General features: G+C 33.0%; 2 protein-coding genes and 2 pseudogenes across 3 annotated transcripts; all 4 read left to right on the top strand.

Annotated features, from left to right (window-relative positions):
- Positions 1-15,429: 15,429 nt before the first annotated feature.
- On the top strand, positions 15,430-18,616 carry LOC145962219 (uncharacterized; annotated as a pseudogene). The gene is made up of 6 exons (XR_014435842.1): positions 15,430-15,468; positions 17,116-17,734; positions 17,804-17,962; positions 18,037-18,135; positions 18,218-18,393; positions 18,476-18,616. The product of XR_014435842.1 is annotated as an uncharacterized LOC145962219 (transcript).
- Positions 18,617-34,304: 15,688 nt separating this feature from the next.
- LOC145962218 (aminopeptidase N-like) lies at positions 34,305-64,175 on the top strand. Its single transcript, XM_083083188.1, has 9 exons — positions 34,305-34,539; positions 58,140-58,224; positions 58,715-59,079; positions 60,816-61,096; positions 61,937-62,127; positions 62,347-62,688; positions 62,775-62,844; positions 62,972-63,076; positions 64,032-64,175. Exons 1-9 carry the CDS (start codon positions 34,305-34,307, stop codon positions 64,173-64,175), a joined length of 1,818 nt encoding a protein of 605 aa, XP_082939314.1.
- A 3,165-nt stretch (positions 64,176-67,340) lies between these two features.
- LOC145962217 (uncharacterized) lies at positions 67,341-69,897 on the top strand (annotated as a pseudogene).
- A 967-nt stretch (positions 69,898-70,864) lies between these two features.
- Positions 70,865-71,377, top strand: LOC145962216 (uncharacterized). Its single transcript, XM_083083187.1, has one exon. It carries the CDS (start codon positions 70,865-70,867, stop codon positions 71,375-71,377), a length of 513 nt encoding a protein of 170 aa, XP_082939313.1.
- The last annotated feature ends 712 nt before the right edge of the window (positions 71,378-72,089 follow it).

The raw sequence follows: 72,089 nt of genomic DNA, 5'->3' as shown, positions 1-72,089 counted from the left end.
TGTATTTGATGTAAAAAATAATATTTATTCGGAAATTCTATTATATCAATCATCAAATAGAAAATATGCCAATATATGATTGGACTGAATTTTTTGTGCCTAATACTTTTCGCGTGAATTTATATACATTACTTTTCCCTTAGCAAACTCGCCGTTACTGTCGGTCTTAAAATGCAATCTCAAGCTAAAGCTAAAATAGTACAATTATAAATTAAATTTTATGTGATTGCTGTTCTAGCTTCAGCTTGAAATGCGTTTTAAGACCGATAATAACAGCGGATAGTTTGCTAAAGGAAAAATGTACATAAATTCACGCGAAAAATATTAGACACAAAAAATTCAATCCGATCGTATACTGACACATTTCTAAAGTAATATTACAAATATATTTTAGTGCAATATTGTTACAACGTTGCGTATTAGTTTTTCTGAAAGAGGACATTTTACAGTTGCTGCAATCTTGTTGTAATCTTGCAGCAACATTTTATAACGTTTATACAACGTTGCAATATTGCGATAAAACATTGTTTCTGCAATCTTGTTGTGCTGTATGGGTGAAACCATGATTATGGTTGCTAAAAAATAATCAAAACAAAAGTGACATCATACTACCTCTCTACCTCGCTAACATGATATATGAAGTATCGATAATATGAGAAAGCAACAAATTATCAAATTTAATAGGCACCCGTGTCTTACATATTATAGATTTGTTCACCCTATTATCTATATAATCTTATTGTTATTATTCATCAATATATACTATTTAATCGCATATATAATTTTAACTATATTTTAACTATAATTTAAACATATATACAGGGTGGACCATTTTAACATTTAATGGAGAATAACTCGAAAACCAAGCCCGGGAGAGAAAAATGTTTCAGACAAAAGTTGTTTGGTTTCGAGGGGGCCATAAGAAGGTATCATTGGTTTGAACTTGAAGAGTGATTTGAAGGTCACATGAAGGTCACCTTCAATTTCTTAAATGGAACCTACTATTTGTCATTGGATATTGTTGTAGCTTATCTCGAGAGCTTTCCAAAACACTATAATTAAGTACCTTTTCGTTAAGTACTTTTTGAGTTATGAGGCTTGAAATAATTTCTTAATTTTACATAAACCGTAAAATATCTTGTAAAATATTCATTTTTCGATTATCTTACCTTAATACTTTTACGTACAAAATAATGAGAGGAATCAACTGGTGTAAAGAAAACACATAGTTGTTTTCAAGAAAAAATATGTAATTTGCAATTAACAATTCCATATTTTTTCTTAAAAACAACTATGTGTTTTCTTTACACCAATTGATTCCTCTCATTATTTTGTACATAAAAGTATTAAGGTAAGATAATCGAAAAATGAATATTTTACAAGATATTTTACGGTTTATGTAAAATTAAGAAATTATTTCAAGCCTCATAACTCAAAAAGTACTTAACGAAAAGGTACTTAATTATAGTGTTTTGGAAAGCTCTCGAGATAAGCTACAAGAATATGCAATGACAAATAGTAGGTTCCATTTAAGAAATTGAAGGTGACCTTCATGTGACCTTCAAATAACTCTTCAAGGTCAAACCAATGATACCATCTTATGGCCCCCTCTAAACCAAACAACTTTTGTCTGAAACATTTTTCTCTCCCGGGCTTGGTTTTCGAGTTATTCTCCATTAAATGTTAAATTGGTCCACCCTGTATATACATACAGAGTGATTCAAAATAACCCTATTGTCCGTGAAATGACACATTCTTGAGTCAATTCTAAGGCGATTTTTCCTTTGGCAAAATTTCGTCCGACGCTTAGTTTTTGAATTAAAGGAAGTAATTAACTTATAACAGGTCGAATACAAGAGGAAGGCAAGGGTGGCGCGATTCACCGTCAGACGCGGGTGCTTACGCGGGGCGCCTGCTGCGATCATCTGATCGCTACTTACACACACATGCGAATACACACATTCTCATTCTCTCTCTCTCTCTCTGCCTCTCTCTCTCTCTCTGCCTCTCTCTCTCTCTCTGTCTCTCCCTCCCTCACTCTCTCTCTCTCTCATTTGCTTATTCACTTGAAGTTATTATTACTCTTACTTAAATTATTATTTACATTTTATTATTATACATTTTCACTTTAATTATTATTTTTTTATATTGGTTTTTTTTTTACGGGAGAGGGGAAAATGCATTTTATGCATACTCACAGGCCGGTGCGGTGAATTATGTGGGACTCGAGTACCAAGTCGAATTACCAACTCGATACTCCCTACCCACTAAAAACCCCTCTCTTTCGCGAATTTTCTCTAACACTGTTTATTTAACATCCCGAAGTCTGTTTTCACACAACACCAAAGAATAGTTATTATTACCTTGTTCGATGCATTGCTGTAATTTCTTGAGAAATGAATTTTCCGACAAATCGTACTTTCACTCAAATTGAACGTAGATATCACGTTCTAAGGGACAAAGATTCACTCTAAATAATTAATCGAAAGTTCTTTTTTTTTTAATAAACTGTATTCTTTTATAAACTTCAACATAATCACATTCATTCACTCACTCGATAAGATGAGAAATTTACTAATGACTCTATCACTAATCACTATCAATCACTGTCGAATAATCACTGTTGGCAATTAAAAACCGAGTAAAGAAACACACGCGCACATACGTTATTACACGACGCAACGACGCGACAACGCGACGATATTTACCCGGCGACAGCAAATAATTTTTGGTTATGGTAAGTTACGGTAGGTTAAGGTACTAACAGCGCTGTCAAACGTGAACATGTGTTTGATTGAAAAATTAAGCCGACGGCACACAGTACGATTTTTCGTACTGGATTTGATAAGATTTAGTAAAATATTAGAAATGCTGCATTCTGATTGGTGCATTTTTAGTATTTTACTAAATCTTATCAAATCCAGTACGAAAAATCGTACCGTGTGCCGTCGGCTTAATTTTTCAATCAAACACATGTTCACGTCTGACAGCGCTGTTAGTACCTTAACCTACCGTAACTTACCATAACCAAAACCTATTTGCTGTCGCCGGGTAAATATCGTCACGTTGTCGCGTCGTTGCGTCGTGTAATAACGTATGTGCGCATGTGTTTCTTTACTCGAGTGGTTTTTAATTGCCAACTGTGATTATTCGACAGTGATTGATAGTGATTAGTGATAGAGTCATTAGTAAATTTTTCATCTCATCGAGTGAGTGAATGAATGTGATTACGAGAGTAGTTCGAAAAGTTCTCGGCCTGATACAGAGATGTCGCTAAGAATATCAAATGGCTATGATTTTTCTCAAGTTTGATCCCTCAGAGGGCGTACCGCACAGTTTTAGACAGATTCGTTCGCTAGTTTGTTTACTGTGCTCGAGTAAAACAGACAAGGTTTGACACTTCTCCAAAAATGGATAAAATTGAATATCGCGCAGTCATAAAATATTTCGTTTTAAAAGGATTAACGGTAACAGAAATAAAAAACGAGCTGGATTTCACTTTGGGAGACTCTTCTCCATCATTTTCAATAGTGAAGAAATGGGCTGCTGAATTTAAACGTGACCGTTCATCCATCTTTGACGATGAACGTTCGGGTCGTCCGAAAACCGCCACGAATGAGGAAATCATCCAAAAAATCCACAATAGCGTGTTAAATGATCGACGAGTAAAAGTGCGTGAGCTTTTTAACATTGCAAACATCTCAATAGATCGTGTTCACAACATCTTACATGAACATTTGCATATGAAAAAGCGCGATGGGTGCCGCGTTTGTTAACGGTCGATCAGAAACGCATTCGAATGAACATTTCTCAAGAGTGCTTGGACATGTTTAAACGCAATTCAACCGAATTTCTGCGACGATTTATCACTGTCGATGAAACATGGATTCATCATTACACGCCAGAGACGAAACAACAATCAAAACAATGGGTGGAAGCGGGTGGAAGTGCTCCAAAGAAGGCAAAAACAGTTCCATCAGCCATCAGCGGAAAGGTGATGGCGACTGTTTTTTGGAATTCGCAAGGTGTGGTGCTCATAGATTATCTAGAAAAAGGTAAAACCATCAATGGAGAGTATTATGCAGCATTGCTGGAGCAACTGAACGATGCTATTAAGACCAAACGTCCTCATTTGACAAAGAAAAAAGTGCTTTTCCATCACGACTATTCACCCGCTCACACGTGTTCAATTGCAGTTGCAAAGCTCCATGAATTGCGTTTCGAATTGTTACCACCGTACTCACCAGATTTAGCTCCCAGTGACTTTTTTTTGTTTCCGAATATGAAAAAATGGCTTGCTGGAAAAAAATTCACGTCAAATGCGGAGATCATCGCTGAGACGGATGCTTATTTTGGAGGCTTAAGCAAATCGTATTATACGAGGGTATAAAATTATCGGTATAAAATCCATATTATATGAGGGTATAAAAAAATTAGAACATCGTTGGTCTAAATGTATTGAGTTGAAAGGAGACTATGATGAAAAATAAAAAAGATTTTTGCTGGAAATCATGTGTTTTCTTTGTCAGGCCGAGAACTTTTCGAACTACCCTCGTATGTTGAAGTTTATAAAAGAATACAGTTTATAAAAGAAAAAAGAACTTTCGATTAATTATTTAGAGTGAATCTCTGTCCCTTAGAACGTGATATCTACGTTCAATTTGAGTGAAAGTACGATTTGTCGGAAAATTCATTTCTCAAGAAATTACAGCAATGCATCGAACAAGGTAATAATAACTATTCTTTGGTGTTGTGTGAAAACAGACTTCGGGATGTCAAATAAACAGTGTTAGAGAAAATTCGTGAAAGAGAAGGGTTTTTAGTGGGTAGGGAGTATCGAGTTAGTAATTCAACTTGGTACTCGAGTCCTACATAACTCACCGGACCGGCTTGTGAGGATGCATAAAATGCATTTTCCCCTCTCCCGTAAAAAAAAAACTACAATATAAAAAAATAATAATAATTAAAGTGAAAATGTATAATAATAAAAAGTAAATAATAATTTAAGTAAGAGTAATATTAACTTCAAGTGAGTAAGCAAATGAGAGAGAGAGGCAGAGAGAGAGAGAGAGAGAATGAGAATGTATGTATTCGCATGTGTGTGTATGTAGCGATCAGGTGATCGCAGCAGGCGCCCCGCGTAAGCACCCGCGTCTGACGGTGAATCGCGCCACCCTTGCCTGCCTCTTGTATCCGACCTGTTATAAGTTAATTACTTCCTTTAATAATTCAAAAACTAAGCGTCGGACGAAATTTTGCCAAAGGAAAAATCGTCTTAGAATTGACTCAAGAATGTGTCATTTCACGGACAATAGGGTTATTTTGAATCACCCTGTATGTATATATGTAAGTATACATTCACAAAAAGCGGGCGCCCGTTAGTCTTGTTGCATTACTGCTTTCTGCCACGAGAGGCTAGAAAGTAGGGCTGTTACTTTTGACAACTTCGAAGATTCGAAGATTCGAAGTTTGAGATGTTTTCGAAGCTTCGAAGCTTCGAATTTTGAAATTAACTTCGAAGCTTCGAAGCTTCGAAATTACACTTAGGCAAATGCGAATTTATACAGGGCGATCCCGAAAAACATTCCGTCTGTAAAATGACGTATTCCTGACACCATTCTAAGACAATTTTTCCTTTACCAAAATTTGATTTGAAGCGTAGTTTTTGAATTATGAGCAAAAATAGTTAGTAAATCACGCGTCGGGTACGGAAGGCAGGCAGGAGCGGCGCGGCGTGCCGCGAGCGCGGGCGCAGCTGACCGCCCGACGGGTGATTACCACCGCATGAGTCGCTAACTATTTTATCTTATAACATAAAATTATGCTTTAAATACAATTTTGGTAAAGAAGAAAATGTCTTAGAATTACGTCAGAAATACGTGTTCCTTAAAATAACGTTATTTTAATAATGAAAAGTTGTTCCGGATCGCCGGCCGTCCGACGTTGCAATCAGCTGATTACGCGATGTGTGTATGGCGGAGTGTGTGCGTAAGAGAGAGAGAGAGAGAGAGAGGGAGAGAAAGAAAGAGAAAGAGAGAGAGAGAGAGAGGGAGGGTAGGAGGGACAGACATTCATACACACGCACGCACTTTTTTTCTCGCTCTCTTTCTCTCTTTTACGCAACACTCATACACTCTCTCATTCAGTCTCTTACTCACACTCTCTCGGTCACTCACTCACTCACTCACCTGCTTACTCACTTGCTCACTCACCTTGTAGCAGCGTAGCGAATCTTCATGCTATGTATTGTTGTTATCTGTTGCACGGTTATGATTGCTAGAGATGCGCGACACATCAAAATTTTTTCGATTATTAGTCTCACACTCGATTGACACAATACAGATTACGCGATAACGAGTTTACTGTTTATTCACTCACTATCGAGTTTACTGTTTATTCACTCACTATCGATTTATCGATACCAAAAATTACTTTCAAAGAAACGCGAATGCAAACAGCACATGACTCGACGCGAAGCGACGGACCGCGGAGACTGCGCGACCACAAGAGTTATGTTGCCAGAAACGCGACACGCGACATCTAACAAACGACTTGTGCGTGGCGCGTGATTGACGCGAGATAAGACGAACGATCGGCTAAAACCTTCGCATTGCGAATGCGGTAGAAAACATGAAACGTATAATGACATACTTAAAAAATTAATTATTTATTATAAATAATAACTATTTCTAATTATAATAAATAATTATTATTTTAAAAAGCATGTGTTATACGTTATTACGTTTTCGAAATTATTGCATTCACGATGCGAAGATTTAAGTCAATCGCAAGAATAATGTAATTAAAATTACATTTGGAAAAATTTATTTTTATTCTGCTCACAATGAAATGTTCCAACGTGAAAATGTATTGGTCGCTCTGAAAAGAGCGGATTGACTAAAAAAAATTTTAAAGCAGATGCTCAAAATGACCGCCATCCATCCTAATGCAAGCTCTCATGCGTTTTAATAAGTTTCTTTCGACGTTTTCCATTATTTCTTCGTCAATATTCCAAATAGCGAATCGTAATCTTGTCTCCAGATCTTCAATATCTTCGGGAAGCGTTTTATAAATTACTTCCTTGCAGTATCCCCATAAGAAAAAATCTAGAGGATTGAGATCCGGAGATCTTGCGGGCCAACGTATCGGGCCGTACCGACCCATCCAGCGTCCGGGAAAATTCTCGTTTAAGTAATTCGTAACGATCCTGGCGTTGTGTGGCCCAGCACCGTCTTGTTGGAAGATAATATCGTTTCTTTCAAATAATCGCACATCTTCTAAGAAATGTGGTAGATTTTCTGTTAATAAATCGACGTAGGTTCTTCCAGTTAAAATATCTGGAAGAATAACTGGACCAAGTATTTCAGTGCCCATTATTCCAGCCCATACATTAATCTTCCAACGAGTTTGAAAATTTCGAAATCGCATGACTCTGGGATTTTCTTCGCTCCAAAAGTGCATATTATGCACATTAAAAATTCCTTCTTGTGTGAATAGCGATTCATCGCTGAATATCACACGAGAGGAATATCTGGGATCTCGATCGACGTTTCGCAGAAAATTTTCGCAAAACGTTCGTCTTGCAGGGTAATCTGCTGGTAATAAATGCTGCACGCGTGTATAATGAAACGCGTGCAACTTTTCTTCTTTTAATATTCTTTGTACAGTTGTATAGGATAAATCATGTTCTCGAGCAACTACCCGAATACTTGTTTCGGGATTATCCTCGAAAGTACGTATGACTCTCTCCGTGTTCCGTACATTTCTAACATCGCGATTTCTCCCAGCGTCGTGTTTGTTCGGCAGGACACTGCCAGTATCATACAGTCTTTGAGCTGCTCCAAGTATGACGTGACCCGATGGATGTCTTCGGTTTGGATATAATTCGGCGTATCTTCTTGCAGCAGGGTTTTGCTGCCCGTGATACTCGCCAAGTGCCATCAGCATGTCATAATATTCTTGACTTGTGTACGCTGCCATATCTTCTTCGCGCTTATTGATAATCGCTGATAATCGCAGGTTTATTGATTGCATCATCGATCGTGCGTCTAATTTATACGATCTTCGCTGGGGGTCTATGCCCCTCCTCGCCTCCCGCGACCAATCGCGAATGTCGCGGACGCTAATTAGTGATTGGTCGCGGGAGGCGAGGAGGGGCATAGACCCTCAGCGAAGATCGTATAAATTAGACGCACGATCGATGATGCAATCAACGCATGAGAGCTTGCATTAGGATGGATGGCGGGCATTTTGAGCATCTCCTTTAAAATTTTTTTTAGTCAATCCGCTCTTTTCAGAGCGACCAATACATTTTCACGTTGGAACATTTCATTGTGAGCAGAATAAAAATAAATTTTTCCAAATGTAATTTTAATCAAGCGACGCGGTAGCGTCGCGACGTCAAGTACATAAAAAACAGGAGCATTGAGAGTCACTGTTTTCGACTGAGAGTCACTGTTCTCGACGCGGCGCTACCAAGTACCTTATCCGGAATTTTGGGTCCTATAAACTTTCGATTAAAATATCTCAAGAACTAAAGCCGTTAATCATAAATCTGACGGCACTTTTATCATATAATCTGAGTATAAACTTTCGATTGCGACCAGTTTGAATAAGATTGGTGCAGTAAATCTCGAGAAATAATGATCGCATATCAGAATTGTGACATTTTTTTATTTCTTCCCCTCCAGGCTCACGTACGTATGCTCTCACGCACACATGCAAGGCGATTTTGTCTCTCAAGGCGCGTTTGCAACGCTCATGTACGATTACTCGTTCGAGAGCAAATATGCCTTAATAATAATATGCGTGTATACGTGTGATTAAAGAGTATATAATGCGGAATAATGCAACAAAGTGTACAAAAATGTTATTTTCACAAATGAATATGAGTAAATATAAATAGTTAAAAAATTTTTAAATAAAAAATGAATTTACAATTATTAAAAATAATATTTTATTTTATTTTAATCAAGCGGTAGCGTCGCGACGCGGTAGCGTTTTATTTTATTTTAATAATTTGTAATAATAATGATAAAAATGTTTAAAAATTAAAAAAAAATAGAAATAATGCAGGTTAGGTTAGGTTATGAAAATTAGATAAAATGATCGAGCAATAGAAGATTGAATATATTTTTGGGGAAAAAAGGATCGAGAAAAAACTAATAAGAAAAAAAATGCAAATTAGGAGAAGATAAGGGAAAAGTCAGACAAATTAAAGCGTAATAATTTATTTTTATTTTTTATATATAATTATTGCAGACAGATAAATCTATATTTAAACATATAAAAATGTTAAATACTATATTTAAACTAAAAGACTACATTATGAAAAATGTTATTAAGTATTTAAACTAAAAATATTATAAAATATAATTATTGCAGACAGATAAATCTATATTTAAACATATTCCCTCAGGGGCATCATAGAGCTTGTCTCTTTGGTGTACGGGCATTTGCGATCCCGAGGTACCCGAGCTTGGTGAAGGAAAGCACCATGTAACACCCGGAGTGGAGGCTTCGTTAACCAGGTAAGGTCTCCTCCTAAGGGAAGGAAAACCCTGACAGAAAACCAATTTCTTTGTTTCAGATATGGAAGTCGACACAAAGGAGAAGAACTCCCTGGGTTCGGTTACCAGGGGCCGGCGGGAGGGTGGTACTGTCCCGGCCACCCTCTCGTCGTCATCGTACGACGGGCCATCTGGATTTCTGCCGGCGGGGAATCCAGAGGAATGGACTACCGCTTGGGATTGCGTGAAGGATTGCCGGGTGTGTCGGGTCTACACGCGACTGAGATCATCGAGTGTGGACAAGTGCGAGATCACAAAACTCTTTGAGATTGTGTCTCGCATCAAGGATGGAGCGATTCTCGGTGAACGTAGGTGCCCGCGATATTGTTTTGTGGTGAACAATGAACACCGGAAACTTAGTAAACTCGTGAGTGGTTTTGGTGCGACGAGGAAGGACTCGATTGAGCGTCCTCGCTCCCCTGAGGTGATTCGCGGAGACAGTGGAGATGGGGAAGAGGAAGGGGATCCTTCCTTTATGACCATTTCCTCGCCGAGCTCTCCGGAGGTTTTGGAGCGCGCCTCGGAGGAATGGACCCCGAAGGACAAGCGTCTGCTGACGGGAAGGAAGCAGTATCCCAAAGGAGGTAAGTCCCTAAATCCTTCTTCCTCTGGGAAGAAAGAGACACGAGGACGTCCGGCCACGACGGGCGATTACGTTGGTCTCGCTGAGGCGAAAGAACGCCTCAACGCGGCCAAGCGGGAGGAGCTCCTTTTGGGAGACATCGAGAGGCTCTTGGACCCCACAACGGGCCCAATTCTAACAGCGGTCGGGAGGAAGAACCTTCCTCCTCGTGGAGTTTTTGCAGCCAGCCTACAGGGGATCACCACGCTGGAACTCAGGAAGTTGGCCGGGACATTCAGCTCCCAAGTTGAGAGAGTCGCGGGAGTCTCTGGGATGGATGAAGTCCTTTCCAGGGAGCTTCTCGTATCCTCGATGAAGCTTGAGGGCATCGCTGATGAGTTTGCTGCGAGGGTGGGTGTGGCCGCGGATCCCCGGGTGGACGCTCTTCGGAGTGAAAACCAGGGGCTAAGGGGTCGCATATCCTCCCTTGAGCAAGAGTTGGAGCGCGTTTCTGGGAGTCTAGCCGCCCTTCGCGCGGCGCTCCCGTCCATAGAGGCTCGAATGTTCGAGAAGCCTGGGAAGAAGAGACCTCGTGCGGTTTCGCCCGGGAGGTCTCCGCCGACTGTTGTCGCGGGCGATCCTGCTGTCGTTGGGGCGGGGGATCGACCCGTTTCTTTGGCTGAGGTGTCGTCTCTCTTGGATCGGCGACTTGTAGATTTGAGGGGAGATATCGCCTCCATAGTTTTGGCTACCTTGCGGTCGCCTCCTGAGGAGAGTGCTGGGGCTTCTCTTTCGAGAGGGGCCTCTCAGTCAGGGTCCCTTCCATCGGGTGCGGAAGTTCGCGCTGTTGGGCGCGTGGCTGCCCCTGTTTCCGGGGGCTCCGCCGCCCCCGCTTCTGCGGGGGTTTCGGCGGATGCCCCGGGATCGGAGGCGGTTTCTGTGAGGGTTGCCACAGGCGGGTCCCGGAAAAGGCGCAGGCCTAAAAAGGCACCCAGGAATGGGGGTAAGTCTACTCAAAATAGGAGTAACTCGGTGGCTCCCGCCTCCTCGACGTCGGTGGTTTCGTTGACCATCGATAGGAGGAAGGGAGGAGAGGATAGGACTTATGCCTCGGTTCTGGCCGAGGCTAAGTCCAAGGTTAATCTGCCTGCTCTGGGCATCCAACAGTTGAGCATGCGCCGGGGTGTTACTGGCAGCCTTCTGCTGTCGGTAACCGGTAAGCAATCGGTCGAGAAGGCCAATGCATTGGCCGACTCCCTCTCGCGGACCTTCTCGGCGATTAAGGACGTCAGAGTGCACCGTCCCATGCGTAAAGGCGAGGTACGTATACGAGGACTTATGAGTCTTTCCTCGCGGGAAGAAATTCTCATGGAGGTGGCGTCCACTGGAGAATGCAGGTCGGAAGATCTTCGCGCAGGTCCCATTAGGTTCTCCTCTTCGGGATCGAGTGTGGGGACTATGTGGCTTCGTTGCCCCGAGCGGGTGGCGCGGAGCCTCGTTCGGGCTGGTGGATTGAAGGTGGGTTGGATTACCCTTTCGGTGACGCCGTTGGGTCGCCGCCCCCTTCAATGCTACCGTTGTTTGGCCTTTGGCCATGCGTCTGCGAGGTGTGACTCAGGGACGGATCGCAGCAGTTGCTGCTATCGTTGTGGCAAGGAGGGTCACAAGGCCGCTGATTGCACGGCGTCTCCCCACTGCACGCCGTGCGCGGATAAGGGTAAGCCTGCAGATCACAGAGCAGGTTCTAGGGCCTGTGCTCGCCCGTTTGTTCCTCCGAAGAAGAATACGGGAGACCGGGAAGACAACCCTATGCAGAGGCGTCAGGTGCCAGGTAGACCGGATGGAGGGCCGACTCCCGGAAGTCCGGTGATAACGGGTGTGTGTGGTCGAGAGGAGGTTCGAGGCGCGTCTGTGGACGCTGATGGCCCCCCTCCTGACTCGCAAGGCTCTACGGAGCCCATGTCGTCGTCCCCTTGATTGGTTTTGTCTGTGACGTTTAGTGTAGTTATGGGGGCTGCGGCCATGTTTCTTCCGGAGAAATCCGGAAGTGTTTGGTTCGGTTACGCCCTCTGTCTATAGTCTTGGGTTTTCAGTTTAATGTGGTATCCTTTTGTATATTGGTGTAATCTTGTGTAGTTGTAATGGTGGCACATACATTTGTGCCCCATGGCTGTGGATACGTTTATTGCGTGTAAATGTGCTTCCCCCCCCCCGTTTTGGGTGGGTTTGTTGTTGTTTCTCCTATTATTTGTCTTTTTTGTGGTTTCGCGTTCTGCGTTTTGTATGTGGGGAAGGTGTTTTGTCCGCCTTTCGTTTTTGTATGTGGGGAAGGTGTTTTAGTCCGCCTTCCGTTTTCGGGGAGAAGCGAGGAGGAGTGAGGGCTCCTCCTCGCATTGCACGTACCCCCGGGGACGAGGGGAGAATGGCTAATAGCCCGGCCGTTCTCTCTCCAGACTATGAGTCAGGGATGATTGACAGGGGGGGGGGTTTCCCTTCGGGAAGGGTCCTCACGGACCAGGCTATAGGGGTGTCCACTGGATGTTATGCGAAAGCGGTTCCCGGTGGACGTAAATCCCTTATTAAAGGCCAGGGGCTATAGACAGGTTTTAGGGTCCGGTGCTGACATTTCGGGTCAGTACTGGGTGGTAAACCGGCCCAACCCACGTGGGTTGGGACGAACCGGGAGTCCCCCACGACGGCGGTCAGTACCTCTCTCGGGTCTCACCGCTAAGTGCGCACAGCATTTCCTGTCTCTAAAAAAAAAAAAAAAAAAAATATTTAAACATAAAAATGTTAAATACTATATTTAAACTAAAAGACTACATTATGAAAAATGTTATTAAGCATTTAAACTAATAATATTATAAAATAAAAGATAGGCACAGAAAAATTAAATGTTTTTTGAATAAACATATTATAAATTTAAACGTTATAAAATGAAATATAAGTAAAACAAAAGTTAGTGTTTTTCTAATACTATTTTCATACATGTTTGTTAATATTTGTTTATTAATAATTGGAAGTTATCTATAACATATGGTTATAATATAATATTATTAATACGATACAATATAGTCATAGTTCAGTTTTAATTTATTCAAATAATATTGTGATTTACCAAATATAAAAAGAAATTCAAACAAAATGAAATATGATTAGTGTTAGAAAATGTTATAGGTGACTTTAAATAACTTTAAAACTAAACTATGACTATATTGTATCGTATTAATATTATATTATAACCATACGTTATATAGATAATTTTCAATTATTAATAATTATGAAATAATAATAATGATAATTTTCAATTATTAATAATTATGAAATTAGGACGAACTCTTCATAAGTATAAAATTTGAACAAATTATTTTCTTATATTATACCTATGACCCCAGATAGACAGATATGCTAAACATACCATGCAAACATTTTATGTATACTTTGTGATGCAATTAAAACAGCATAAAATTACAAATAACTTTAAATGCAGGTATTATGATGTCATATTGTTATCATATATTTTGTGTATTTCACGATACAGCAATATGTTGCACTTTGCTATAAACGCACAACTGCAATCATTATAGGAAATGTTTCTAATATAAAATTATGTTGTAATTGTATTATTTGTAGGAGCAATAATTGAAGCAAGCTATTTGACGAATGTTAATTTAGTATTATTGCATTGTAATGTATTTATGAGATAGTTGCGTTCTTATGCTATTTTAATTTTGTATTGTCATTTAGAAATACACAGCATTTTATTGACATAAAATATTGCATATTACAATTCAGTTATATCTTAGGTATTAGAAATAAATTTGTGTGTGCACAAAATGCTGGCATTATGCTGTTTCTCATTAGTATTAATTTATATAGGGTAGTGTTGCATTTAACATATGAAAAGACCAAGAAAATAATCTTTTAACTCTTTATTTTTGTTATTCTATATTTATGTAAAAATTAAACGTGATAGTACAAATTAAACATGATTGGTTGGAAATGTAAGAACAATCACATTCTATTGCTACTTATTATTTGCCGCTCAGGGAGCGGTGTAGTACAGAATGGCTGCGTTCGGCAGACTCAACAGTTGGGCAACATTACTAGATTTTCCGATGTAAATCGACGTTGACTGGCCGGTTCTGAAAGTAGAAACCAATCAGGTTCGATTGCTACTTAGCGGTTGAGTCTGCTGAATGCGGCCAATACATTCAATGGCGAGCCTCTCACATAACCGTATGTTTTTTGAAATTTGGTGAGGTATGCGTATGTATTTTACGTTGCTGGATACAAGTATGTATATTAATAAAACATTAAAAACTCCGCGATTTTAAGATTAACATTTTCAAGTACTTTATAATTTCGGTATAATAATAAAAGCACGCTTTAAGAAAAATAACCTTTTCTAACCTTACTTTTTAATTGCCCATTTCACGTTATGCATCATGCATGCATTATATTGTTTTATTATATGTATGTAACTTTTATTTTAATTAAATAATTTATATATTTTTATCATATCCTTCTAAATAATATATCCAAAAATAATGTAAACTAATTCCCACATTTTTATTTCAGTTTTATTTGTTGGGTCGACAACTTTTCTTTACTTAATTGTAGAATTTGCTATTTTTGTATTTATAACTTCATCAATATTGTAAGTACATTTTAACAAAAGTATAATGAATATATTGAAGTGTAATATAAAATTAGGTCGTTATTATGGTCGAAAGCCTTATGAAAAATTATCAATAAGACAAAAACGAAGAATAATTTGTAGAATTGAGAATAATTTATCAAGCAGAAAATCTGTAGTTGATGAAGACTCAAAAAACACTCATCGAAACATATCTGGAAATCAATTCATAAATAATTCTTTCAATCATGGACATCAGTCATCATTTGAAAATATATTAACGGATTTAAGCGATGACAATAATGACAGTGATGACACTGATGATAATGATGATAATCAATTGAATGTACATGATCGTAATGATCATGTAGATGATCACGTACTGCATGATCATCTCCATCAATCCATTGATGGAGAAACATTGAAGAAAATATTAGCGGAATGTTTTGTTATTAACAATATTTCTCTTAAAGGGTGATGAAATACTTAAAGTTTTAAGAATGCATAGATGTTTCTCAAACTTACCGAAATCTTGCAAAACTCTTATTCAGACACCTCGTATCCCTGTCGATATAATTGCTTTGGAGCCAGGACAATACCTTCATTTTGATATCGAAAAAGTTATTTTAGACATTGTTTCATATGTACCACTTATTAAAATGCCTACTGTTTTAATATTAGATTTTAGTACCGATGGAGTAAGTTTGTATAAGGCATCAAATGTGGTACTTTGGCCAATACATATCCGAATTGTTAACATCACTTTCAGTAAATCTGCACTTGTAGGTATTTACAAGGGTCATAAGAAACCTAACGATGCTATAGCTTTTTTTCAACCATTTATTTCTAATATAAAAAAACTATTAACACATGGATTGAAATTTAACGGCATTATAATACCTATTCAATTGCGGTGTTTTATAGCAGATGCTCCAGCTCGAGCATTCATATTAAATCATGTTGGTCATAATGCAGTTTCACCTTGTTCAAAATGTACAATACAAGGACAAAATATCGGGCACCATATGGTTTTCCTTGGCACTAAATATACGTCTAGATCCGATGAAAAATATCGTTCACTTGCTTATAAAAATCACAATTTAGGCGAAACCCCGCTATCGCAACTCCTACATAATTTAATACATCAAGTACCATTTGACAGTATGCACTTAGTATATCTTGGGATTGCAAAAAAGATATTAGTGGCACTTATTACAGGTGAATATAATAAGAAGATTAAACTGAAATCATTTCAATTATATAAAATTATTATCTGATCATTTAGAATTAATACAAAAATATTGTCCTAGTGAATTTTCACGCCGACAAAGAATTATTACCAAATACGTTCGCTACAAAGCTACTGAATATAGACAATTTTTACTACACTGGCCCAGTTATTTTTCATGATGTATTAGAAAGATCTATCTACTTACATTTTTTAATTTTAAATACTGCTGTTCGAATTCTGAATTTACCCACACCTAGTCAAACATTATTAACATTTGCAGACATTGCATTAAAAAAATTTGTAGAAAGCAGTCCTTATATTTATGGACAACGATTTATGTCATACAATGTTCATGGCTTATTACATATAAGTGAAGACGTACAACGTTATGGTCCGTTAGATAGTTTTTCTGCTTTTGCATATGAAAATGAAATGTCAACATATAGAAAATTATGTAGAAAACCTGATTTACTTCTGGAACAAATTTCAAATCGAATAGAAGAGTTAAAAAGAAACAATGCGAATAATTATTATTCAAACTCTGAAGTTCTAATTGCATTTCAGAAACATTCCAATGGTCCATTTCCAACATATTTATCCATCGAATTTGAACAGTATAAAAGTATTAAAGTAAATAATGTGCTCTTTAGTATTGCACTGAGGAATAACTGTTGTATTTTAAATGATTTATCAATTTGTATAAATATTTTAAAGAAAAATGAAGTCGTAATGTTCACTGTAAAAAAATTTAAAAATACTAGTAGTTTTTTTAATATTGGAATATCTTCGTCAGAAATTGGTTTTTTTAAATGTAGCGATCTAGCTCATGAAATACATTTTGTGTCTCTTGAAGAAAATATAAGTAAAATATAAGTGCTTTCGAATGCCTTTGCAACCAAGAAATATTGAAACAAATAATAATACTTGCAATTCTTCTAATAACATAAATTATAATGACAAAATTCTTTCACAATCAAAGCAATTCGTTGTATGTACAATGCAACATTTTTTATAATATTTATATATAAAAATTACAATTCAAAATTTAAAATATTTTATAGTGTTTCTTTATACTTTTATTATTTTCATATGTTTATTTCCAATTTATGTGTAGCTATTCCTAATTCATACAGATCTGTTGGTTATTTTTATATCTGATAGCATAACATTTGCAATGAGACCACCAAAGAGAGAAATAACAAAGCCCGTTAGATATCAAACTACAGAATCTTCAGATGATAGTGAAAATAATATATATGAGAAGTATGAGTTAACCAGAGATGAAGTCCAAAATAAGATAGAAAATGATATACATGCATTGAGTAAAGTATTAGTTGAGACACAAGAGATATTGGAAAATAAGAGGATGATGAAAGTATTTCACTTCCTTCAAATCATAGTCAATTATCAAAATCATGTATTCGATCTAATATAGTATTAGATCCTCCACTCAAATATGTGAAAGCTTCAGCTAGATATTATAATGAACCAGCAATGTATAATTCATCAAAGCAATATGACATGCCTCATTCCAATTTACCCAACAATGATTATGTGGGCTCAACATCTTATCCTGTAATTTCTAATGCACAATATGATCCAAAAAATTTGCGATTGGCAAGTCCTTATCAATCAGAAACATACACAGAAAATAAACCTGAAAATATAACTGAAAGACATTGTGAAAAAAGTGTTGCTGATAATCGGCATTGTGATTACTTAAACGATAAACGGTAATAAATATTTTTTTATTTATGATTTGTATTTCATGCTTTTACCTAATAATTAATTTTTTTATTCAGGGCGGAAGTCGAATTAAAATGTAATATACAAAATGATCCACAAACGTCGCATTTACCGTTATCATACTACGAATCACACAGAGACATTCATGTGCAAAATGTTAATAATAATGGAAAAATTCAGAATCTTGATAATTCTAATGAATTTATAGACAAACGGTAGTAATTCTAAAAAAATTTTTTAATTTTCCGGTATATAATGCACTATTTTACATATACATGTTTTTTTTTAGAAAGAAAACTGAAGTTAAGGTTCATAAACGTTCTGCAACATATACTCCACAAGAAGAAAAAGATATTAGATTTTCTTCATCTATGGCTGAAGATTTTCGGTAAAAATTCTTACGTGTCTTTACATTAAAATTTTATTTAATGAATTTTATTACAAAGCATACTTTTTATTTTTTTCTGTAGCCAATTATATGAATGGATAGACACAAGGTTTACAAATATCGAAAGAACTATTACAAAATTTTCTAAATTCAAAAAATAAGAAAAAATGTTGGACTAAACCTTCTTTTCTTCCCTTTACAAGTAAAGAAGAAGTTCTAAAATTTGATAATGCAGAAGAGGAAACTTATGATGAAGTTGTAAGTATTAAATACAAAAAAGGAGATTATTTGCTATATATAAATTATTAATTTCAAATTATATTTCTTGTATATGTATTAGGTATGTTATCTACAATATGTTGGAGGATTTTCATTAAAAGAAGCATTAAATTTGTGCATTAAAGAAACAGTTGAAGACGAAGTTATGTCTTTTTTTACTTTTTATGGCAATAAAGAAGAAAACATTGGCTCATTTTTCAAAACAAAACTTTGTTCTGCTATTCAAGGTTAGCTTTATTTTGATTGCATATATATACATATATATATATATATATATATATATATAATATATTACAAATATGTATAAAATGTAAATAAATACTTGTAAATGTTTTTATTTATAGAAGCAATATCGGAAAACAAACACTTTCATGCACCAAGTAGTACGGAGTTTCGTCAAGATATGATTGAAGCCATTCGTAATGCCAAACAACGTAAAAGAAATGCAATTAATAAAAAGGGGAGCAAACGTAATCTCCAAGAAGAAGAAATGCAACAAATCTTTACGCAACGTCAAGAGAAGTACTTCCGAAGACAATAATATAAGTATTTTTATAAAGAAAAGTAGATATATATATATATATATATGTTTAAACCGAACAAAACGCCAATTAGTTCGAATCTTATTTTTTTTAATTTTTTAAACACTGAATCTTTTCTTTCATTTATATTTCGATTATTGAAATTCACTACAAATCACAAGTGTTAGAAATTTTAAAATAAAAATGACAAATGGTGTATTTTTCTTTTCTCAAATTGTAATACTATTATATGGTTCCGTCAGAATTTCAGTATTTGTTTGCAAATTACTTAAGAAATTATATTTCTTTTTACTTTATATTTATATGTGTATGGAAAAAAGTTTAAATTTTAATGTTACTGTTTTAAAGCTTTAATTGATCGATTTATATTTTTATTTCGATATAGACATAAAAGATGTTTGTATATAATTTTACATTGCTTTCAAAAATTTTATTTCTTTAAATTTAAGTATAATTGAAGTATAACTTTAGTATATAAAATGTATCAAAATTAATATGCTAATTACATATTGTATTCACATAATTATAGCATTTAAAATAATTTTTTCCTAATGTTTCCTTTTAATCTTTAATAATTTACGCAATATATTGCAATTTGTTAATTATATTTAAAACATTATCATTTTCATACAAGAGAACATTATAATAAATTCTATTGTAAAATTAAATAATTAATCTTGATAAAAGTAACGTGTTTGAGTTTTATTGCTGCGTATTGTGTGTAAAGAATAATATTAGAATAATATTAGAATAATATTAGAATATTTTAAACATTTTACTATTCTAAAATACATTGAACTCTTCATTGAGCGATGCTATGTAATAATGTATCCTTTGATGTTGATCAAAATTATAATTAACAATATTATAACAATTGTAAATCTAATTAAAGTATTAATTAAATTTTTGAAAAATGTTAACACGTACATTATAACATACACTGTAATTAACATATTCCACAATAGTTAAATAATTTTTAAAATCTATATATTATTGTAATAATACATTTATTACATTATTTTAATACAATGTTATTTTAAGGTTCCTAATAGGTACTTGCCTCGGCATTGTGGGAATCTTGACGTCAGAGGCGAGAAATGACATACTTGTGTGATATTTTCAAATAGAAAGATATTTAGATAAAAAAACACTTTAGATCGCTTTGGCACACTAAAGCGATTTGAGAGAAGTGTTTTTTCATCCAAATATCTTTTTATTTGAAAATATCACGCAAGCATGTCATTTCTCACCTCTGACGTCACGATTCAACATGGCCGCGGCGAGTATCCAGAAGCCTTACTATCCATTTATTATGATTTTAGTGAATATATTCATTTCTTATTGCTCCAATAATGTCGGATTAATTGCGTTCTATTTCTGGCAAAATAAGCAGCATATTGTCGCAATTTTTACAGCATCAGAAGATCTCTTTCACTTGCTGATAACACTCGTGTCATATGAGGACGCATCTTTCAATGTTCATGCAAGCATTTTCAATTTTAAAATTTTGTCATTATGCAGGCAATATGCTGACATATGTCTATCTGGGACACTTGTGTGTGTATGATATTTATACCATCAAGTAGCTTATATATATATATATATATATATATATATATACACATATATACCATAATTAATACACATTGTTTTACAGCTATCGAATACTTTCATAGATATATATAACAATTTATACGTAGTGTTTCAAAGCTAGCGAATAACTTTGATGACAAATTATACATGACATAGATAATTTATACAAAGTGTTTCAGAGCTATCGAATAACATTTACACATATATATGACATTTTGTACGTAGTGTTTCAAAGCTAGTGAATAACTTTGATGACAAATTACACATGGCATAAGTCATCAAAAAATCATTCGATGGCTTTGAATTGCTTTGTATAAATTATCATATATACATATATATATGATTTATGCCATGTGTAATTTGTCATCAAAGTTATTCGCTAGCTTTGAAACACTGTACAAATTGTGATATATATGTGTAAAAGGTATTCGATAGCTCTGAAACACTTTGTATAAATTATCTATGTCAAGTATAATTTGTCATCAAAGTTATTCGCTAGCTTTGAAACACTACGTACAAATTGTTATATATATATCTATGAAAGTATTCGATAACTGTGAAACAATGTGTATTAATTATGATATATATGTATATATATATGTATATATATATATATATATATATATATATATATATATATATATACCATCATTAATACACATTGTTATATATATATATATATATATACAGGGTGATTCTAAATAACTTTATGCTTTTGCAAAAACATAATCTTGACCGAATTCTAAGACGATTTTTCCTTTGGCAAAATTTCGTCCGAAGCTTAGTTTTTGAATTATTAAAGGAAGTAGTTAACGTATGACGGGTCGAATACAAGAGGCAGGCAAGGGTGACGCGATTCACCGTCAGACGCGGGTGCTTACGCGGGGCGCCTGCTGCGATCAGCTGGTCGCTATACACATACAGACACACATGCGAACACATACATTCTCTCTCTGTCTGTCTGTCTGTCTGTCTCTCTCTCTCTCTTTCATTCGCTCACTCATCTGTATTTTTTTTTTTTTTTTTTACGAGAGAGGGGAAAATGCATTTTATGCATACCCACCGGTCGATCCAGTGAGTTATGTGGGACTCGAGTACCAAGTCGAATTACCAACTCGGTACTCCCTACCCACTAAAAAACCCTCTCTTTTCACGAATTTCCTTTGACACACTGTCCCTCTGACTTCCCGAGATCTGTTTTCACATAAAGTCAAAAAATAGTTATTATTACCTTGTTCGATGACTTTTGATGTATTGCTGTAATTGCTTGAAGGAGAAATGAATTTTCCGATAGATCGTACGTTCTCAAATTTAACGTAGATATCACGTTGCAAAAGACAAGAAATCCACACTAAATTATTAACTGAAAGTTTTTCTTCTTTCATGAACTGTATTCTTTTATAAACTTTAACGTAATCACATTTATTTACTCACTCGATGAGACGAGAAATTTATTAATGACTCTATCACTAATCACTATTAATCACTGTCGAATAATAACTGTTGGCGATTAAAAATCACTCGATGAAAGAAACACGCGCGGACACGTTACTACACGACGCGACGACGTGACAATGCGACAATAATTATTCGGCGACTGCAAGCGGTTTTTTGTCATGGTAGGTTGCGGTAGGTTAAGGTACTACTGGCGCTATCGAACGCGATCATGTGTTCGATTGAAGAATGCGGTAAACATAATAAACATTTAACATATTAATATTATTATTATCATGAATGTGTGTGTGATATCCATACATCGTATGATATCTATTTCAAAATTAATTAGATTAAATAAGTGTTTTTAAAATATTTATTACTTTTACTATTATCATATAAAATATTAATATTAAATATTTATTTAAGATAATAGCGCCAGTAGTACCTTAACCTACCGCAACCTTCCATGACAAAAAACTGCTTGCAGTCGCCGAGTAATTATCGTCGCATTGTCGCGTCGTGTAGTAACGTGTCCGCGCGTGTTTCTTTCATCGAGTGATTTTTAATCGCCAACAGTTATTATTCGACAGTGATTAATAGTGATTAGTGATAGAGTCATTAGTAAATTTCTCGTCTCATCGAGTGAGTGTAAATAAATGTGATTACGTTAAAGTTTATAAAAGAATACAGTTCATGAAAGAAGAAAAACTTTCAGTTAATAATTTAGTGTGGATTTCTTGTCTTTTGCAACGTGATATCTACGTTAAATTTGAGAACGTACGATCTATCGGAAAATTCATTTCTCCTTCAAGCAATTACAGCAATACATCAAAAGTCATCGAACAAGGTAATAATAACTATTTTTTGACTTTATGTGAAAACAGATCTCGGGAAGTCAGAGGGACAGTGTGTCAAAGGAAATTCGTGAAAAGAGAGGGGTTTTTAGTGGGTAGGGAGTACCGAGTTGGTAATTCGACTTGGTACTCGAGTCCCACATAACTCACTGGATCGACCGGTGGGTATGCATAAAATGCATTTTCCCCTCTCGTAAAAAAAAAAAAAATACAGATGAGTGAACGAATGAAAGAGAGAGAGAGAGACAGACAGACAGACAGACAGAGAGAGAATGTATGTGTTCGCATGTGTGTCTGTATGTGTATAGCGACCAGCTGATCGCAGCAGGCGCCCCGCGTAAGCACTCGCGTCTGACGGTGAATCGCGTCACCCTTGCCTGCCTCTTGTATTCGACCCGTCATACGTTAACTACTTCCTTTAATAATTCAAAAACTAAGCTTCGGACGAAATTTTGCCAAAGGAAAAATCGTCTTAGAATTCGGTCAAGATTATGTTTTTGCAAAAGCATAAAGTTATTTAGAATCACCCTGTATACAGGGTGACCCATTTTAACTTAGGCAGCCAAATAACTCGAAAAATAAGCAAGATAGAGAAAAATGTTTTAGACAAAAGTTGTATGGTTTCGAGGGGGCCATAAGATGGTATCATTGGTTTGACCTTGAAGAGTCATTTGAAGGTCACGTGAAGGTCACTTCAATTTTTTTAAATGGAATACCCTATATATTTTTGTACATTCTTGTAGCTTATTTCGAGAGCTTTCCAAAACACTATAATTAAGTACATTTTCGTTAAGTACTTTTTGAGTTATGAGGCTTGAAATAATTTCTTAATTTTACATAAACCGTAAAATATCTTGTAAAATATTCATTTTTCGATTATCTTACCTTAATACTTTTATGTACAAAATAATGAGAGGAATCAATTGGTGTAAAGAAAACACATAGTTGTTTTTAAGAAAAAATATGGAATTGTTAATTGCAAATTACATATTTTTTCTTCGAAACAACTATGTGTTTTCTTTACACCAATTGATTCCTCTCATTATTTTGTACATAAAACTATTAAGGTCAGGTAATCGAAAAATGAATATTTTACAAGATATTTTACGGTTTATGTAAAATTAAGAAATTATTTCAAGCCTCATAACTCAAAAAGTACTTAACGAAAATGTACTTAATTATAGTGTTTTGGAAAGCTCTCGAAATAAGCTACAAGAATGTACAAAAATATATAGGGTATTCCATTTAAAAAAATTGAAGTGACCTTCACGTGACCTTCAAATGACTCTTCAAGGTCAAACCAATGATACCATCTTATGGCCCCCTCGAAACCATACAACTTTTGTGTAAAACATTTTTCTCTATCTTGCTTATTTTTCGAGTTATTTGGCTGCCTAAGTTAAAATGGGTCACCCTGTATATATATAAAAGCTACTTGATGATATATAAAACATATCATACACACACAAGTGTCATAAGTATAATATAAGAAAATAATTTGTGCACATTTTATGCACATGTACATATTTGTTCAAATTTTATGCACATCTTCTCTTCTTTATCTTCTTTCTTCTTCTCCTCCTCCTCCTCCTCCTCCTCTTCCTCGTCCTCGTCCTCGTCCTCGTCGGCCCCAGTGATAGTGAGCTGAAGACAACTTGTATAAAAATTGAAAAAATCTGTCTTCTTGTTTGCGGATTCCTGCAGATGTACCCCGTCTACGATTTATAATTTATCAAAAGATTATTTATTTTTATAATGTACATAGAATAGGATTTATATATTACTAGCTGTACCCTGCGCGCGCTGCTACGCCTACAAAAATCGAATTTAAAGAGAACTCGTTATAACAATTCTGTGCTCATTTTTTTTTATTGAAGTGCTCTTGGATATATCATTTTTAACAGCACCCGAAAGTATGCAATCTCATTCTGTTGTGTATGGGATTATGCGGCAGGAGAATTTAATAAGTATTTCGCACTATCTTCACTATTAACCAAGTATATTTGAGATATAAGTCTTTGGAGTTACAATTGCCGGAGCAGATGTGTATTGTGCCGTGGCTCGCGAGAGAAGAGGAGCGAGCCGAGCGCTGTTCGGAGCGCGCTAACGTTAGTCGCCATATTCGCGTTTCCAACGCGCATATCCGTAGATCGTCGCGCGTAATACGGATCGATATTTCTTTTCTCTTATAAGTATAGATGAAAATAGGTATCTCTCAACACCCTCTCTTGTAAAAAAAAAATAATACTACTAATATACTACTGAAAATAATATTAACAGTCTTTAGAATATAATATGTGTATACGATGATATATATCTATATGTAACTATTTTGCTATAAATTCAGCCAAGTATTTCGGCCTTCTTTTTGGTCTAATAGAGCGTCGCGGTGTTTGCTGAATCGGTTCAGCTTCTTGGCGTTGTTCAGCTTGTTGGGGAGCGGGGGCATCTATTTGTATTTCGTTCGGAGGTTGTATATTCTCTGCTGGTGGATCATTGTTCTGGTCTTCTTCATCTGTTTCTGGTACGCTTCAATAAAAATTATCATTTTGAGCATTATTTACTATGGGAGTGTTTTCTCCAATACGACGTATTTGGTTAGCATGTCTAGTCCAGGAACGATCATCATCTAGTTTAATTTTGTAATGTAATTTTCCTAACTTCTCGATAATTTTACCGAATTTCCATTTTTCTCGCCTTGAGTAATTTCGGCAAGCTACTCTTTCGTCGTTTTCGAACAAATTTCCTGTTGTATTTTTATTCGCTTTATTTTCCTCTATAGGACGAATTAAATCTAGTCTAGTATAAAGTTTTCTTCCTAGAAACATCTCTGCTGGAGATTTGTTTGTGAACGCGTGTGACATTGATCTATATTGCAGTAATAATTGATTTAAGGCAACGTTGACGTTTCTAGGATTACAATTCATGCGTTTCAATGATTGTTTTAAGGTTTGTACGAAGCGTTCGGCTTGGCCGTTTGTCGCTGGGTTATATGGGGACGTTAATTTGTGTCTAATGCCGTTTTGTTTCAAGAATAATTGAAAATCATGCGAGGTAAACGTTCTTCCATTGTCTGTTACAATGACTTGTGACAGACCATATGCAGCGAAAATTTGTTTACATTTTTCAATTGTTGACGTAGTAGTAATATCTGACATTATGTGTACCTCAGGCCATTTGGAATAAGCGTCAATTAGAATTAGAAACATTTTTCCTAAAAAGGGTCCCGCAAAATCAATGTGAATTCTTTGCATCGGAGCTGAAGTCGGCTGCCAATTATGTACTTCTACTTTAGGCGGATTGTTTTTGTGTGTATTGCAATTTGCACAGTTTTTGGCTAGAGTCTCGATATCTTTATCGATCCCCTGCCACCAACAGTAGCCGCGGGCTAAGCTTTTCATTTTCACCACTCCGAAATGGCCTGAGTGTAGTTCCTTTAAAATTTTAGCACGCAACGCTTTCGGAATAATGACTTTGTGTCCTCGCATAATGACGCCGTTCTGTAAGCTAAATTCTGCTTGTTCTACATTAAAACATTTTATCTTATTGATCTGAATTCCTGTTTGTAGTGTCTGTAATAACTCTTTTAGTTCTGTATCTTTGATTGTTTCTCTAGCAATTTGGGCCGCTGTAATCGGAAGCGTATTTATGGTTTCGACTTGGAATGCGTCGACTACATCGACGGCGGCTTCTTGGGTTGGAACGGGAAGTCTTGATAGCCAGTCCGCGTTTGCATGCTTTTCCGATTTCCGGTATTGTATTTCATAATTAAATCCTTGTAAAAATATCGCGTAATGTTGCATGCGCATTGCCGTGTATATTGGTAAACTCGCAGTAGGCGAAAATATTTGAATTAGCGGACGATGGTCTGTAACCAGGGTAAATTTTTTTCCGTATAAGTATTGAACAAATTTTTTTATTCCGAAAATAATTGCGTATGCTTCCTTATCTATTTGTGAATACTTTCGCTGAGTTTCTGAAGGTGTTTGCGACTCGTATTGGATAACCCGTTCTGTTCCGTTTGGAAAACGATGGAAAAGGACAGCGCCTACCCCATACGAACTAGCGTCCGTTGCTAATACAAGTGGTAATCTAGAATCGAAGTGTACTAAAACCTGTTTACTCGTAAAAGATTCTTTCGCGCTACAAAAAGCTGCCTCGCATTCTTTTGACCAAATAAATGGAGTATCTTTACGTAATAGCTTATTGAGTGGAAATAGAATCGAACTTAGATTTTGTATAAAACGCCCATAGTAATTGATCATGCCCGTGAAAGCTCGAACTTCCGAAATGTTTGTCGGTCGCGGCATTTGTCGAATTGCCTCAATTTTCTGCTCTTCTTTATGAATACCGTTTTTATCTATAACATATCCGCAATAGTTAAATCCGAAAAGAAAGTTGATTTATCAACATTTAAACGTACGTTGTAACGATTTAGCCTTTCCAATACTTCTTCTAATCTAGTTAAATGTATTATATTAGTTTCTCCCGTAATCACTATATCATCAAAGAAAATCGCTACGCCCGGAATACCTTGTAAGGTATTTTCTATCTCTCTTTGCCATATGGTCGGTCCGGACGCAATGCCGTACATCAATCTGTTTACTTTATACAATCCTTTACATGTACTGATTGTTAGCAATTCGCGATCTTCCGGCGCGATTTCTAATTGTAGATATGCCTGTTCTAAGTCTAATTTCGAAAATTTTTTTCCATTAGCAAGTTTTGAGAATAATTCGTCTATTGTAGGAAACGGGTGGTCATCGACTAATAATTGAGAATTTAATGTAACTTTGTAATCTCCGCATATTCGAACGTTACCGTTCTTTTTCAATATCGGAACTATGGGGGTAGCCCATTTAGATGTCGTGACTTTCTCGATTATTCCCGCGTCCTCTAATTTGTCTAATTCCTGTTCCACGAGAGATAGTAATTTGAAAGGCACGGGGCTCGTTCTTACAAACACCGGTACTGCGTCCGGTTTCAGCGAAATTTTAGCTTGAACTACTTTTATTGCTGTATATTCTGAGGGTCGTGTGTTATTGTATTTTTCAATAATAGCTTGTAGTTTGCTATTAGGAACATGCATTGAAATATTATCAATTGTCGCATTTGAAACTAAGAATTCAAATCCGTCGGATAACTGCCTAATCCATTCCCTACCAAGTAACGGCTTTCTAGAACTACCGACTATATACAAGTTAAGCTGTTTAAATTTATTTTTATATTTGACATTAACTGTTATATATGAAACCTTTACTTCGCAAAATACGGCCGCAATACGAAATTAATTGTAACTGTGTATTGTGTATGGTCGCACCTGGAAAGACTTTGTTGACCTCGTGTGTACTTATGACCGTGACAGCAGCACCGCTGTCGACCTCAAATTTCATCGGTTTATCATTAACCAGGAGCGTAACGAGGAATTTGTCTCTGTGATTTACGTGCTCTAAACTCAGGATTTCTTGTAATTGATTTGCAGAGCCCTTCGAAAAGCAAACCGTACTTAGATGCCCCTGCTTCACACAGCTGTGACAACGTACGTCCCTGCTTAGAGAACACTTATTAGCTAAATGTGCTTTACCGCAACGATAACACTTTACATTACTATTATTATTTTTCGAATGAATTTTTGAATTTAGATTAGACTGATGATTGTTATAATTGTTCTTATTATACTTATCGCCCTTGGAACGCTTTGTCTGAAGAATTTTTCTTAGGAGGTTTTTTTCCGCCTTCAATAGGTCCAGACTTGTCGAGGACGGTCCGGCATCCTTCATTTGCATCGAACTCTTCTCAGACAGCTCCATTGTGACGGCAGTTTTTACTGCATCGTCGAAGTCCAAGTCCTTCCTCTCCAGTAAACGAGCCTGCGCCTTTTTGTTCAATAATCCGAAGACGAATTGATTGCGAAGAGCCGTCTTTAAGTAGTCTCCGAATTTACAGTGGATGCTTAATTTATGGAGAGCCGCCACGAATTGTTGAACTGACTCTCCCTCGTATTGTTTCTGTTGGTGAAAACTGTAGTTTTCCGCTATTTCTAGCGGTGTTGGCGCGTAGAATTCTTCAAGTTTCAGCACCAGCGTGTCGTAAGGTTGAACGAAGGGGTCAGCAGGATCCAGCCTGTCGCACAGGACATCAAACGCCGAGGCTCCCACATAGTGTAAAAGATAAGGCACTCTTGCGTCATCTTTTATGCCGAAAATCAGGAATGCGCCCTGCACGCGCTGTACCCATCGCTTCCATGTAGTGGTTGATGGGTCGAAAGCCTCGATTGCGAAGGAGCCGGGAATCGCTGGCCTCTCCTCACGAGCCGGCGGTTGTGCCATTTCCGAATCAGAGTAACCGGCACACGTGTATAGCTTCTAGAAGGTTCTCACCCTATTTGCGGTGTACATGGCGCGCACGACTTCGGGCAGAAATTCGGAGTAATTCGTCAATATTGTGCACATCCAGCGCATCCCATCCTCGTCGCCAATATTGTTGTGTATGGGATTATGCGGCAGGAGAATTTAATAAGTATTTCGCACTATCTTCACTATTAACCAAGTATATTTGAGATATAAGTCTTTGGAGTTACAATTGCCGGAGCAGATGTGTATTGTGCCGTGGCTCGCGAGAGAAGAGGAGCGAGCCGAGCGCTGTTCGGAGCGCGCTAACGTTAGTCGCCGTATTCGCGTTTCCAACGCGCGCATATCCGTAGATCGTCGCGCGTAATACGGATCGATATTTCTTTTCTTTTATAAGTATAGATGAAAATAGGTATCTCTCAACACATTCAAAAAATGATAAAAACGCATCGTAACGGAACACTGCTTCACGTATCATTACGGAATGTTGACTAAAACCTTCCCAGGAGTTTATAGATCATTTCATCCGAAGCAATCTATATGATTAGAGCTAAACTGTGGCTTCCTATAAGACACAAACAAACAAACATTCATTTTTATATATAGAGATGTAAATATTATGATTATGAAAAATGTTACATAAATAAAATGTACAACCTTTTTTGAAATTAAATTTAGGAAAAATGTATAATCTTTTATTTTATCTTTTGCACATATGTATAAGAGTGTGCATAAAATTAAAATTAAAGTAATTAATTAATTAAATTACCTTGTCTGATATTGGCCATGGGGCCGATAGCGATGGGATCAATGACAGTATTAGCGATGGGACTGACGACAGGACCATCGACGGTGTTGTGACGGCTAGCAGCGGCGACGATGGGAGTGGCGGCGACGGTGGCAGCGACGACGGGGGCGACGGAATCGAAAGCGTTGGCGGCGGCGGTGACGACGAAAGCGGCGGCGGCGGTGGCAGCGACGACGGGGGCGACGGGGACGGAGGCGTTGGCGGCGGCGGCGGCGGCGGTGGTGACGAGACCATTATTATTGGCCATGTTGGAAAATTCTTGTAATAAAAAGTCTTCATCATCTAACATAACCTAAAATATTTTAAATAAGAATAATGTTATATAAATTATAACATGTTATAAAAATTAATTAAAGACGATACTTACTTTGCTTTCTACTTCCATTTCTTTATTTTTTTGACTCATTTTAGACACAGTATTTTAGACACGTGATAGATTGGTCGATGACTCGAAAGCAGTGATGCCAGCTTTCAGACGTTACCCGCAGTGCACACAAAGAAAGAACCGTGTTCGTCGGCACTCGGCTAGCTTCGGGTAATAGAAGAGCGCAGACATACAATCTGCTGTCTGTTTCGCAGCGCCAGTTATAGCTCGAGAAAGAAAGAAACAGCAAATCATATATCTGCGCTCTTCTACTACCCGAAATTAACCGAACTCTGAGATCGTACATGGACCATGGTGCTTTCTTTGCGTATATCATGTTGTTACGTGTTGATATATTTCATGATAAAAATTGATTATCGAGCGACACGGTAGCAATATTTTAAAGTAATTAACGACGATTTTCAGGTAATAGAAATAGTATTTATTATATTCGCATTTATACACATAATACTAGACCGAGCGTTAAAGATTAGAGATCGAAATGCAGTTAGAAACACACTGTTCTATGTCTTTCGCATTCTCTTCCATTTTGATCGATATTCATAGTCCGTTCTTATTATAGATATTCTTTAGTTCTTATATTTAAGATCGTCTTAAGTGCAATCTTAAGATGTTATAAACCAATCACAGATCTGTATTAGTATCTTAAGACATTATTTAAGATGGTCTTGAAATAAAAACGGATTTTGTGTGTTCTCTGTTTGTTAAATAAACGCAAACGTTCGGTTTAAATGTACCTAACCTAACCTCCAAAAAAAACCTTACAAAGGTGAAAAAAATACGCCAAGTACATAAAAAATATTCTACCTTGTATGCAACAAAACGTTTAATGAAAAAATATCCCTAAAAATAATTTATAAATTGCAGAAAAGATATAAATAAATTTTAACAAAAAGGTATGAAATCCCTTCAAAAAAACCTTACAAACGTAAAAAAAATACGCCAAGTACATAAAAAATAGTCTACCTTGTATGCAACAAAATGTTTAATGAAAAAATATCCCTAAAAATAATTTATAAAAATTTTCCCTCAAAAAATATATATAATTTTCCTAAAAAGAAATCAAAACTAAATATGAAATCAATAATTAATTAGCCAAGTACATTGAAGCAATTGATAATTTAAAATATTTGTCACAAATTCAATCATGCATTTATGTATTATAGGTTATGGACAAAATGAAAATGATTTTCAAAATAAATTCCATACTTTGTATGATATATAAAAATACATTATTATGTGTGATCCAAATAAATATTTGTACAATATATGAAATAGCATTAATATATTGCGGGTTTTATATTGCAGATTACAAACTCATAAAGCTATTTAATACTTACCCCATATAGCACAGAACATTGCAGTAATATTGCGGCAACATTGCAATGTTGCTGCAATGTTACAACAATATTAATAATATTGCTGCAATATTCGGTGCTGTATGGGTACTGCAATAACATCGATTGCATTAATCGCCAATTTTAAATTTAAAAGAGAAAAACTAATCGACTTGTTTTAAGATCATAAGTTTTATTAAGTAGACCTGGAACTAAAGGATTTAAGAAATTACATAAAATTACAAAAATTTGACCCGAGTCGTATTATAATTTACACATTTTTATTTTTTTATTATTAGGAAATATTTAATTTTGAAATTAATCATAAGCTTTGCCAAGTAAATTCGGAACTAAAAAAATTAAAACCAAAACAACTTAGAAAAACTTGGCGTGCTCGGGTCACATTATAATATACATATTTACAAATTTACAAATATACATAATTTTACAAAGTTTGCGAATTATATACATGTAATTAATTTCAATTATAGACATATGTGAATTATACGACCCGAGCACGCCAAGTTTTTCTAAGTTGTTTTGGTCTTAATTTTTTTAGTTCCGAATTTACTTGGCAAAGCTTATGATTAATTTCAAAATTAAATATTTCCTAATAATAAAAAAATAAAAATGTGTAAATTATAATACGACTCGGGTCAAATTTTTGTAATTTTATGTAATGTTACGTCTCGACGGGGTCGCGGCTCCTACGAGTACTCGGACCTTGCGCCGGACGGGTCGCTTATTTCAGGGGCAGAGGCCCTGGGGAGTGCCTGCGACTAGGCAACCCGAGCGACGGATTTTTCTGAGGGAAAAACGAACCAAGGGGGCCCCGAAGGCGTTAGGAGCGGAAGCGACGTTACCGACTGCTGGGAAGTTATCGGCAATAGGGATTATTGACGATCGATGTTGTCGACTGTAGGAGTTATTGGCGGGGGTATCCGGCTATCGTGCGACCATTACGGAAAATCTTGCACAGTAAAGCTCGCGGGGACAGTGCCGTCTACAAAAACTTTGATCGGGTCTGGGAGAGAATAATAATTTATATTTTGCTGTCTGAGTTCTCGGGCAAAATTAATATATGCAGCGATACAGTTGTCGCAATCAAAAGGGAAAAAGTTAGCGAGGTTACGCGAACATACGATGCAGTGAACTCCGTTGTAGGTAGCGCTGTCTATAGCTATATGGACGTTGAAATATGCGTAGGGTTCTTTATTAATATTACTCGAATTAGTGAAACAGTAGGTGCAATAAGGAGTAAGGTGGATTCTATGTGCGAATCCGGAAATGTATGTACAGCGGATGCTCGCGAGGCGGTGGAGTATCTCGACACGCAGTTGTTCGTGATTCATGTGGGCGATTTATTAGTTTATAATAGTTTGTATTAGAGGGGTGGAATATGTCGGATAACTTATAATGGTCTAACAACTTTATTCGACTATATCAGGTTTCGATTATTCTCTAGTTAACATTTATTTATTTAATAAAGGTGAACAAATGTATATGTACATCATATCTTTCGCAAAAATATTATTTGAGATTTTGAATGAGTATGAAAAATGGAACTTGTCCCGAGAGGTCGGGTGTAATAAAATTTCAGCTAAAGGGTTGCCTGGTCCGAAGAGTAATAAAAGAGAAACCCTGTCTCATCTGTGAGTAATAAAAGTGAAACTCACGGGTCCCTTGTGTTTCAAAGTTGTGTTCTAGCACGTTTTGGGAATTGGCTGAGTTGGAAACGCACGAATTACTCTAATATTATCGGCTGGTGCCCCAATGCGCGGGAGTACTGGCTCCGTACTCCGTGTGCAACACTTCCGCGCGGATCTCGAGGTAGCGCTCCTTCCGGGGATCTCCGGGTACGTAGTTCAGAGGCGGCAGTGATGGATTAATTTCCATGTTTGTCAGGTTACGAGGCCACCGCGTATACTCGATCGATTTGATACGGATATCTTTTCTTACTGGTTTGGTGTCTTTTAGTTCGGAGCGCGGTTTGAAAAACGCTTCATATTCTGTATCAAAGTGCTCGCGCTCGGTCCCGAGGAACTCGCTGTCCGCTTCAGTCACAGGAGTATACTTAAACTTGTAATATAAGCTGCGCGCAAAAAACTTATGTCCGCCTCTCCTTTTTGGCATCACAGGAAAAATTGAGTTAATAGACTGGCTGGGTTCGACCGTGAAAGAGGAGGGAAGTGTTCGAGAACAACGTGCAACTTAATCGCACCGGAGTTTCGATTTAAGAGCAGGGGTGCCGGATGTGCAGAGTATTAGCACCAAACGGCGGAAATGAGGGATAGTGATAAACGTGCCGAGTGGTAGGCACCGTATTATTACTAATCCAAGACGGTCGAAACCAGACGACGTATGAAATTTGCGTTAATTCGCCAAAGAAGATGCGTACTGAGGTTGGGTATATTCACTTTTGACACTGTATAAGATTCGCAAATATATTCGAATGTATTTAAATTACTTACAGTGTTAATTTTACAATCTCGGATCGCTTGAGAGCTATCGGCACGGACGCTGGCAGTAAGGAATAGTAATTATCGCTGTTCGCAATGGAATCGTGTTCGGATGTAGGAATACAATGCTTAAAATAGAATCACATTCGAGTATGGAAATATTTGAAATAGAATCACGTTCGGATATAGAAATGCTTGAAATAGAATCACGTTCGGATATAGAAATACTTCTGGGAATAGAAGTCGCGTGTCCGAAGAGTACTTCTGGAAGAGAAGTGACTCGCTCGGGGCTCGGAATGGAAGTGTCTGATTTTGGGCCTGCACTGAGGTCCCTGGATTTTGGAGTTGGAGAGTGGGGAGGTAGGGATGATGGGGGTGTTGTTTAAGGGTGGGAGATGACGGTTGCTATCTATTGGCGTGGTCGGGAATCAGGTAGGGAGGTAACTTGTTTTTACCGTGGGTGAGTTCTATCTGGTGTTGGTAAGGTAGGTTCGTTTTAGGCGGAGCCGGTATTATCCGAAGTCGGTAATTAGGGTAAAAATTTATGCGGGGACGTAACAGTAATTTCTTAAATCCTTTAGTTCCAGGTCTACTTAATAAAACTTATGATCTTAAAACAAGTCGATTAGTTTTTCTCTTTTAAATTTAAAATTGGATTAATGCAATCCATGTTATTGCAGTACCCATACAGCACCGAATATTGCAGCAATATTATTAATATTGTTGTAACATTGCAGCAACATTGCAATATTGCCGCAATATTACTGCAATGTTCTGTGCTGCATGGGGTAAGTATTAAATAGCTTTATGAGTTTGTAATCTGCAATATAAAACCCGCAATATATTAATGCTATTTCATATATTGTACAAATATTTATTTGGATCACACATAATAATGTATTTTTATATATCATACAAAGTATGGAATTTATTTTGAAAATCATTTTCATTTTGTCTATAATATATAATACATAAATGCAAGATTGAATTTGTGACAAATATTTTAAATTATCAATTGCTTCAATGTACTTGGCTAATTAATTATTCATTTCATATTTAGTTTTGATTTCTTTTTAGGAAAATTATATATATTTTTTGAGGGAAAATTTTTATAAATTATTTTTAGGGATAATTTTTCATTAAACGTTTTGTTGCATACAAGGTAGAATATTTTTTATGTACTTGGCATATTTTTTTTACCTTTGTAAGGTTTTTTTTGGAGGGTTACATTATTCTTGCGATTGACTTAAATCTTCGCATCGTGAATGCAATAATTTCGAAAACGTAATAACGTATAACACATGCTTTTTAAAATAATATTTATTTATTATAATTAGAAATAGTTATTATTTATAATAAATAATTAATTTTTTAAGTATTTCATTATACGTTTCATGTTTTCTACCGCATTCGCAATGCGAAGATTTTAGCCGATCGTTCGTCTTATCTCGCGTCAATCACGCGCCACGCGCAAGTCGTTTGTTAGATGTCGCGTGTCGCGTTTCTGGCAACATAACTCTTGTGGTCGCGCAGTCTCCGCGGTCCGTCGCTTCGCGTCGAGTCATGTGCTGTTTGCATTCGCGTTTCTTTGAAAGTAATTTTTGGTATCGATAAATCGATAGTGAGTGAATAAACAGTAAACTCGATAGTGAGTGAATAAACAGTAAACTCGTTATCGCGTAATCTGTATTGTGTCAATCGAGTGTGAGACTAATAATCGAAAAAATTTCGATGTGTCGCGCATCTCTAGCAATCATAACCGTGCAGCAGATAACAACAATACATAGCATGAAGATTCGCTACGCTGCTACAAGGTGAGTGAGCAAGTGAGTAAGCAAGTGAGTGAGTGAGTGAGTAACCGAGAGAGTGTGAGTGAGAGACTGAATGAGAGAGTGTATGAGTGTTGCGTAAAAGAGAGAAAGAGAGCGAGAAAAAGAGTGCGTGCGTGTATATGAACCCTGGCGAAAATAAAATGTAAACCTAGCGTTAACAAAGCATGAATTGGAGAGTAAATCTAATGTAACAGAAAAGTGACGGAAGTGTAAACGAAGCTATTAAAAGGCGTAAATTGAAACATCGGAACGTAAAGAAAGCGGCTATTAAGTGTTAGAAAAGCGTTAACGAAGCGTCATCAAACTCTCCGACAAGCGTGAACGAAATATCCTTCAAATATAAACGGAGCGTCATCAAACTTCTTAAGGAACGTAAACGAAACGTTATCGAAATCTCCGACAAACATGAATGAACCCTGGCGAAAATAAATAACGGAGCGTAAGTTGAACGTAAGGAAAGAGTAACAGAAGTGTAAACGAAGCTCATAGGAGGCGTAAATTGAAACAACGAAACGTAAACGAAGTGTTAACGCTTCATTTACGTTTCGTTGTTTCAATTTACGTTTCCTAGAAGCTTTGTTTACACTTCTGTTAGTCTTTCCTTACATTCGACTTACGCTCTGATATTTATTTTCGCCAGGAAAATATCTAATATAATTTTTAAAGAACGTAAATGAAATGTCATCAAACTTATTGACGAATACGAATGAAATGTTTATACTCTACTATATTTATACTGTACCGTTAATATTGCACTTTACATTTTAAATAGATAATAAACGGATTATTTTCGTTTATTCGCCAGACATTTACTTGTCCGACTTATAAAATCAATTTAATATCTGAAGCTCCTGCATCGAGATCAGAAATTAAATTGAAGTATATCTTTAATCTTATTTGTTACTCTTTGTAAACTTTATATAATTTCATAACTAAACTTAAATATGAGAAAGATAGCGCATCGCACGTCGCGTAACGGTAAACGAACGAACTAATAGATCCTTGCGTGCTCGCGCGAAACCTTGACGTCCTTAAAAATATTTCTTTAAATTGTTAAAGTGTAAGGAAAGTATTTCATACATGTTTTGTGCAGTGTTTAAGCGTTGAAGAAATGTGGATGAAGAGTTTCTAAGTCAATCAATCATTGACGTGTATATGAAGAGTATTGGAGTGCTTCGTTCACATTTTATGGAGCGTTTAGGAAGTGTAAATGAAGAGTTTCTAAAATGTCAATCATTGAATGTACGGGAAGCGTATTGGAGTGCTTCGTTTACATTTTATGGAGCGTTTAGGAAGTGTAAATGAAGAGTTCCTAAAATGTCAATCATTGAAGTGTGCGGGAAGCGTATTGGAGTGCTTCATTTACATTTTATGGAGCGTTTAGGAAGTGTAAATGAAGAGTTCCTAAATGTCAATCATTGAAGTGTGTGGGAAGCGTATTGGAGTGCTTCGTTCACATTTTATGGAGCGTTTAGGAAGTGTAAATGAAGAGTTCCTAAATGTCAATCATTGAAGTGTGTGGGAAGCGTATCGGAGTGCTTCGTTCACATTTTATGGAGCGTTTGGGAAACGTAAAGGAAAACATGAAATATTAAAGCGTAAGGGAAGCGTAACGGAATGCTTTGTACACACTTTATGGAGCGTTCGAGAAATATGCATGAAGATTTAAAATCGCGAAGAGTTAATGGGAAGTCAATGAAGCTTCTAAGAAGCGTTTATTCTGTTCGTTTACGCTTCTTTGACACTTCGAGAAGCGCTTAATTTTCACCAGGGAATGTCTGTCCCTCCTACCCTCCCTCTCTCCCTCTCTCTCTCTCTCTCTCTCTCTCTCTTACGCACACACTCCGCCATATACACATCGCGTGTAGCAATCAGCTGATTGCAACGTCGGACGCCCGGCGATCCGGAACAACTTTTCATTATTAAAATAACGTTATTTTAAGGAACACGTATTTCTGACGTAATTCTAAGACATTTTCTTCTTTACCAAAATTTTATTTAAAGCATAATTTTATGTTATAAGATAAAATAGTTAGCGACTCATGCGGTGGTAATCACCCGTCGGGCGGTCAGCTGCGCCCGCGCTCGCGGCACGCCGCGCCGCTCCTGCCTGCCTTCTGTACCCGACGCGTGATTTACTAACTATTTTTGCTCATAATTCAAAAACTACGCTTCAAATCAAATTTTGGTAAAGGAAAAATTGTCTTAGAATGGTGTCAGGAATACGTCATTTTACAAACGGAAGGTTTTTCGGGATCGCCCTGTATAGACGTCTGTGATAAGACGTCTACGATTTTAGATACAAATTGGTACATAGGGTATGTTTTTCTACGCATGCGCTTTGATGACGCATGATTACATATTACATATATCAGTATATACAGGGTGTTCTAAAAAGGTATGTCAAAAATTTAAGGAGATATTCCTCACACCTGAAGGATGAGAAAGTGTTATATGGACATAGGTGTGGAAATGCTTATTTCAGGAGTTATGTTGAAAATACTGTTAGCTGTATTACTTACACAAGGAAAAATTTAGGATTAATTATTGTAGACGACAATCGTTTAATTAGGCTTATTTATATTTGGTTTTAATGTGACCTTGAGTATGTTACAATAAATGTTGAAATTGTTCACCATTTTCATAAATACAAGCACTGACACGTCGACGCATCGATTCACGGACACGTTCAAAAATGCCTGGCGTACAGCGGATTGTCTCGCAACCTGCAATGATACGGTCACGAAGATCTTGAATATCACGCACTGGTGGCATTTTTGAACGTATCCATGAATCGATGCGTCGACGTGTCACTGCTTGTATTCAGGAAAATGGTGAACATTTTCAACATTTACTGTAACATACTCAAGGTCACATTAAAACCAAATATAAATAAGCCTAAATAAACGATTGTTGTCTACAATAATTAATCCTAAATTTTTCCTTGTGGAAGTAATACAGCTAACAGTATTTTCAACATAACTCCTGAAATAAGCATTTCCGCACCTATGTCCATATAACGTTTTTCATCCTTCAGGTGTGAGGAATATCTCCTTAAATTTTTGACATACCTTTTTAGAACACCCCGTATATGAATATACAGGTGTCCCATTTTAAAAGTTCCCTCATAACTTTTCAGGATCAACGTTTGAAGGAAAACGACTCGGATAAAAGTTGTAGGGAACAAAGGGGGCTATCTAATAGTGACCTTGGATTCGACATTAAAGGTCATTTTCAAGGTTATTTGAAGGTCAACTTCCGTTTTTTAAATGGGAACCCCTATTTTTTATTACTTATTCTTGTAGCTTATCTTGAGAGCTTTCTAAAACACTATAATGAAGTATTTCTTCATTCAGTACTTTTCGAGTTATGAGGCTTGAAATAATTTCTTAATTTTATATAAACCATAAAATATATAGTAAAATATTTATTTTTTGATTATCTTACCTTAATACTTTTATGTACAAAATAATGAGAGGAATCAATTGGTGTAAAGAAAACACATAGTTGTTTCGAAGAAAAAATATGTAATTTGCAATTAACAATTCCATATTTTTTCTTAAAAATAACTATGTGTTTTCTTTACACCAATTGATTCCTTTCATTATTTTGTACATAAAAGTATTAAGGTAAGATATCGAAAAAAAAATATTTTACAAGATATTTTACGGTTTATGTAAAATTAAGAAATGATTTCAAGCCTCATAACTCGGAAAGTACTTAATGAAAACTAACTTAATTATAGTGTTTTGTAAAGCTCTCGAGATGAGCTACAAAAATATGTAATAAAAAATAAGGAATTCCATTTTAAAAATCCAAAGTGATCTTGCCTTGACCTTGACAACCCAAGGTCAAACCAATGATATTCACTTATGTCCCCCTTCAAGCCGTACAACTTATATCTGAAACATTTTTCGATTTAATGCAGTGTTTCTGAGATATTCGCGTGTATTGATTAAAATGGTCTACCCTGTATACAGGGTGACCCATTTTAACTTAGGCAGCCAAATAACTCGAAAAATAAGCAAGATAGAGAAAAATGTTTTAGACAAAAGTTGTATGGTTTCGAGGGGGCCATAAGATGGTATCATTGGTTTGACCTTGAAGAGTCATTTGAAGGTCACGTGAAGGTCACTTCAATTTTTTTAAATGGAATACCCTATATATTTTTGTACATTCTTGTAGCTTATTTCGAGAGCTTTCCAAAACACTATAATTAAGTACCTTTCCGTTAAGTAATTCTTGAGTTATGATGCTTGAAATAATTTCTTAATTTTACATAAACCGTAAAATATCTTGTAAAATATTCATTTTTCGATTATCTTACCTTAATACTTTTATGTACAAAATAATGGGAGGAATCAATTGGTGTAAAGAAAACACATAGTTGTTTTTAAGAAAAAATATGGAATTGTTAATTGCAAATTACATATTTTTTCTTCGAAACAACTATGTGTTTTCTTTACACCAATTGATTCCTCTCATTATTTTGTACGTAAAAGTATTAAGGTAAGATAATCGAAAAATGAATATTTTACAAGATATTTTACGGTTTATGTAAAATTAAGAAATTATTTCAAGCCTCATAACTCAAAAAGTACTTAACGAAAAGGTACATAATTATAGTGTTTTGGAAAGCTCTCGAGATAAGCTACAAGTGTGTGCAAAAATATATAGGGTGTTCCATTTAAAAAAATTGAAGTGACCTTCACGTGACCTTCAAATGACTCTTCAGTGTCAAACCAATGATACCTTCTTATGGCCCCCTCGAAACCATAAAACTTTTGTCTGAAACATTTTTCTCTAAAATGCTTTGTTTCCGAAATAATTGCGTGCGTTAATTAAAATGGCTCACCCTGTGTATATATATATATATATATATATATATATATATATATATATATATATATATTGCATATATATATATATATGTTGCGTCTGTTACTGGATAGAAGTAAAAACTATTATCAATAAACAACTGGAGAAAAGCTTCCGCACAACCATGAGACGGAATGTTCTCTTCATTAATAATTGTTTCACATATTCCACAAGTATGTACAACAGCTATCTGAAAATTTCATGAAATTATCGCAATTTCAACAATCTTTACTCTTCTGTATATCATCACATTAATCTTAAAGTTATGATATATAATAAATTATAAATAAATAAAATAATTCATAATTAAAAGTACATGATTAAAAAAAATAAAAAAATATATATGTTTATTAAAAATATATATGTTTACTAATAAAAGATATATATTTACACACACACACACACACACACACACACACACACACACACACACATTAATTATGAAAATAAGTAATAATTAATAAATTAATAACTAAACTAAATCATTAATAATTAATAGAATCTTTTTGATTTGATCGATTTGAGGGATTTTCTGTTGTTTAATTCATAAATCCAAATAAATTTGAAAGAGCTCGTGAACAAAAATCTAATAAATAATATTTATTTATTATATTTTCCTATATACGATACTGTAATATTATACTCTAGTGTGAATAAGTTACGTTTCTTCGTTAACTTGTTCAAAGAGTATTTATCGATACAATCTCGTAATAATATAATTTATAAAATTTTATTTGAATGTATATTGTAAATTATAAAAATTATCAAATTTTTGGTAAAGGAATATATATATATATTACTTTTAAATAATATAAAAAATTCATATATATATATTTTTTTAGATATTTTTGTATTCTACGCGACGGTGGCCTCTTTTGGTTTAAACAGCGCGAAATAGACGGATCTGCTTTCTTACGGCGTTCGACCGCTAGCACGCATTTGGAGTGGCAAAAACCGTGGACACCGTGCTTTGCTCTTACATACCATTTCTCGATCAAAACGGCTGTTAACGACCTCAGAAGTTGTGTGTTTACATGACACACATATTTATTACAATATCGCATACTCCAAATGTTGTTAGTCTTTGGAAGTTTCTCGAGATATTAAGAAGTCATAACTCTGTGCATATATATTTTTTATATTACACTGATGATAATGAATAAAGCATTGATTTATTGCAACTAATTCTTATAAGAGGACATACATTTGCATACATTTTGTGATATATCTCAATATACAAAGTAAGTTGTTAAAAATTAAATTTATTTCTATGTATTTGTCTTAATTCTTTCTTTTCCATTAAATCATGAGGCAATGTTTTTGTTTAATATATCAGTTTGTACTTTCTAACAAAATTATATCTTTATAGATATCTGAGAAAGTAGTATCATGTTTGTAAAACTATTATTATGTAGCAGTTTAACAATCATCGTATCGGTCTTTTCAATTGATTACCAGATAAGCAAACTAAATGAAACAGACACATACATGCAATCATTCTATATAATACCGAAACAATATGATATCATTCTTACATCATATATTGAGGAAGATACTTTTGTCAGCAATTGTAATATGAGTATTGGGATATTAAAATCAGTTCGAAGAATACAATTGTATTTAGACGTAAAACGTGTTATGGATATAACGGTGATTAATGATCCACAATATTTTCGCGGAAAAATAATCCCTTATGAACCGGTAGATTGTTTGTATGATAATGAGAAGAACATTACCGAATACATATTCCGGAATAATCTATTGCCGAAGTTTTACATCATAAAATTAAATTATATTATAAAGGGTGATATAGATCTAAAAAAGTTTTATAAAAGAAATGAACGACAATGGTAAGTAACTATTAAAATATTAAATATGTAGTAATTACAGGGTGACACAATCCTGGTACAGCATTCTATTTATTAAAAAGTATTTTCTAAGAAAAGACATTTATATAGAAATGTGCCTATCTGAAAAGTTTTCATTCCTAATTATATATTTCTTAGGATCTTAGTAACAAATTTTGCAATTTATTATTATTATCATTATTATTAAAATGAATGTAAATTGCAAATAAAAATCAATTTAATTAAATCAGCAGTAATGCACGTCTTATACAACATTTTATCATCAACTGTCAGACGAATTTAAATATTCCGGTAGTGTTTTGAATTGTTTTCAAAATCTAAATAATACAATTCTGAAAGATTTATGTTTACGTTTTTATAGAACTTGCTTATTTGAAATTTAAAATTTTGGCAAATATTTCACTTTTACACTGTTTACTAATAACAAACTTTAGGAAATTATTAATATTTAATGAAACCTATTACAGAAGCATTTATAACATAAAATTAATCTATAATAAAGCTGATGACACAGATCTAAAAAATTGTTTTAAAAGTTATAATAATTCGGAAAGAAAACATTTCCAGACACATGTATGAATTTTTGTATGAATTTTGTATGAATTATTTGTATGAAGTCTATATGAATTTTTTTGTTCATATATTTTAGAAGTCACTAACAAAATTTGATTAGATCATGAACAATCACTCACTTTTCATAAACACTTTATATATACAATTAAATATAAATATATAAAATTAAATATATATATAAGCTATATTTATGCTGTTTCTTATATTTAAACATTCACATACACGCACACATAGTACCCATTTAGAAACTATTTTCGCTATAATATGCGAATAACTAAAAACATATATATGTGATTCATTTAACAAATTATCACTAAAATATGCAATTTTTTTAACATATATAAAATTATGTATGGAATAGTTAGGTAATATATCAATGTCAATAATCACAATACATTAATTAAAAACAATTAAAAGAAGTCATTAGTCTAATATTGTGTAATATGAAATTTTTTTTTATTTTAATTTTATTGAAATTTATAATTTTGATACTAAAATATTAACTATTAAATACTAACTATTCATTTTATACTAGTATATTCTAAAGTAAACATTACATGACCATTACGTTTTACTAATATCAAAATACTATCAAAATCAGTGTTAAGATATAAATCATGTTAGATTACATAATGTTATACAAGATATAGAACAAAAGAGTAAGAAGAACTCTATGCCATAATTTTCTATAGATATTATTCCTATATATAAATTGCGTCCGTATATCTTTTTATTCAATTTTTAATATTTCTATATAAATGTCGAAAATTTATTATCGTTATTTCATATTTCTAAATGTGATAGGTTGGCAGCGTATATTGATACTATTGAGATTCAACACATGATTCCACGTTTGCCCGAATTTGCTGTATCTTCTTCGCCTGCCTATAATATTATTATAAAACATTATCAAAATTATAGAGTTTTATCAAATATGCCGATACAAAAAATGGAAATGAATGATGAAAACATGACGGTGACACATTTTCATACTACGTTTGTAAGGCCTAATTATTTTGTATTTCTATCTAACCGGACTAATATATCTTTCATGTCTGGTCCAAGTAAAAGTAAGGTCAAGATTGATATGTGGTGTGGAATGCACTGCGCATTTGCACACGAAATTATTCAAAATATAACTCTATACTTGTTTAATAAATGGAAACGCCTGAATAAAACTTGGCAAATAAATCATGTTGCAATTCCGGATTTTCCGGAAAACGAGAGCATCATAAATCTGGGCGTTGTTATTTATAGGTAATTATATAATTAAAAAACATTAATATATTTCGAATGAAAAAAGGATAATAATTGATGGTACCTAAAATTATCTACATATCTTTTGTCTATTTTCAAATATTATTTGAAAATATGTATATATTTTATAATCACAAAATTATAAATTATAAATTAAAAACATAAAATTAAATAACGTATTATATTCAAGTTTTCATATTCCTTATCGATCAAAATTTAAAAAACTTTATATATATATATACATATATATATATATATATATATATATTGGAAGCATTACATATATATTAAGTAAGTATTATTTTGTGATGAGTTGTGTGTATCATTCATACGCGCAGACATTATAAAACATTAATATGTAATTAATAGTTAATTTATAGAATTATTTAATTATATTAAATTTGCAAGCACAAAATATTTTCAACAGTAATAAGCTTTCTATAAAACATTTTTTTAAATTTTCAGAGAAGCAGATGTTACCTACATTGAGAATGTCGATTCTGTTGCGACTAAAATCAAAATTGCTAACTTCATAGCCCATAAAGTAGTACAGGAATGTCTTTATTATGCAAATCCACTTTGGTCGCTATCTTCTTCGTTAAATGAGGCTATTGTCGCATTTCTTGGATTATATGTCACCGATAAGGTGTTAATTTAAACTTTTTTAGCGCAAAACTTGTTCACTTGCAAACAATATGATATATACAGGGTGTCCCGAAACTAACGCTTGATATTTTAAAGGCAGATTCTCTGGCCAATTTAAAAACGATTTTTCCTCAGCGAAAATGTCGAGGGAGATCATTATTTTTTGCATATTCCCAATTTTTGTCATCATGTATCTTTCTAAGTCTTAAATTAAAATTCTATTAAAGTAAACTCTATCTAAAATTAACTAAAGAATGTGACTTTATTAATATTTTATTCCCATAAGCCTTAGTTTGCGAAAAACCCTTTATTTTCAATCGTTTATAACTCAAAAACTATTAGTACCGCGACATTTTCGCTGAGGAAAAATTGTTTTTAAATTGGCCAGAGAATCTGCCTTTAAAATATCAAGCGTTAGTTTCGGGACACCCTGTATGTATGTATATATATATATATATATATATATATATGTATATATATACAGGGTGATTCAAAACAACCTGATTTCTTTGAAATATGATATTCTTGAACGAATTCTAAGTATATTTTTCCTCTTAAAAAATTTTGTCTATAGCTTAATTTTTGAGTTATAATAGAAAATAGTTGGCTACTCACGAGTCCGATACAACGGGCAGGCAGGGATGGCGCAACGCGTCACGAGACAAATGCTCTCCCGTTTCCCCAGACAGTCAATTTTATTGCACAATATTTGATCCTTTGAAGTGTATTAAATTATTATTGCTACTATTATTAATATATTATAGTTTCTACACAATATTTAACAATATTATTACCGTCTAAAAGGGTTATAACGTAACGCTTAAGAATAAAATATTCAAACGCAAAATTACATAAAGTAACAAATAAACTGGAAATGGACGAATGAAAAACGAAATAGTAATCGCAATTTGATTAAATATTCTTATTTAGAAGCTGTTATTTATAAGATAAACGATCCCCAGAAAGAAATAAAATTCGTCAGTTTTCTTAAAAATAAGAATATTTAATCAAATTGCGATTACTATTTCGTTTTTCATTCGTCCATTTCCAGTTTATTTGTTACTTTATGTAATTTCGCGTTTAGACATTTTATTCTTAAGCGTTACGTTATAACCCTCCTAGATGGTAATAATATTGTTAAATATTGTGTAGAAACTGCAATAATAATTTAATACACTTCAAAGGATTAAATATTGTTATTATTATTTATTATAACTCAAAAATTAAGCTTTAGACAAAATTTTTCAAGAGGAAAAATAGTCTAGAATTCGTTCAAGAATATCATATTTCAAAGACATCAGGTTGTTTTAAATCACCCTGTATATATATATATATATATATATATATATATATATATATATATATATACAGGGTGACCCATTTTAACTTAGGCAGCCAAATAACTCGAAAAATAAGCAAGATAGAGAAAAATGTTTTAGACAAAAGTTGTATGGTTTCGAGGGGGCCATAAGATGGTATCATTGGTTTGACCTTGAAGAGTCATTTGAAGGTCACGTGAAGGTCACTTCAATTTTTTTAAATGGAATACCCTATATATTTTTGTACATTCTTGTAGCATATTTCGAGAGCTTTCCAAAACACTATAATTAAGTACCTTTCCGTTAAGTACTTTTTGAGTTATGATGCTTGAAATAATTTCTTAATTTTACATAAACCGTAAAATATCTTGTAAAATATTCATTTTTCGATTATCTTACCTTAATACTTTTATGTACAAAATAATGAGAGGAATCAATTGGTGTAAAGAAAACACATAGTTGTTTTTAAGAAAAAATATGGAATTGTTAATTGCAAATTACATATTTTTTCTTCGAAACAACTATGTGTTTTCTTTACACCAATTGATTCCTCTCATTATTTTGTACATAAAACTATTAAGGTAAGGTAATCGAAAAATGAATATTTTACAAGATATTTTACGGTTTATGTAAAATTAAGAAATTATTTCAAGCCTCATAACTCAAAAAGTACTTAACGAAAATGTACTTAATTATAGTGTTTTGGAAAGCTCTCGAGATGAGCTACAAGAATGTATAAAAATATATAGGATGTTCCATTTAAAAAAATTGAAGTGACCTTCACGTGACCTTCAAATGACTCTTCAAGGTCAAACCAATGATACCATCTTATGGCCCCCTCGAAACCATACAACTTTTGTCTAAAACATTTTTCTCTATCTTGCTTATTTTTCGAGTTATTTGGCTGCCTAAGTTAAAATGGGTCACCCTGTATATACATATGTATTTATTTATTTGGTAAATATTTACCTTTACACAACCAGCCCCAAATGACTTGACCTTGACATATATTGTCAAGGTCACTGCCCTGAGTAACATCCAAAAGGTTTTGAACGTCGCTCGTTGTTTATGAAAAAATTATAAAGGAAAAAAGTTTCAGGAATTTACGTAATCTTTAAACATCTTGTGCACTTAATGGAATGTTTTTTTGACATATACGCGGTTATTTAATTATTTATTTTTTATTTTTAATAAGAAATATTTAATAAATTGGTAAATGTTTACTTTAAGTTACACAGGTCAAAAAATTTTTATTTTCACATATGTTGTAGAAGATGCATTCCTAAGTAATACACCGTTTGAATTTGGCGACGGTCTCTTTTCGTTTCTGAGATATGCACTTTTGAAGTTTCATACTTTTATGTCATTTTTTCGTTATATCCTATTTATGTGTTTACATTTTTTGTTTACATTTGCTTATCACGGTTTCATATTATATTTTACTTATGTGTTTATATTTTTTTGTTCACGTTTGCTCGTTGTCCCTTCCATGTCGCTAAGCTATAGAATTATTGTTTAATTTCGCTAAATAAAAAGTCTTTTTATTTTACCTAAACTTTTAATAAGTGTTTGTATATAACTTCCTTTATTTTGCAAAGTACATGCGTGGACACCGCTTGTTTCGCCCCCCCCGTAGGGGGGGTTCCACTTTCGGAAGATATAACCTAACCCAATCCGCGTCTGAAGCATAGAATATACCTGGCTTCGCATAAAAAGTTGCAAATTTATATAAATCATATGAACCATGTAAAGCGAAATGTCATATATCAAGATATTTCCTACACTTCAGACACAGGTTGGGTTAGGTTATACCTTCTGAAAGCCCCCCCGTAGGGGGGGGGGCGGAACATGCGGTGTCCACGCATGTACTTTGCAAGACAAAGCAAAGTTTACAAATACATACAAGCGAGGTCTATTATTGTATGCTTCCACATAGGTTTGCAACTTTCTACACAAAACGAGATCCTCAATTATAATCGATATATGTATATGCAAAGGTCAAAGAAATTGTGATGTTCAGAAATTGTGATCTTCAATATATATTTATTCCTTTATAACTTTTAATACGAAAGGTCTTATTGTACATGGTGTTCAAAAATTCTGTAAATCTTATAAAACTTCTTTTGTTTATAACTTTTTAATAAACAACGAGCGACGTTTAAAACCTTTTGGATGTTACTCAGGGCAGTAACCTTGACAATATATGTCAAGATCAAGTCATTTGAGGCTGGCTGTGTAAAGGTAAATATTTACCAATTACAATAAAATTAATGAAGGAAACACATAATTGTTTTTAAAAAAAATATGTAGCTGTAGCTGTATGTTGCAAATTCCTCGCATTATTCTATGCATAAAGATATTGAGGTAAGATAATTGAAAAATAAATATTTCATGAGATATTTTATAATTTAGATAAAATTATCAACATATAAAGTATAAAATATCTCGTAAACTACTCAATTTTTGGCTCTTACTCTTATAACCTTTACATGGAATATTGTGAGGAATCATTTTATATAGACAAATTAGGGTAGCGTCTCATTTAAGAAACTAAATTGACCTACACATGACTTTGACATCTACAACCATGGCTCAACTAATATTCTCTAATATAATCCTCTTTCCTGCTCCAAACCCTACAACTTTTATTGGAAACATTTCTTTTCCAAAAGCCATGTTTTCGAGTTATTACAGTATGAATGTTAGAGTGGGACACCTTGTATATACATATTTATATAGCAGATATATTTAACTACTTGTGTGTGTGTGTGTGTGTGTGTGTGTGTGTGTGTGTGTGTGTGTGTGTGTGTGTGTGTGTGTGTGTGTGTGTGTGTGTGTGTGTGTGTGTGTGTGTGTGTGTGTGTACATACAGGGTGTCCCATTTTAAATAATACGCTCAAATATCTCCAAAACGGTGCGTTAAATAAAAAAAATATTTCAAACAAAAGTTATATGGCTTGAAGAGGGCCATCAGATGGTGGCAATGATTTGACCTTGGAGAGTCGTTTGAAGGTCACGTGAAGGTAACCTTCAACTTTTTAAACAGAATCCCCTATTTTTTATTACTTATTCTTGTAGCTTATCTCGAGAGCTTTCTAAAACACTATACAGGTAGTGTACACACATATAGAGTTTATTTTATTTACCAAATTAGATATATTTAAAAATAAACATTATAATAAAATAATCTTAAATATATTTAATATTTACATAATAATCTTTTTTTCTCAATATATTTAAATATATATATATATGTATATATATATATATATATATATATACAGGGTGTATCTTAAAAATTTCCCACTAAGCAAATAGCGTTATTCCTGATTAAAAACCGAGTCGAAAAGTCCTGAACTATTTTTTTCCATAATGCTTAATAAAGCAATAATTAATGAGTAAAGTCGCGCCAATCAGCACCGAACTTTAGCCGGGCGTACGTCAGTGAGCCGCGCGCCTGGTAATGTGCGTGAGTGCTCCGCTGCTACGGCGCTATACCATGCCATTGCTATCGTGCAATATCCTTATGCGTCGTAATAATGCGAAAAACTTTATTTTGCATTAAAAATGTCACATTTCTCCCGTCAAAAGCTCTTTCCTTAAAGAAAATTTTGACAAAAAATAGAACTATCGTCAGAGAACGTGTACTTACATAAAAAAACCTACAATCTTTTCGCTTACAAATTGTTTTAAAATTGTTTTTTGTAAATTTGAAACTTTGTCCTTTTTACATAAAGAATAAACACATTATCTTTTTCTTACTCTATCTTGATACTTATTCTTAATTGAATTTTATCTTAAATTATCTTTTCAGCAATTCTCCCATAAAATTTGTTCTCTGTTATTACCTATTACAGATGACTTTATTACTTTAAAAATCCATTTCTTAAACAGTTTCTACTGTAGAAAATGTAGGATTATTAAAAAAGTATGTAATATAAAACAGAAAACAAGACAAACTTTCTCGTTATCAACATATTTGAAGATTTGGATAAGCAAAAAAATAAACTGTCTTGTGTTAATTTTTAAACAATTAATCTTTTCAGAAATCTTTTTAATACTTAAATCTGATTAATTATTTAATGAATCTTTTTGCAAATAGTTTTGTCCAATTACTCTGAAATAATGAATATTTTAAAATTTATTATAACAATTACATATCCTAGTAAGTTTATGCTCAAAATAAAAGAAAAATATGTAAAATGTTTAAAAAATAGAGAAAAATTCCTTTCTTAATAAAAGCAATTATCTTTTATTCATAATATTGAACAAAATTTTAAGACGAGTTGTTTTATTCTTTAATAGGATAATAGATACTTTTTCTAATATAAAATTCTTAAAATATAATTCTCTAAAACAAATTACTATTTTTATTACTGAATTAAAAGTATATCGAAATTATTCGAAAAGATTTGTTATTATAAATAAGTTTTCGATGTAATCTCCACGAGTCTCAATGAATGGTATTGCGCAGAAAACTAGGTTCTCGTATCCGTTGCAGCATTGCTCCGTCAACAATTTTGACAGCCACTTGTATTCTTGCAATGACTTCTTCAGGTGTGGCTCCGTTGAATGTACATTTATTTCAGATGGCCCCAAAGAGAAAAAATCCATTGGTGTCACATCCGGTGAACTATTAAAAATCAATATGAAAAATATTAAAGTATTTTTTTCTACATTTTTCTTCTTCTCTTATCTTTCTAAATTAAAAGCTTCTTATACCGCGCGGACTATCTAATTGGTCTGTGTTGAACTATCCAACGACGGGAAAAACGTTCATTTAAAAAATTCATTATTTCTCGATATGCATGCGGCAGTGCCCTGTGTTACTAGAAAAACATATTTCTTCTTTGTATGAAAGGATTTCTTCCAAAAGTTCTAGGAGCCATGTGTTAAGAAATCTGCATAATTTATCTCCTATAAAATAAGCATCTTTCATACGTACTGACATATTGCAAATACATTGCAGGTGATATTTAATATTTTTACCATCAAAATATCTAGTAGAAGAGTCGATAACTCTTACCCCAAAATGTCTAATAGTTTAGCCTCCTCTATGTTGAAAGCTACACATGCATGTCATACATAAATTAATAATTTCATAATAATGTTTATTATGTCAATAATATGTAGCCGTGCGTATAAATAATGATACGTAATATTTGTAAATTTTATCGGCTTTATTGTTATCTAGAAGCCAACAATAGATATTCTTATTGGCACGGTAATCTCTTATATTTAAACCTGTGTATGATGGAACGGAAATAACAATTCATTTTTCAGTATCTTATACATAGACTGTCGCATATGTATTAATTGTAAGGTCCTCAATCATTTTTAAAATCGTCTCTTTCGTTTCTATCATTCTTATCCGACGATCACGACTAGCGTCAACATAGTTTGTCTATCACTATTCCGAAATCTTCAATCTAATGCTCAAAAGTTTTTCGATCGCGATGGAAACTTGGATAACGCTTCGCATGCAGTCTGTACACGCGTATTTATGCAATTTGCTCCTCAGTAAGCTAAACATATCAATGTTTCGATACATTCTTCTTTCGCAAAAAATTATTTTTATGTGAAATTCTTAAATGATGCTACTAATAAAACATTCATTTAAACAAATGAAAAAAATAAAAAACGGATCAAATGAAACAAACAAAAGAAAAACAAATAAAATAAATGAAACAAATAAAAAAACATTGCACTTAGCATAGTTTTCTTTCGTTGCATCATCTGAGTATTTCGGATAAAACTTTTTGCGAAAGAAGAATGTATTGTTATAGTAATAACGAATATGCCGATATGTATTTAATTTATAGTGAAGCACATTGTGCAAGTGCGCGTGCGGAAAGACTGTAAGCGGAGCGTTATTCAAATCGTATGCATCCCAATCGCAAAACTTTCGAGTGTTTAGACCGCAGGATTCGGAATAGTAATTGTTTAATGCCGAAATCAAAAGTTGATGCTGGTCGTAATCGTCGAGTAAGAACGATCGAAATGGAAGAGAGGATTATAGGAATAGTTGATCAGAATCCTACAATTAGTACACGTGCGATAAGTCGCGAACTAAATATTGGTCATATGATAGTCCACAAAGTATTAAAAAATGAACTATTATATCCGTTCCATCGTACACGAGTGCAGGAATTAAATGTGAGAGATCACCGTGCCAGAGAAAATTTCTGTCGTTGGCTTTTACATAATAATAAAGCTGAAGAAAATTTTTTGGCAAATATTATGTGGACCGACGAATCATTATTTACGCGCACGGGTACATTTAATTGTCACAATTTTTATTATTATGATGTCATTAATCCACACGTGACACGTACATGCAGCTTTCAGCATAGATGGAAGCTAAATTATTGGGCAACAATTTTGGACGATAGAGTTGTCGGTCCTGCTCTTCTCCCAGATATTCTGACGGTAAGAAAATTTAAAATCTCCTGATTGATTTGCAATATGTATTAATAATAAATACATATGTATACATATATATTTCTTACAGGGAAGAAATTATGCAAATTTCTTAAGACAATGGCTCCCAGAATTTTTGGAAGAAATTCCTTTCTTGCAAAGAAAAAATATGTTTTTCCAGCAAGACGGGGCACCGCCACATGCATACCGGGATGTAACAAATTATTTAAATAAACGTTTTCCAGGTCGCTGGATAGCTCAACACGGACCAATTAAATGGCCCGCGCGGTATGAGAAGCTTTTAATTTAGAAAGATAGGAGAAGAAAAAAATGTAGAAAAAATATTTTAATATTCTTCATATTGATTTTTAATAGTTCACCGGATCTGACACCAATGGATTTTTTTCTTTGGGGCCATCTGAAACAAAATGTATATTTAACAGAGCCTGCGTCATCCGAAGAAGTCATTGCAAGGATGCAATTAGCTGTTAGAACTATTGATGGAGCAATGCTACGACGAGTACGTGAGAATCTAATTGTTCGTGCAGATGCATGCATTGAGGCTCGCGGAGGTCATATCGAAAACTTATTATAATCATTTCGAATAATTTTGACATTTTAATTCAGTAATAAAAATATTCGTTTTAGACAATTATTTTTTAAGAGTTTTACATTAGAGAAAATATGTTATTAATGTTTACGTTATTAAAAAATTTATGTTATTATAAAATAAAACAACTCGTCATAAAATTTTGTTCAATATTATGAATAAAAGATAATTGATTTTGAAAAAAGAAATCTTTCTATTTTTTGACATTTTATTGTATGTATATTTTTCTTTTATTTTGAGCATAAACTTACTAGGATATGTAATTGTTATAATAAATTGAAAAAGATTCATTATTTCAAAGTAATTGGGTGAAACTACACTTGCAAAAGCCACTAAATTTTAGCACAATTTTTTAACATCTTTCAATAGCGATAAATCAGCAGAAAATTATCATATTGAGATGAAACAAACTCAAATTAAAGCTTGAACATTCTTCTTGAAAACCAAAAAAACCAAATTTGAGTTACAAAAAATGTTTTATAAAATGGCAGACGTTGAAGATAGATTTTGAGAAATGGGAAACAAATTTTTTTTGTAAACTGTTGCATTGCTCAGGAGAATCGGCTTCCTGATACAAAAATGTATGAATTTTAAAGTTCATTTATTTCCTAACAAATCCATATTTTAATTAATTTTTTACGACCTTTTTTGATAAAGTTATACCGTTTTGAAGAAAATGTTATAAAATGGATCTTTTCTTGTAAAATCTGCAGTTTCAGAAATAAATTATCGTGGGAAACTTTTTTAAAAAGGAAATTAAAGTGTAACAACCCAAGATGCTCCATATGGTCAGAATTGAATATTGTGTAACATTTTCTTCAAAACAGTATAACTGTCAAAAAAGGTCATAAAAAATTAATTAAATTTGAGAGCCAATTCTCCTGAGCAACGCAACAGTTTAAAAAAAAAATTTGTTTCTTATTTCTCAAAGTCTATCTTTAATGTCCGCCATTTTATAAAACATTTTTTGTAACTCAAATTTGGTTTTCTAGGTTTTCAAAAGGAATATTCAAGCTTCAATTTGAGTTTTGTTTCATCTCAATACGATGATTTTCTGCTGACTTATTGCTATTGAAAGATGTTAAAAAATTGTGCTAAAATTTAGTGGCTCGTTCTTTTTGTGGATGAATGTATACTTGCAAGAAGATTCATTAAATAATTAATCAGATTTAAGTATTAAAAAGATTTCTGAAAAGATGAATTGTTTAAAAATTAACATAAAACAGTTTATTTTTTTGCTTATCCAAATCTTCATATGTTGATAATGAGAAAGTTTGTCTTGTTTTCTATTCTATATTACATACTTTTTTAATAATCCTACATTTTCTACAGTAGAAACTGTTTAAGAAATGGATTTTTAAAGTAATAAAGTCATCTGTAATAGCTAATAACAGAGAACAAATTTTATGGGAGAATTGCTGAAAAGATAATTTAAGATAAAATTCAATTAAGAATAAGTATCAAGATAGAATAACAAAAAGATAATGTGTTTATTCTTTATGTAAAAAGGACAAAGTTTCAAATTTACAAAAAACAATTTTAAAACAATTTGTAAGCGAAAAGATTGTAGGTTTTTTTATGTAAGTACACGTTCTCTGACGATAGTTCTACTCCTTGTGGAAATTTTCTTTAAGGAAAAAGCTTTTGACGGGAGAAATGTGACATTTTTAATGCAAAATAAAGTTTTTCGCATTATTACGACGCGTAAGGATATTGCACGATAGCAATGGCATGGCATAGCGCCGTAGCAGCGGAGCGCTCACGAACATTAGGGGCGCGGCTCACTGACGTACGCCCGGCTAAAGGTCGGTGCTGATTGGCGCGACTTTACTCATTAATTACTGCTTTATTAAGCATTATAGAAAAAAATGGTTCAGGACTTTTCAACTCGGTTTTTGATCAGAAATAACACTATTTGCTTAGTAGGAGCTTTTTAAGATACATCCTGTATATATATTTAATATAAAATATATATATATATATATACAGGGTGATTCTACATAACTTTATGTTTTTGCAAGAACATAATCTTGACCGAATTCTAAGACGATTTTTCCTTTGGCAAAATTTCGTCCGAAGCTTAGTTTTCGAATTATTAAAGGAAGTAATTAACGTATGACGGGTCGAATACAAGAGGCAGGCAAGGGTGGCGCGATTCACCGTCAGACGCGGGTGCTTACGCGGGGCGCCTGCTGCGATCAGCTGCTCGCTATACACATACAGACACACATGCGAACACATACATTCTCTCTCTGTCTGTCTGTCTGTCTGTCTGTCTGTCTGTCTGTCTGTCTGTCTGTCTGTCTGTCTGTCTGTCTGTCTCTCTCTCTCTCTCTCTCTCTCTCTCTCCTTCGCTCACTCACCTATTTTTTTTTTTTTTTTTTTTTTTACGAGAGAGGGGAAAATTCATTTTATACATACCCACCGGTCGATCCAGTGAGTTATGTGGGACTCGAGTACCAAGTCGAATTACCAACTCGGTACTCCCTACCCACTAAAAACCCCTCTCTTTTCACGAATTTCCTTTGACACACTGTCCCTCTGACTTCCCGAGATCTGTTTTCACATAACGTCAAAAAATAGTTATTATTACCTTGTTCGATGACTTTTGATGTATTGCTGTAATTGCTTGAAGGAGAAATGAATTTTCCGATAGATCGTACGTTCTCAAATTTAACGTAGATATCACGTTGCAAAAGACAAGAAATCCACACTAAATTATTAACTGAAAGTTTTTCTTCTTTCATGAACTGTATTCTTTTATAAACTTTAACGTAATCACATTTATTTACTCACTCGATGAGACGAGAAATTTACTAATGATTATCACTAATCACTATTAATCACTGTCGAATAATAACTGTTGGCGATTAAAAATCACTCGATGAAAGAAACACGCGCGGACACGTTACTACACGACGCGACGACGCGACAATGCGACGATAATTACTCGGCGAATGCAAGCAGTTTTTTGTCATGGTAGGTTGCGGTAGGTTAAGGTACTACTGGCGCTATCGAACGCGATCATGTGTTCGATTGAAGAATGCGGTAAACATAATAAACATTTAACGTATTAATATTATTATTATCATGAATGTGTGTGATATCCATACATCGTATGATATCTATTTAAAAATTAATTAGATTAAATAAGTGTTTTCAAAATATTTATTACTTTTACTATTATCTTTTAAATAAATATTTAATATTAATATTTTATAAATATTTTGAAAACACTTATTTAATCTAATTAATTTTTAAATAGATATCATACGATGTATGGATATCACACACATTCATGATAATAATAATATTAATATGTTAAATGTTTATTATGTTTACCGCATTCTTCAATCGAACATATGATCGCGTTCGATAGCGCCAGTAGTACCTTAACCTACCGCAACCTACGATGACAAAAAACTGCTTGCAGTCGCCGAGTAATTATCGTCGCATTGTCGCGTCGTCGCGTCGTGTAGTAACGTGTCTGCGCGTGTTTCTTTCATCGAGTGATTTTTAATCGCCAACAGTTATTATTCGACAGTGATTAATAGTGATTAGTGATAGTCATTAGTAAATTTCTCGTCTCATCGAGTGAGTAAATAAATGTGATTACGTTAAAGTTTATAAAAGAATACAGTTCATGAAAGAAGAAAATCTTTCAGTTAATAATTTAGTGTGGATTTCTTGTCTTTTACAACGTGATATCTACGTTAAATTTGAGAACGTACGATCTATCGGAAAATTCATTTCTCCTGCAAGCAATTACAGCAATACATCAAAAGTCATCGAACAAGGTAATAATAACTATTTTTTGACGTTATGTGAAAACAGATCTCGGGAAGTCAGAGGGACAGTGTGTCAAAGGAAATTCGTGAAAAGAGAGGGGTTTTTAGTGGGTAGGGAGTACCGAGTTGGTAATTCGACTTGGTACTCGAGTCCCACATAACTCACTGGATCGACCGGTGGGTATGTATAAAATGAATTTTCCCCTCTCTCGTAAAAAAAAAAAAAAAAAAAAAAAAAAATAGGTGAGTGAGCGAATGAGAGAGAGAGAGAGAGAGAGAGAGAGAGAGAGAGAGAGAGAGAGAGAGAGAGACAGACAGACAGACAGACAGACAGACAGACAGACAGACAGACAGACAGACAGACAGACAGACAGACAGAGAGAGAATGTATGTGTTCGCATGTGTGTCTGTATGTGTATAGCGAGCAGCTGATCGCAGCAGGCGCCCCGCGTAAGCACCCGCGTCTGACGGTGAATCGCGCCACCCTTGCCTGCCTCTTGTATTCGACCCGTCATACGTTAACTACTTCCTTTAATAATTCGAAAACTAAGCTTCGGACGAAATTTTGCCAAAGGAAAAATCGTCTTAGAATTCGGTCAAGATTATGTTCTTGCAAAAGCATATAGTTATTTAGAATCACCCCATATATTAAATATATATATATATATATTTAATATATATATATATATATATATATATATATAATTATAATTATTATTAATTTATAAGTATTATCATCTTATATTCTGATATACATTTTGTAAATGTAGTATCCGGTGTATTGCGTATGGTTACGGAAGAAATGGTTACGGAAGAAATATTTTGGGAGACTATCCGTAAATATGTAGAGAATAAGTAAGTAATATACTCTACTACTATAATTATTGTACTATAGAAAACTAAATATGATGAATGATTGATTATATTTCATAAAAGCCTCAAATTTTATAGTTATTTTTATTTAAACTTATACATCTCGTTCATACTTTATTATATAATCATATACAATTTCTTTTAACTTAAATTCAATGTCATTACATATTCAAGATAAACTTTCAATTTACACATACACTTATCTTTTAAAAATAATTAAGTTAGGCTATTCCTAGTTAAATTATAATTTAAACTGTAGCATATCAAATATTTATGAAAACTATAAGTCATATGATTAATTACATAATTATTTATATAACTAATTCAACTAAATAAAAAGTATAATTAACGTAGCAATTTTATATATTGTGTTAATATTATGTTAATTTTATATGTTTTTATACTCATATGTTACTTATAATACTTTTTGACACTTTGACAATAAATTTTGCACAAATTTTTGTAACTTTAGCAAGCCTGCTAACTATTTTGATGAAGTTGTAAAAAATCTTTCCACACAAGAATCTGCAAACAATTTGTATTTTACATGGCTGATAATTAAATCTTGGAGAGCAATATTATCGCAAAAATATTATCCTGTATTGAAAATAACACGAGAATATAATTCTCGTGTAGAATCGATACAGGTATCAACGCACAATTTAAATAATTTAAATAAGTTGGCGATTTATAACGTACCTATAACGTATACTACACAGACGCATCGTCATTTTACTGGTGCTTTAAGTAATATTTTATTGCACTCTTTTCTAAAATTTGGATTACGTTTGACTTTTAAAGAGGATGGCTGGATAATATTTAACATAAAACAAACTGGTAAATATGTAACAAATTTATCACACTTTATAATGTTTATAACATAATGAAAATTTTATGTTATTTTAATTATATATAAGCTCCTAAATTATCTAAACATTTTCACTTGTTATATATTTAAAATGATTGATTGTAGAATATAATAATAATTATTCTGTTATTCTCTAAAAGTGAATCAGTGTATTATTACTAAAAAACAGAAAATAGTCACTGATATTATAGCAGTTATAAATACAGTACTAACTGTCTCAATCAGTATCAGTAATATTTTATTTATATCTAATATTTTAATATTTAATATTTAATATTTAATATTTTATTATATTAAAAATTTTATTTTACTTATATTACATGCATGTTGAACTTGTTGTCTTAAATATAATGGATAATGAATGGATCATTTTCGTTTATTCGCCGGACATTGATTTATGTCCGATTTATAAAATCGATTTAATATCTGAAGTTTCTCTGTTCAGATTGTATCAGAAATTAAATCGAAGTAATATTTTTAATTTTATCTGTCGTCCTTTGCAAACTTTAATTCTCATGACTAAAACTTAAATACGAAAGGGACAGCGCATCGTAGCGGTAAACGAACGAACTAGCGATTACTAGTTTTATAGTGAAATTTACTTCCACTGACCATAATCAGTGAGATATGAAATGAAGTAACAAAAAATAAACGTTTCCACTGAAGAAGGGCGGTGGGAGGGGGGGGGGGGGTCAGCGAAATACTCGTTGATTCTCTTGTCAATGAAATCTTATTTTACTGTTGAAATTAGTGATATTTTCATTGATTCATTTTTAGAGAATACATTATGATTTGCAAAAAAAATATATATTTCTTTTTGTATAATATTAAATAACAAAGTTATTTATTCTTACAAATGTATAGTAAATTTAATAATATATCTTCTGTTAAATTTAAACATGTAATTTCAGAATTTCATTAAATTTTTGAGTCTACAATGCATTTAAGTCTTCAATAAAATTGTGTTTGTTTTGATATTGTATATTATTAGGCATGGATATTTTAATTAAAGTTTAACTACAACAAAAACTCCTTTTATTTTGCTTAAACAGTTTCTTTTAAATGCATAATGTAATTTAAAGTAAGATATAATTCATATAGATGCTTTGTATATATAAAAATAAGATTCTTTTCATCTAATTAATAAATGTATTATTTGATAATTTAATCAACTTATTTACCATGTTACAAACTATTGCAGATCAATTTTATTATCAATTTTATTATTTTGGTTATATATACATTTTGTATTAAGTAGCATTTTGTGCGCGCGCGCGCGTATGTGTGTGTGTGCATGCATTTGTGTGTAAATTTTAAGCTACATTTTAAACCATTTATAATCCACCATATAACACGAAATATAATTAATGATTATAAAAAAGCTTTTTTATTATAGTTTTAGATTATGTTTTTATATGAATATATAGATAAAAACAAATAATATTACATAATATAATAATATTTATTCATTATTTATATAATTAAAAAGTTAGTTTATATTTATGTAAAATTTTTTGTACAATTATTATACATACTCAGTTTTAGTGCAAAATAATCTTATATTTATATTTTACAATCTGTTTTTCTATTTATTTATAATTTTTGATACCTTTTTTATCTGGGTTAATGTACAAAAACAGATATTTGTATTGAAAAACTGTCTGAAAGAATTATAATCGCTATATAATTTATTTGTTATCGGTAGGATATTTTCGAGTCAATTACGATATCGAGAACTGGCGAAGAATTGCAAGTTATCTAAATTCTGAAAATTATATGAAAATACATGTTTTGAATCGTGCCCAAATTATCGATGACGCTTTCCACTTAATGATAACAAACCAACTTAATTCCACTGTATTCTGGAATATTACGAAATATCTATCACGAGAAACAGACTATGTGGCATGGTATCCCATGTTCAAAGCCTTGGAATATCTGTCCAATATCTTTCTATTTCAGGAAAATGTATATTTTAATATCAAGGTAATAACAAATATTATAAACAATATCAACAGTGATGTATTAAATATATTAAAACGCTTTAAACATATTACTTATTACACATATTAATATTATGTGCATTTATAACAATAATTATTAAGTACTTTCCGAAAAGATACATACAATAAAATACATGTAGCTAAAAAATTTGATTACGATTTTTAAACATATTTTGGATGAATGATAAGTATCTATTTAATATTCGAATAGAGTATATACTAATAAAAAGTTGGAGAGGAAAATGGAGAAAAATAATGGAAAAAATTGTTACCATTTTTAATCACAGCATGATATTCATAATGACGATTTAAATATCATTAATTTTTAGATAGAAAATTAGTAGGAAACATATATGTACATTATCTGTGTGTTTAATACACACACATTAATACACACAAAACAGTTAAAAAGTTATTAAATTATACATGTATGTCTATATGTCTACAAAATATGCATTTTTGTATGTATATTTTGGTATATTATGTTTATATGGACATGTGTGCATGTGTTAAGCATGTGTGAATGTGCACGTAAGAAGAATTCAAATTTGTGTAAATACGTATACAATATAAGTATAGCTATATAATAGATATCTTTATAAAAAGAAATTTAGAGTTGTTTACCAAGACAAAACGTTCTTAATATATAAAACCATGTAAAATACATTTCCGCAAGATATCTTTCGGTATGGCAAAATATAATGCAAGAATCGGAAAATATAAAATTTATATCAAGTAACAATATAAATACATATAAATATATATGTATATATATATATATATATATATATATATATATATATATATATATTTATATATTTAGGAGAAAATGCGAAACTTACTATACAATTTGCTTAAAAAACTTGAATACGATGAAGTTTCTAATGAACACGATCTTACAAAGAGATTAAGAATGGAGGCTGCGAAATGGGCATGTAATCTTGATGGTCGCATATGCATAGAAAATGCCCAACATAATTTAAATCGACATCTCGCAGATCCCGAAAATAACACGTAATTTTTCTTATATATTCTCGGTTATTTTAATTTGATTGTTTTGTAGATACATGTGCAATGTTTATTACATTATTTATATATCAAAATTATATATCAAAATTTAAATTTATTTTGTTATGTTATGAAATTATAATTTGTTAAATTATTTAATCAAAATATAAGATTAATATGTGCAAAACTTTTATATTAGAATTTGTTTTTTGTTAAATCTCGTAGGCTTTTGCCATGGTGGAAAGAATGGACATACTGTCAAGGTTTAAAAGTATTGTACTATTCTCTTAGCTCTTATGAAGATTCTCCTTGGTGGGGAGTATATCGTCTGGGAAAAGAAAAATTTAAACCTAAACTTTTAAAATTTCTCTCTTGCCCTGAGAATTCACAATTTATTAAAGACTATCTAAATCTAATAAAGAATGATAGTACAACATCGATTATGTTTTTAAAAGATTTTTTCGATAAAGATTATATTAATTATTTTCTTTTTACTATTGCGAAGCATGCAAAGAATCCTGTAATACTCAATTTCATATTACATAATCTTGAGCATATAAAACCTAAGTAACACAGTTTTCTCTCCGTAAATATATATCTATCATTCAACAATTTATTTGTGTATCAATACATTTATTGTTTTACTGTTATAGACAAGTCAGCGAGTATGCAACGTTTATTATTATTATTAATCATGTGTATTCCACAAATCAACTCAAAAAGGTAAAAATTGCATGTGCTTATGTACATATATATATATATATATATATATATATGTGTGTGTAAAATAAATAACCATGATACGACATCAAATATTGCTATTTAATATCATCAAAATAATCTGCTTTAGATAAACGACTTCCTAACAGATAAATTTCTTAATGTAACGCAAGTTGAATTAAATGAATGTAAGAAGTTATGGTTTTTTGTGAAAGAAAGTAATATGAAAGTAAAGGTAAATTTTATGAATATCATTATTCTAATATTTCATTTATTAATCAATGATTTTTTTTCATGCAGAATATATTAATGTCACAGTATCACAAAGTAACAAGCAAAAGTTAATGTTATTTAATTTTTTTTAAAATAAGCATATTTTTATTTCTAATTTCCGATAATATATTATTTTGGAAATATGTATTTTTAATGAATGAGAAAGTGGGAGAGAGTGAGCGAGCAAGCGAAAGTAAAAGAGAAAGATAATTTCTTTACTTCGAAATTTTAGTGAAAATCGATTTATATAAATTTTAAAAAGAGAATTTACAAGCTTCAGATTTAAATATTAGTTAGTCTAGATGTTCAGCTCTTAGTTAAATAAATTTAAATGTTTTTCAATATAATTGGGAAAGTATTACGTAATGTGATTCGCATACTTTAATATTACACGAGTCATTTGTTTACTAAAATAAAAATTTAATGAAGATAAATAAGTTAAGAAGAATTAATGCACTTGCTACATATAACAATTATAATATTAAAATATTATAATGATATTATCTCTGTGACAGCTGCAGTTTATATAAATTTCTAATTTCATTTTTAAAATCTCTAATTCTAAATTTTGATTTTGATTTGTCGAAGGTTGTAAAGTATTATTTATAAGCATTCCTTGCAAACAAAAGAGTTGTATAATATAATAGAACACATAGTACAATAGAAGAATGATTTTATTCTCATTTCAGCAAACTTGTAATTTTCATAATCCATAATTATTATTTATTCCTAATATATTTAAGATTATTATTATTATTGCATGTATTATATATATGTATTAAATATATTAATATTATACATATATATATATATATATATATATATATACACATACACGAGATAATATTTAATATAATATTTATTAATAATTATTGGCTATTCACACTAATACTTAATACCGATATAATCTGTTTTAGACAAGCAAATTAACAGAATTAGCAGAAAATTTCAGATGTATGCAGCAATATATTTCAAATATTGACAGCAAGATACAAATGCGCTTTTCCGAAATCAAAAGTCAACAGAATTACTTTCAAAATTTTGTCAAATATCAACAATAACCGTTTAATAATACTAACAATTGTGACGCGAATACATCTATATATCTTTGTTACAAATAGCTCTTTATAATGTTTATAGTTTTTGATTTATTATTTATGCTTATGTGCGTTAATAATATATAATTAAATGCACGTGCATTTACAAGGATTCATTTCAGCCTGCAATTCACTGATGTTTTTATTTCCTTATTAATATGAAGTAAAGCAAAATGTAAATTATATTCATAATAATATTATATATATAATTATAATTAAATTATGTTATATTATAATTAAATATATAATTAAATTAAATGTAAATTATGTTCTTAATTATAATATATAAATAATTATTATTAAATTATGTTATATTATATGAATAGTTTTAATTGTATTAAATGAGAAAGTATCTGCAATGTATTTAACATTATATTATTAATGTACTAAAAATGTATTATCTAATTTAAATTGTATTCTGATTTATTTTTTAAATTGTATTTGATTTGTTCTATATTTGTAACTTTATATGGTAATATTTATTAATTATATTATCTTGAATCAAATTTTTATTATAGGTATAATATAGATATAATAATGCATATTAATATTTAAATAACATCTAAAATTAAAAATTTATAAAACATATTACAATTCTTTAATATTTATAAATATAATAATAACTTTATATATACATATATACATATATATATATATATATATATATATATATATATATATATATATATATAATAAATTATTGTTATAAATTTAATATGTATTATTAATATTTTAAATATATATTATTAATTGTTTGAAACACATGATCTTTGTAAATTTTATATAATTTTTGATTTTTATAATAAACCACATGGCACAATTTTCTCATACATCTACATGTCTATTTCTCTATATTTCTTACATATTTAAAGAAATGTAACATACACCCGCGCGCATTCGTGCAAATATTTACACACGCACGCACTAATGCACACAAATTAATTTGCACCTACTATATAAGCAAATAGCGACATTTTTAATTAAAAAATAAATTATATAATCATGAACCACTTTCTTCCATAATTTATGACAATATTAATTATAGCGATAAAAATTATCAAATTTAATTCACTTGATGTCATATAAAAGTCACAGCTTTCTATTAGAGTGATATACGATATGTACATATATTCGTGAACCGCTAGTAATGTATGTGGTTATATAGTATCCGATTTCAATCTGAGTTCAAATTACGGATGTTTGTTTAAACAACGGCGTTAATTATAAATTTATTTAATAAGTTTCTGTTTTCTGAAGCATCATAAAATATGAATAATTTACGATATTTAAATTATTTATCAAAGAATATTATGTGTTTGTTTAGTTCTCCTCGGTTTAAGTTTAGTTCTATGTCATATATCATATAGTAGTGTCATTTATATGGTAGTATTGAACTTACAAGGAAAGGCACGGAAGTGTCCCCCTCCGATTTTGATGAACTTTTAATGTGTTATTTTCTAGACAAAAATAAGGAACACGTATTTTTTTATACGTGCCCATACGCGTGTCTAGGGGGTAAAACACCCCTTTGAAAAAAATCGATTTTTTCCTTTCGAGATGAATATTTCAGAAACTATAAGAGATAGAAAAAAATTTTCAAATTAAAAGTTAAATGGCTTCAAGAGTACTTTACAATAGCAACAAAAAAAATTTTAATTTTTTTAATTTTTCAAAATACCCCCACCACTAAATATATATTTTTCTAATTTTGAAATTTCTTTATTACCAAGTGAAAGGTTATTTTTTTACAAATCCAACTATATATGATTGTTATGTTTCGAAAAGTCATTTTTCAGAATTAATTATAAACCTCTCTGTAATACGCTATTCGTGTCCGTCCATGCGCTCGATTTTTCGCGCAACACATCTTGTTTTTCTGTAATAAAAGATAACTAACACGGATACATTTATCTATGTAATTATGTTTTTTTCGCGTGCATAGCTAGAATAACATTGATATAACAAATCAAATTTATATTTAATATGTTATAAGATATTAAAGCGTTAAATATAAATAAGCTCAAAATGTATGCATGAAATGACGCACGAGAGTCTAAACTTGTTTAATTTAAGATGGCACAAGATGAAATAATAATAATAATAATAATAATAATAATAATAATAATAATAATAATAACACTTATGTAATTAATATTATAAAAGAAGTAATATACACATGAAAATTTTGTAATTGTAACATACAATTTTATAAAGATCATCAATAAGAGAGGAGGAGAAAGGATAAGATAAAAGAAGATGTAAACATATAATATCCATTTATTAAATCATATACAGGGTATTCCATTTTAACTTTCACACTCGAATATCTCGAAACCATGGCGATTTCGGTGAAAATGTTTTAAACAAAAGTTGTATGGTTTTAAAGGGGCCATAAGATGGTGTCATTAGTTTTACCTTGAAAAGTCGTTTGAAGGTCACGTGAAGGTCACCTCCAACTTTCTAAATGGGATACCCTATATACTTTTGCATATTCTTGTAGCTTGCCTCGAGAACTTTCCAAAACACTATAATTAAATATTTTTTCATTAAGTACTTGTCGAGTTATGAGGCTTGAAATAATTTCTTAATTTTACATAAACTATAAAATATCTAGTAAAATATTCATTTTTTCGATTATCTCACCTTAATACTTTTATGTACAAAATAATGAGAGTAATCAATCGGTGTAAAGAAAACATACAGTTGTTTTTAAGAAAAAACGTGGAATTTGCAATTAACAATTCCATATTTTTTCTTAAAAACAACTGTATGTTCTCTTTACACCAATTGATTACACTCATTATTTTGTACATAAAAATATTAAGGTAAGATAATCGAAAAATGAATATTTTACTAGATATCTTATGGTTTATGTAAAATTAAGAAATTATTTCAAGCCTCATAACTCGAAAAGTACTCAATGAAGAAATACTTTATTATAGTGTTTTGGAAAGCTCTCGAGGCAAGCTACAAGAATATGCAAAAGTATATAGGATGTCCCATTTAAAAAGTTGGAGGTGACCTTCACGTGACCTTCAAACGACTTTTCAAGGTAAAACCAATGACACCATCTTATGGCCCCCTTAAAACCATACAACTTTTGTTTAAAACATTTTCACCGAAACCGCCATGATTTCGGGATATTCGAGTGTGAAAGTTAAAATGGAACATCCTGTATATCATATATATGGTGTAAGAAAACGTTATGTTTAAAACATTTTTTTCATCCACCATCTTTGTAACAATTTTAAACCATAATTTTATTTATGTACATAATTATATCAAATGCATTTACACATTTATATTGTGCAATTGAATTATACAATTATGTTATAAAATTTCTTATTTGTCTATTTAATAAACAGCATTATATATTTATATATGATTTAATAAATGGATATATATTTACACCTTCTTTTATCTTATCCTTTCTCCTCCTCTCTTATTGATGATCTTTATAAAATTGTATGTTACAATTACAAAATTTTCATGTGTATATTACTTCTTTTATAATATTAATTACATAAGTGTTATTATTATTATTATTATTATTATTATTATTATTATTATTATTATTTCATCTTGTGCCATCTTAAATTAAACAAGTTTAGACTCTCGTGCGTCATTTCATGCATACATTTTGAGCTTATTTATATTTAACGCTTTAATATCTTATAACATATTAAATATAAATTTGATTTGTTATATCAATGTTATTCTATCTATGCACGCGAAAAAAACATAATTACATAGATAAATGTATCCGTGTTAGTTATCCTTTATGATGGAAAAACAGGATGTGTTGCGCGAAAAATCGAGCGCATAGACGGACACGAATAGCGTATTACAGACAGGTTTATAATTAATTCTGGAAAATAACTTTTCGAAACATAACTTAATCATATATGGTTGGATTCGCAAGAAAATAACCTTTCATAAAAACCTTCAAATCAAATAACCTTGGTGATAATGAAATTTCACAATTAAAAAAAAATATATTTAGTGGTGGGGGTATTTTGAAAAATTAAAAAGCTAAAAATTTTTTTTGTTATTATTGTAAAGTACTCTTGAAGCCATTTAACTTTTAATTTGAAAATTTTTTTCTATCTCTTATAGTTTCTGAAATATTCATCTCGAAAGGAAAAAACAGATTTTTTTCAAAGAGGTGTTTTACCCCCTAGACACGCGTATGGGCACGTATAAAAGAATACGTGTCCCTTATTTTTGTCTAGAAAACAACATATTAAAAGTTCATCAAAATCGGAGGGGGACACTTCCGTGCCTTTCCTTGTTAGATCAAAATTAAAGATAAAAAGTGATGATTTAAGTGATAGATTGTTAGCACGTACTGTTATACTAAAATTGTCCTGGCAAGAATAGTAGAAAGTGTGCCCGAGCACTTGAATATTTTTGATTAAGTAAATAGATAGACCACCCGAGCACTTGAGATAGATATAAACAGATAAGTGCTCGGGCGTTTTCGGTCCGCGATGTCAAGAGGCAGTGAGAATCTCGGCGTCGTTGCGAGAGCACGAGGAGTTGCAGAAGGATCGCGCAAGTAGAAAGATCGACCCCTTGTATACACGCAGTGTTAATAAAGTATTATATCCTTTTAAGCTCAGAGAAGTGGCTCAGCTCATTTACGATCCCGATATTCGCGATTACGTTCATAACAACTGGCGACCGTGACAGGACAATTTGTTCGCGAAATCGGGAATTAGAATTTGAATCTTTGTTGTGTCGACACCGTGAAGATAGATGCCCTAAAGAAACGAAGAAAGGCGCTTCGTATAGCCTTTACAAAGGCTCTCACTGCGTTCTCAACAAGATTAGAGAGCGACTGCTCAAGAGAAGAAAAGATAGTGGCGTTTCAATTCCTTGAAACGAAAATGACTGAGCTGGATGCAGTACATTCTGCATATAACGAAACACTGTTCGAATCAGAGGCGGACGAGACTGATATCAACAGAGAGTTAGAATCGGGCGATGTATACAAAATTCAGTATCTAACAGCGAAAATGAAAATATCTAAGATAACGCCATCGACGTCGGACAACATATCGAGAATGGTCTCGACGAACACCCTGAAAACGTCGAAGCTTCCTAAATTAAAATTATCAAAATTTGGCGGTAATATTAAAGATTGGCTTCCTCTTTGAAGCCAGTTTAAGAAGATAAGCGAAGATCCTTCAATTAGTGAAGAAAATAAAATGCAATATCTACAACAAGAAATGATACCGGATTCGCGCGCGAACGAGCTCGTGCGAAGTTTCCCGCCTACGGGGGAAAATTATAAAAAAGCAATTTCGAGCCTAAAAAATCGTTTTGGACGAGACAATATCATTGTGGAATTTTACGTGCGCGAACTACTAGGTCTCGTGTTGCAAAACGCAGTAAAGGGAAATAAGAAGTTGTCCCTTACGAGCCTATACGATAAGCTCAAGTGCTACATTCGTTCATCATTGGCGTGACGACGAACAATTGTGCCGCCATGCTGTACCCGCTCGTCAAGTCGTCTCTCTCAGAAGAGGTCCTTCGAGCATGGCAACACAGTGGACAACGGAAAACGATGGAAACAAACGGACAACGTGAAACAATAGATCGACTCACAAAACTTCTTAGATTCCTGCAGTTGGAAATGGAAAGCCAGGAGCGCATCGACATGGCATTGACAGGCTTCGGTTAATCGACGGAACAAGAGAAAATGAAGAAGCTGAAAGGTAAAACAGAATCGACGGCGGAAGGGGGCAGCTAGTGCTAGTGTGCTTCTCGTGGCAAAGGACCAAAGGAGGCTAGAGTGCATTTTCTGTAAGTTAAATCACGATAGTCTAAACTGCGAATCCGCGCGTAAATTAATATTAAATGAACAAAAGGACATTGTTAAGAAAGAAGGCTGTTGCTTTAATTGTCTAAAACGCGGACATATTTCATAAAAATTTAAAGTTAAAGTAAAATGCGATATGTGATCGAGACAGTACGTTCTATTAATGTGTCCGAGTATAATTCGCAAGGAGAACAATTCCGTAATTAAACCGAGCGTTTCTAAATAAGTCGAACGATAACGAAAAGATTGTCGATGATCAGAACCTAGCTTCATTTTCCGAGACGCCGGATGTTTGTTTACAAACTCTTCGAATAAAATTGTGTTCTCAAGCGCGAGAGAAAATTGTAAGTGCGATTTTTGATACGGCGTCACAATGTTCGTATATCCGCACAGATATTGCGAGAGAATTAGGTTACGTTTCGCTTGGTGAATTAAAAGTTTCACATTCGCTGTTCGGCGGAATCAAGTCGGGAAGCGAAATTCACAATATGTTTAAGATACACATTCAGAATTTAGATGAATCGTACGCGTGCAATTTCTCGGCCATGAACCGGGATACTATTTGCGCTCCGATCGCGAGTATTAAGCGAGATGCATGGGTCGATGAATTACAAGCAAAGAATATTAATCTAACGGATATCGGAGGTAAAAGTAATTCTATAGAAGTGCTAATCGGTGCGGATGTAGCCGGTAAATTATTAACTGGTAGGAAATGCGATTTAAAGAATGGATTAACGGCTATCGAGACACGTCTAGGATGGACGGTGTTAGGCAAATTATCCACGAGAAAGAATCCACGAGATCTGACGCGATGGTAATGATAACGACAATGTTCGTGCAGGAGGCCAATCTATGCGATTTGTGGCGTCTAGATGCTATCGGTATCACAGATTCGATCGAGAAAACGGATAAAGCAGCGAGAGACGAACAAACGCGGAAGTTTTTGATAGAGACGGCTAAATTGAACGCGGACGGTCGATATGAAGTTCGATTACCGTGGACGGAAAATCATGAGCTTGTTTCCAGCAATTACGATATAGCGCGCAATAAATTTGAAAGATGTCTGGATAAACTTGCTTCAAAAAATTTATTAGAAGCGTATGATAATGTTTTCAAGGAATGGCTGTCGGAAGGGATTATTGAAAAAGTACCTGACGATGAAATTGACAATTTAGGCCATTATTTACCGCACCGCCCAATGATAAAATTGAATAGTACGACTAAAATAAGACCGGTGTTTGACGCTTCTGCTTCTAAGAGAGGATATCCGTCTTTAAATCAATGCCTCAAAAAGGGCCCTAACTTAATTGAGTTAGTACCTTCGTCTTTGAATAGATTTTGAGAAAGAGAGATCGGAGTAGTGTGTGTCTGATATAAAGAAAGCGTTTTTACAGATAATTGTAAACAAGGCGGACCGGAATTATCTCCGTTTCTTTTGGATCGTAGGCGGTAAAAGGATAGTTTCCAGTCATTGTCGAGTAGTATTCGGTCTAGCCTGCAGCCCATTTATATTAGCAGCGATCATTGAGCTCCATTTATCGACGTTCTTAACATTGACGCGAATAAAAAATCAGCGGAAAAATTAAGAGAATCGTTCTATGTCGACAATTATGTCACCAGTGTAGATTCGGAAGAAGAATGAAGAACGTTTATATCAGAATCCACGACGATAATGAAAACGGGCGGTTTCGAACTTCGTGGCTGGGAAAGTTTACATGATTCGAGAGCTAGCGAAACAACACTCGTTTTGGGAATTTTATGGAACAAAAACAAAGACACTATTTCGGTCAATCCGTCAGTGTTGAATTTGAATATTTCAAGCGTTATAACGAAAAGAGTAATTTTGTCCGCAACGCACAAAATTTTCGATCCTATCGGCTTTACGTGTTCCATATCGTTGTTGCCTAAATTATTGCTTAAAGAATTATGGACGGAAAAGAAAGATTGGGACACAAAGGTCGCGGATAATCAAGCAAGTAAATTCGTGAACTGGGTAAACGAGTTACCTTTATCGAATCGAATCGACATCCCGCGAAAACTCGGCAGGGATGATT

This window comes from Camponotus vicinus, unplaced genomic scaffold, assembly GCF_025532165.1.
Source record: "Camponotus vicinus isolate PSW18456_S1 unplaced genomic scaffold, iyCamVici1.0 SCAF_11, whole genome shotgun sequence".
In the NCBI taxonomy this organism is placed as follows: Eukaryota; Metazoa; Arthropoda; class Insecta; order Hymenoptera; family Formicidae; genus Camponotus; species Camponotus vicinus.
This window is presented reverse-complemented; position numbering and strand designations above follow the sequence as displayed.

Bases quoted from the DNA above. Each gene is read 5' to 3' on its own strand.
- LOC145962218 (XM_083083188.1), top strand. From the start codon at position 34,305: ATGCTTAAAATAGAATCACATTCGAGTATGGAAATATTTGAAATAGAA. The intron at 34,540-58,139 runs GTAGGGATGATG...TTGTAAATGTAG, and splicing joins TGGAGTTGGAGAGTGGGGAG to TATCCGGTGTATTGCGTATG. The intron at 58,225-58,714 runs GTAAGTAATATA...TTGTAACTTTAG, and splicing joins CGTAAATATGTAGAGAATAA to CAAGCCTGCTAACTATTTTG.
- LOC145962216 (XM_083083187.1), top strand. From the start codon at position 70,865: ATGTTCGTGCAGGAGGCCAATCTATGCGATTTGTGGCGTCTAGATGCT.